The following is a 66548-nucleotide window of genomic DNA, read 5'->3' as shown; positions in this document are numbered from 1 at the left end:
GCTCTGCAAGGGTCCCCTGGCCTGGGGAAGTCCTGCTGCTGGCCGTGGCTGCTCCTCAGTAAGCTGCAAACCTCTCTTGCAGGGTCCCTGCTCAGAGATGTGCTCCAGACAGAGCTCCGGAGGCTGCCATGGGAGCTCCTCCCAGGCCAGTGGATGCCACAGCTGCTGCTGCTGCCATGGGGGCAGCTCCTCCAGCTACCAGGCCCAGGGCTCCTCCTGCTGTGGGGGCTCAGGGGGCTCCAGCTCAGGCAAGATCATCATCAGCTCGGGTGGAGGAGGAGGAGGAGGAGGAGGAGGCTCCTGCTGCGGTGGGAGCTCCTCTGGCTACGGCATGGGAGGAGGCTCCAGCGGTGGAGGATCAGCCCAGAAGATCATCATCAGCTCTGGGGGAGGAGGAGGAGGAGGAGGAGGAGGCTCCTCAGGCTGCTGTGGTGGAGGATCCAGTGGGGGATCTTCAGGAGGGAAGATCATCATCGGAGGTGGAGGAGGAGGAGGAGGAGGAGGCTCCTCTGGATGCTGCATGGGAGGAGGATCCAGTGGGGGATCCTCCAAGGGCATGATGGGAGGTGGATCCTCAGGCTATGGGATGGGAGGGGGATCCAGTGGGGGATCTTCAGGAACAAAGATCATCATTGGAGGTGGTGGTGGTGGAGGAGGCTATGGCATGGGAGGAGGATCCAGTGGGGGATCTTCAAAGAGCATGATGGGAGGGGGAGGTGGAGGAGGCTATGGCATGGGAGGAGGATCCAGTGGAGGCTCTTCAAAGAGCATGATGGGAGGGGGAGGTGGTGGTGGAGGAGGCTCCTCTGGATGCTGCATGGGAGGAGGATCAGGTGGTGGATCTTCAGGTACAAAGATCATCATTGGAGGTGGAGGTGGTGGTGGTGGAGGAGGCTATGGCATGGGAGGAGGATCCAGTGGAGGCTCTTCAAAGAGCATGATGGGAGGGGGAGGTGGTGGTGGAGGAGGCTCCTCTGGATGCTGCATGGGAGGGGGATCCAGTGGGGGATCTTCAGGAACAAAGATCATCATTGGAGGTGGAGGTGGTGGTGGAGGAGGAGGCTATGGCATGGGAGGAGGATCCAGTAGTGGATCTTCAAAGAGCATGATGGGAGGTGGAGGTGGTGGTGGAGGAGGTTCCTCTGGATGCTGCATGGGAGGGGGATCCAGTGGGGGATCTTCAGGTACAAAGATCATCATTGGAGGTGGAGGTGGAGGTGGAGGAGGCTATGGCATGGGAGGAGGATCAGGTGGTGGATCTTCAAAGAGCATGATGGGAGGGGGAGGTGGTGGTGGTGGAGGCTACTCTGGCTGCTGCAGTGGGGGCTCCTCAGGCTATGGGATGGGAGGAGGATATGGTGGTGGCAGTGGAGGGTCTGGCCAGAAGATCATCATCAGCTCTGGTGGTGGAGGAGGAGGAGGAGGAGGCTCCTCAGGCTGCTGCATGGGAGGAGGGTCTGGTGGGGGCTCCTCAGGAGGCAAGATCATCATGGGAGGTGGAGGTGGTGGTGGAGGCTCCTCTGGCTGCTGCAGTGGAGGATCCAGTGGTGGTTCCTCAGGCCACACCATCATCATCAGCTCTGGTGGGGGTGGGGGAGGCTCCATGCAGCAGAAGTGTCCCATTGTGGTTCCCAGCATGGGGTCCCACCAGAGCAAGCAGCCCTGCAGCTGGCCCTGCAGCCAGCAGAAGTAACTGCCCAGGGCAGCTCCAGCTCTCCCCAGCCTGCCTGCTCCATCCCAGCGTGGCCTCTGCCCTGCTCCTGCCTTGCTGCTGCCTCCCTGTGCTGAGATCCCCTGGATGGAAATAAAGAGTTGTGTGTGCAGAAAGAGTGAGGCTGAGAGTCTGCTTCTCTGGAACCCCAGGGTGGGGTGGGGTGGGGAAGCCCCCAGAGATCCTCCAGTCCAACCATTCCCTAACTCCACCAAGGCTGGGGCTCAGCCATGGCCCTCAGCACCACAGCTCTGTGGCTTTGAGACCCCTCCAGGGATGGGGACTCCACCACCTCCCTGGGCAGCCTGGGCCAGGCCTTGAGAACCTTTTCAGTGAAGAAATTTCTTCTCATGTCCAACCTAAACCTTCCCTGGGGCAACCTGAGGCCAATTCCTCTTGTCCTGTCCCTTGGTCCTTGGCAGGAGAGCCCAACCCCACCTGGCTCCAGCCTGCTCTCAGGGAGCTGGAGAGACCCAGAAGGTCTCCCCTCAGCCTCCTCTTCTCCAGGCTGAACACCCCCAGCTCCCCCAGCCCTGCTCTCCAGACCCTTCCCCAGCCCTGTTGCCTCTCTCTGGCCCTGCTCCAGCCCTCAATGTCCTCCTGGGAGCGAGGAGCCCAAACCCAATCCCTGTTTGCTATCCCAACGTGAATCACTCATCAAGAGCCTCCTGCTGCTCCTCAGCCATGGTGCTGGAGCTGCTGCTTGGGAGCAGAATTGGTGCTCAGCAGCTGCTCATTGTCCCTCTGGCAATCAATGTCCACCAGGGCTGGGCCAGAGCTCTCCTTGGTTTCCTCTTCCCAGGGGAAGTTTCCCTGCAGGGATCTGCAGTGTGGGCAGCAGCAGGAGGTCCTCACTGGTTCCTGTGCTGGACCCACGCAGGGAGGGATGCAGTGGGGCCATCAGGAGGCCAGATCCTCACTGGAGGAGCAGGGGGCAGAGGGGGAAAGGTCCTCTGAAGTGCAGCTGTGTCTCCATGGTCTCCATTTCCCTGTGGCTATCACAAGGAGGCCTTCAGCAGGAGCTGTGCTGGAAGCTCCTCTGGCTGCAGCAGGATCTGCAGCAGGTCCCACAGCAGCTCTCTGGGCTCAGGGGAAGCTGCTGAGCAAAAGGCTTGGCAGGACCTGGCCAAGGTTTCTCTCCCTCTCATAGCAATCCAAGGCCTCATCCTCTGAGGACTCTGCAGTGGTGGCACTGGAAGGGAAGGTCCCCTGCCAGGTCCTCCTGGGGGTGGCTGTGCTGCAGGCCAGCCAAGAGCCCACACAGAGCAGCAGGGAACAGGCAGCAGGGTCCAGGTCTGGGGCAGCCTCCACCACGAAGCCTTTTGCTTCCACTTTGCCTTAACCCAGCACAGGAACCAGAGCTGCTCTGTGCCTGGAGGAGAAGGTGGCAGTGCCAAGCCCCTGCTCCAGCCTGCTTCCAGGCACCAGCATCTTCCACGTGTGGCAGCTGCCACCCCCAGAGTCATGGAATTGTTTTGGTTGGAAGAGATCTCTAAGGTCATCCAGGCCAACCCCCAACCCAACCACCCAACCCCACCAGGGCCACCAACCCCTGGCCCCAGCTGCCATGGCCACAGGGTTCTGGAACCCCTCCAGGGCTGGGGACTCCACCACTTCCCTGGGCAGCCTGGGCCAGGCCCTGAGCACTCTTGCAGGGCAGAAATTGTTCCTCAAGGGCAACCTGAACCCCCCCTGGCACAAATCCAGGTCAACCCCACCAGGGCCACCAAACTCTGGCCCCAGCTGCCATGGCCACAGGGCTCTTGAACCCCTCCAGGGCTGGGGACTCCACCACCTCTCTGGGCAGCCTAGGCCAGCCCCTGACCACTCTTGCAGGGCAGAAATTGTTCCTCATGGGCAACCTGAACCCCCCTGGCACAAATCCAGGCCAAACCCAACCCAACCACCCAACCCCCCCTGGCCACCAAACCCTGGCCCCAGCTGCCATGGCCACAGGGCTCTTGAACCCCTCCAGGGCTGGGGACTCCACCACCTCCCTGGGCAGCCTGGGCCAGGCCCTAACCACTCTTGCAGGGCAGAAATTGTTCCTCATGGCCAACCTGAACCCCCCCTGGCACAAATCCAGGCCAAACCCAACCCAACCACCCAACCCCCCCTGGCCACCAAACCCTGGCCCCAGCTGCCATGGCCACAGGGTTCTGGAAGCCCTCCAGGGCTGGGGACTCCACCACCTCCCTGGGCAGCCTGAACCAGCCTCTGAGCACTCTTGCAGGGCAGAAATTGTTCCTCATGGCCAACCTGAACCCCCCTGGCACAAATCCAGGCCAACCCCACCCTGGCCCCCAAACCCTGGCCCCAGCTGCCATGGCCACAGGGCTCTTGAACCCCTCCAGGGCTGGGGACTCCACCACCTCCCTGAGCAGCCTGGGCCGGGTCCTGACCACTCTTGCAGGGCAGAAACTGTTCCTCAAGGGCAACCTGAACCCCCCCTGGCACAATTCCAAGCCATTTCCTCTCCTATCACCTGAGCCCGGGGAGCAGAGCCCAACCCCACCCAGCTCCAGTCTCCTCTCGGGGAGCTGGAGAGAGCATTGAGGTCTCCCTCAGCCTCCTCTTCTCAGATCTGTGAGCTGCAGGCTCAGCCCCTGCAGGGGCCCAGCCTCGAGGTCTCCCCCCCCCCCACAACAGATCTGCCAGGAGCAGCTCTGAGCACCCACAGCCTGCCCTGGCTGCTGGGGTGCTCCCAAAGGCCTCCTTGTGCAAGTGCCCAGGGGTGAGGTGCAGGAAGGGATTAAGATATTGCTGCGCTCAGCAGCACAACTCCCACACCGCAGGGGCGACAGCCAGCACCGCAGGGACACCTCAGCTGGCCCCTGGGAGCCGAAGCCGCCAGAGGCAGTGCAGGGCAAGCCGAGGGAAGCCCCCAGCCCAGGTCGGGGTCGGCGCCGGTGCCGTGGCGGCGGCGGCAGCGCTGCGTGCGTGCCCCGCACGGTGCTCCCCGGGACAGGGCTGGGCGGCTCGGCCCTGCTGCAGCCCAATTAAGTTGTCCTCTGCTCAGCCTCCACAGGGTGGATGCTGCTGTCAGCCTCCAAGCACGCGTGGCGTGACAGGATGCAGCTGCTGCAAAACAGCAGCCAGCGCTGCAGGGGACCCAGCTGCCGAAGGGTCACTGCAGCAGGGAACCTGCCCGGATGCCTCCTCAGCCTCGGGTGTGGGTGGCCAGGGAAGGAGAGCCCTCAGTCAGTGCCTGCTGCTGAGGCAGAGGAAGTGTCTCACACCCCACAGGTCAAGGGCAGGGTCCCCCAAGGCCTCCAGCTGCACTTCTGCAAGCAGAAAGGTTCCAGGGCTCTCCCCACTCCACCCTGGTGCTGGGGGCTTGGGCAAGCTGGAGCTGAGCACAGCCCTCCCTGCTCAGTCCAACAGCAGAGTCCTCCCCTGGGCTCCTCCAGGGCTGGGAGTGAAGAACCCCAGAGCTCTGCCGTCCTCCCAGGGCCATCTGCAGTGGGGCTGAGGAGCTCCAAAGCAGGGCACTGCCCCTGGCCTGTGGAGCTCATGGTTGCCTTTCCCAGGGGCTGGACGTGGTCCTGCTTCCCACCCAGCTCCTCATCTCAGCAGGCCTTGAGGAGAGCTCTTTGCCCAGAGCTGCTCAGTGCAGCAAGGATGCAGCCTGTGGGGCCACCTGCACCCAGCAGCCTCGATGGCTGCAGAGCACTTGGCAGCTGCCCCAGGGGTCTCAGGACACTGATTCTGGAGCTGTCTCCGTGGTGGGATCCAGGGCATGTGGGTGAAGATGTCCCTGCTGACTGCAGGGGAGTTGGAGTGGATGACCTTGGGAGGTCCCTTCCAACCCAATGCACTCTGTGATCCTGAATCCCTGGGGCTCCTCTCCAGCGCTGCCTTCACCCTCACCCTTCTCCAGCTCTCTCCATCCTCCACCCCTCCACTCTCTGAGCACCTGAGAAGCTTCAGCCTGGCAGCAGCCCACGGGGGACCCTTCCAGGCAGACCTCAGGAGGCCATCCCCAGGGCCAGGTGCCGGAAGCAGCTCATTAGCAGGGCAGGTGGGAGCAGAAGGTGATGGATCCGTCCCCTTCCGATCACCCATGGGCTGCAAGTGAGTCAAGGCAGGAGGCAGCTCCACAAATCCCTCTGTCAGCATTCCTCAGGGTGTCTCACTTCCCCCAGGAGCTCTATAAAGGCTGCTGCACCCCAAGGCTCCTCACTCACCGCCGCAGCCTCGCAAGCGCTCCCAGCCCGCCCAAGGTAAGCCCAGGGACAGCAAACTGCAGGAAGCCTTGGAGCCCCCAGAGGTGGTGGAGACTTCTTCTCTAGACACCTCCCAAGCCCTTCTGGGCCTGCTCTTGTGTGGCTTGTCCTGGGGGATGCAGCTTTGTGGGGGGGGTGTTGGATTGGGGGGGATCCCTTCCAAGCCCTGCCAGGCTGTGTGGAGAGGTGGCTCCAGCAGAAGGGCTTTGAGCAGGGCTCAGAGGAGGGAACCGCAGCAGCTCAGCATCAGGTGGGGGTCACCAAAGCCCAAGGTGGTGTGCAACAGAGCTGCTGGAGCTGCAGCAGGGACCTGGAGCTGATGGCCTAAGGGCACCCAAAGGTGGTCAAATGATCCACTGTGGGTGATGGAATCCTGGAGTGACTCAGCTTGGAAGGGACCTCAGAGGTCACCTCCCCCAAGCTCCCTCAGCACCTGCAGGTCCAGAGGGATCTACAGCTGCTGTGATCTTAGAGCTGGGCCATGGGGGGGGTGAGGGGAGGGAGGGCATTTCCTGGGTGCTCACACTCCAGTTCTGGGGTGCTGTGCAGGTTCAGCACCACCTCCAAAGGGCCTCTCCTGACAGAGCTGTTTCTTGCAGGGTCCCTGCTCAGAGATGTGCTCCAGACAGAGCTCCGGAGGCTGCCATGGGAGCTCCTCCCAGGCCAGTGGATGCCACAGCAGCAGCAGCTGCCATGGGGGCAGCTCCTCCAGCTACCAGGCCCAGGGCTCCTCCTGCTGTGGGGGCTCAGGGGGCTCCAGCTCAGGCAAGATCATCATCAGCTCGGGTGGAGGAGGAGGAGGAGGCTCCTGCTGCGGTGGGAGCTCCTCTGGCTACGGCATAGGAGGAGGCTACAGCGGTGGAGGATCAGCCCAGAAGATCATCATCAGCTCTGGGGGAGGAGGAGGAGGAGGCTCCTCAGGCTGCTGTGGTGGAGGATCCAGTGGGGGATCTTCAGGAGGGAAGATCATCATTGGAGGTGGAAGCAGTGGGGGATCCTCAGGCTGCTGCAGTGGAGGCTCCAGCTATGGCATAGGAGGGGGCTCCAGCTGTGGCATAGGAGGAGGATCCTTTGGTGGTTCCTCAGGATCAAAGAGCATCATTGGGGGTGGAAGCAGTGGGGGATCCTCTGGATGCTGCAGTGGAGGCTCCTCAAGCTATGGCATAGGAGGGGGATCCAGCTGTGGCATAGGAGGAGGATCCAGCGGTGGATCTTCAGGAGGGAAGATCATCATTGGAGGTGGAAGCAGTGGAGGATCCTCTGGCTGCTGCAGCAGTGGATCCTCAGGCTATGGCATAGGAGGGGGATCCTTTGGTGGTTCCTCAGGATCAAAGAGCATCATTGGAGGTGGCAGCAGTGGAGGTTCCTCAGGCTGCTGCAGTGGAGGCTCCTCAGGCTATGGCATAGGAGGAGGATCCAGCTGTGGCATTGGAGGAGGATCCAGTGGTGGTTCTTCAGGATCAAAGAGCATCATTGGGGGTGGAAGCAGTGGGGGATCCTCAAGCTGCTGTAGTGGAGGCTCTTCAAGCTATGGCATAGGAGGAGGATCCAGCTGTGGCATTGGAGGAGGATCCAGTGGTGGTTCTTCAGGAGGGAAGATCATCATTGGGGGTGGAAGCAGTGGAGGTTCCTCAGGCTATGGCATAGGAGGAGGATCCAGCTGTGGCATTGGAGGAGGATCCAGTGGTGGTTCTTCAGGATCAAAGAGCATCATTGGGGGTGGTAGCAGTGGGGGATCCTCTGGATGCTGCAGTGGAGGCTCCTCAAGCTATGGCATAGGAGGAGGATCCAGCTGTGGCATTGGAGGAGGATCCAGCAGTGGATCTTCAGGAGGGAAGATCATCATTGGAGGTGGAAGCAGCGGAGGATCCTCTGGCTGCTGCAGTGGAGGCTCCTCAGGCTATGGCATAGGAGGAGGATCCAGCTGTGGCATTGGAGGAGGATCCAGCTGTGGCATTGGAGGAGGATCCAGTGGTGGTTCTTCAGGATCAAAGAGCATCATTGTGGGTGGAGAGAGTGGAGGCTCCTCAGGCTGCTGCAGTGGAGGCTCCTCAGGCTATGGCATAGGAGGAGGATCCAGTGGGGGGTCTTCAGGATCAAAGAGCATCATTGTAGGTGGAAGCAGTGGGGGATCTTCTGGCTGCTGCAGTGGAGGCTCCTCAGGCTATGGCATGGGTGGGGGATGCAGTGGGGGCTCCTCAGGCTATGGCATGGGTGGGGGATGCAGTGGGGGCTCCTCAGGAGGCCAGATCATCATTGGAGGTGGGAGTGGTGGTGGAGGCTCCTCTGGCTGCTGCAGTGGAGGATCCAGTGGTGGTTCCTCAGGCCACACCATCATCATCAGCTCTGGTGGGGGTGGGGGAGGCTCCATGCAGCAGAAGTGTCCCATTGTGGTTCCCAGCATGGGGTCCCACCAGAGCAAGCAGCCCTGCAGCTGGCCCTGCAGCCAGCAGAAGTAACTGCCAGGGGCAGCTCCAGCTCTCAGCAGGACCAGCCCTGCCTCCCCCATGCCACCTTCTCCCTTCCAGCCCTGGCGCTGCCTGTTTCTTCCCAGCTGCTCCCTTGCTGCTGGATCCCTGAGCTGGGGGGCTCCAGGGTTGACCTCCCTGTGAGCTCCTGCTGGTGGTGGGACACTGTGAGAAGCTTCTGCTGCCCTTCCTGGCTAATAAAGCAAACAATTCAGCAAAGTTGCCTTTGGAGAGTTGCTGTTTCCTTGTGTTCTCCACCAGCATCCTGTGGTCCTCCCAGGAGTCTCCCTGGTGAGACATTTCCCTCCCATCCAGCTGGTGGCCAGGCACCAGTGGTGTGCCCCAGGGAGCAGTGCTGGGCCCTGTGCTCTTTAACATCTTTATTGATGAGCTGGATGAGGGCATTGAGTCCATCAGCAGTAAATTTGCTGATGACACCAAGCTGGGGGCAGGAGTTGAGCTGCTGGAGGGTAGAGAGGCTCTGCAGAGGGACCTGGCCAGGCTGGGCAGATGGGCAGAGTCCAAGGGCAGGAGATTGAACACATCCAAGTGCCAGGTGCTGCACATTGGCCACAACAACCCCAGGCAGTGCTACAGGCTGGGGTCAGAGTGGCTGAGAGCAGCCAGGCAGAGAGGGACCTGGGGGTGCTGGTCGATGGTAGGCTGAACATGAGCCTGCAGTGTGCCCAGGCAGCCAAGAGGGCCAATGGCATCCTGGCCTGCATCAGGAAGAGTGTGGCCAGCAGGAGCAGGGAGGTCATTCTGCCCCTGGACACTGCACTGGTTAGGCCACACCTCGAGTCCTGTGTCCAGTTCTGGGCCCCTCAGTTTAGGAAGGAGGTTGAGCTGCTGGAAGGTGTCCAGAGAAGGGCAACAAAGTTGGTGAGGGGTTTGGAACACAGCCCTGTGAGGAGAGGCTGAGGGAGCTGGGGCTGCTCAGCCTGGAGAAGAGGAGGGGAGACCTCATTGCTCTCTACAGCTCCCTGCAGGGAGGTTGTAGACAGGCAGAGGTTGGTCTCTTCTCCCAGGCACCCAGTACCAGAACAAGAGAACACAGTCTCAGGCTGTGCCAGGGGAGGTTCAGGTTGGATGTTAGGAAGAAGTTCTACACAGAGAGAGAGATTGCCCTTTGGGATGGGCTGCCTGGGGAGGTGGTGGAGTCCCCATCCCTAGAGGTGTTCAGGAGGAGACTTGCTGGGGTGCTTGGTGCCGTGGGTTAGCTGTTTGGGTGGGTTGGATTGGTTGATGGGTTGGACACGATGATCTTGAAGGTCTCTTCCAACCTGGTTTGGTTTATTCTATTCTAATAAAGATGAGAGGCTCAGTGGAGCCTTGCTGGGGAGGCAGCTCTAAAGCCACCCAGATTGTAACTGCAGGGAGTTTGCAGCTCCCTTTGTGGCACAGCAACAGCAGAGCCTAAAGCACCAAGCAGCCACAGCACCCAAACCCCTCTGGCACCTGTGCCAGGTGCAGCCCTCCCAGCTCATGGCTTCAGGTCCAGGATCTGATGACCTCCTTCTGTAACCCCCAGAACTTCATTTTCTGACCCCAAGGTGCCCCAGGGGAGGTTCAGGTTGGCCATGAGGAACAACTTCTGCCCTGCAAGAGTGGTCAGGGCCTGGCCCAGGTTGCCCAGGGAGGTGGTGGAGTCCCCAGCCCTGGAGGGCTTCCAGAACCCTGTGGCCATGGCACTCGGGGCCAGGGGTTGGTGGTGCTGGGTCTGTGCTGGGTCAGTGCTGGCCTGGGTGACCTCAGAGAGCTTCTCCAACCCAAACAGTTCTCTGATTCTGAGACTCTGAGCCTGGGGCAGGGGGAGGGAGGGTGGTGGTGACCAGGCCCTGCTGAGGGAAGGGGCAGGGAGGCTGTGGCTGGGGGATGTGGCAGCCCCTGTGGCACTGCTGGAGGTGTGAGTGTGAGCAGCAGGGACCCAGCAGAGGTGAGGGCAGCTGCTCAGGGAGCATCTGCTGGCCAGGCAGGGTGCTGAGCCCTTCAGCATCTCACTGGTGGCTCCAGATGTCTGGAGGCAGCTTTGCATGCAAAGCAGGGATCAATCTCAGGCTGGCCTGGATGGTTTGCAAGGCTGCTGGAGATGCTCTGAAGGCGCTGAGGGACCCTGAGGAGAGCTGTGGGGCTGTGAATGTCCTAACACTGGAAGCTCATCGTGGCTGGGCTGCTCCTCCAACCAGGGACTGTGCCTCCAGACCTCTTCCTTCTGCATTTCACATCTGGTGCTCCTCCTCTGGCTTGGGAAGAGCAGCAGAGACTGCAGAGAGGCTGATCCAGAGTCATGGAATCATTAAGGCTGGAAAAGCCCTTGGAGATCATGGACTCCAGCACCACCCTGGCCACCAAACCTTGAGTCCAGCACCACCCTGGCCACCAAACCTTGAGTCCAGCACCATCATGGTCACCAAACCTTGAGTCCAGCATCACCCTGGCCACCAAACCTTGAGTCCAGCACCACCCTGGCCACCAAACCTTGAGTCCAGCACCATCATGGCCACCAAACCATGAGTCCAGCACCACCCTGGCCACCAAACCTTGAGTCCAGCACCATCATGGCCACCAAACCTTGAGTCCAGCACCACCCTGGCCACCAAACCTTGAGTCCAGCACCACCCTGGCCACCAAACCTTGAGTCCAGCACCATCATGGCCACCAAACCTTCAGTCCAGCACCACCCTGGCCACCAAACCTTGAGTCCAGCACCACCCTGGCCACCAAACCATGAGTCCAGCACCACCCTGGCCACCAAACCTTGAGTCCAGCACCACCCTGGCCACCAAACCATGAGTCCAGCACCACCCTGGCCACCAAACCATGAGTCCAGCACCATCATGGTCACCAAACCATGAGTCCAGCACCACCCTGGCCACCAAACCATGAGTCCAGCACCACCCTGGCCACCAAACCTTCAGTCCAGCACCACCCTGGCCACCAAACCTTGAGTCCAGCACCACCAGGGCCACCATACCATGAGTCCAGCACCACCCTGGCCACCAAACCTTGAGTCCAGCACCATCATGGCCACCAAACCATGAGTCCAGCACCACCCTGGCCACCAAACCTTGAGTCCAGCACCACCAGGGCCACCATACCATGAGTCCAGCACCACCCTGGCCACCAAACCTTGAGTCCAGCATCATCATGGCCACCAAACCTTGAGTCCAGCACCACCCTGGCCACCAAACCTTGAGTCCAGCACCACCAGGGCCACCAAACCTTGAGTCCAGCACCACCCTGGCCACCAAACCATGAGTCCAGCACCACCCTGGCCACCAAACCTTGAGTCCAGCACCACCCTGGCCACCAAACCTTGAGTCCAGCACCATCATGGCCACCAAACCATGAGTCCAGCACAAACCTTGAGTCCAGCACCACCCTGGCCACCAAACCATGAGTCCAGCACCACCCTGGCCACCAAACCTTGAGTCCAGCACCACCCTGGCCACCAAACCTTCAGTCCAGCACCACCCTGGCCACCAAACCTTCAGTCCAGCACCACCCTGGCCACCAAACCATGAGTCCAGCACCACCCTGGCCACCAAACCTTGAGTCCAACACCACCCTGGCCACCAAACCATGAGTCCAGCACCACCCTGGCCACCAAGCCATGAGTCCAGCACCACCCTGGCCACCAAACCATGAGTCCAGCACCACCCTGGCCACCAAACCTTGAGTCCAGCACCATCATGGTCACCAAACCATGAGTCCAGCACCATCATGGCCACCAAACCTTGAGTCCAGCACCACCCTGGCCACCAAACCTTCAGTCCAGCACCACCCTGGCCACCAAACCTTGAGTCCAGCACCATCATGGTCACCAAACCATGAGTCCAGCACCATCATGGTCACCATACCTTGAGTCCAGCACCACCCTGGCCACCAAACCTTGAGTCCAGCACCACCCTGGCCACCAAACCATGAGTCCAGCACCATCATGGCCACCAAACCATGAGTCCAGCACCACTCTGGCCACCAAGCCATGGTGGTGCTGAACTCATGGTTTGGTGGCCATGGCAGTGCTGAACTCGCAGCTCTCCTCAGGGTCCCTCAGCATCTTCAGAGCATCTCCAGCAGCCTTGCAAACCATCCAGGCCAGCCTGGGATTGATCCCTGCTTTGCATGCAAAGCTGCCTCCAGACATCTGGAGCCACCAGTGAGATGCTGAAGGGCTCAGCACCCTGCCTGGCCACCAGATGCTCCCTGAGCAGCTGCCCTCACCTCTGCTGGGTCCCTGCTGCTCACACTCACACCTCCAGCAGTGCCACAGGGGCTGCCACATCCCCCAGCCACAGCCTCCCTGCCCCTTCCCTCAGCAGGGTCTGGTCACCACCACCCTCCCTCCAGCTGCCCCAGGCTCAGAGTCTCAGAATCAGAGAACTGTTTGGGCTGGAGAAGCTCTCTGAGGTCACCCAGGCCAGCACCGACCCAGCACCGACCCAGGAACACCAACCCCTGGCCCCAGCTGCCATGGCCACAGGGTTCTTGAACCCCTCCAGGGCTGGGGACTCCACCACCTCCCTGGGCAGCCTGGGCCAGGCCCTGACCACTCCTGCAGGGCAGAAATTGTTCCTCAAGGCCAACCTGAACCCCCCCTGGGGCACCTCGAGGCTGTTCCTTCGGGCACTGCAGCCTACGGCAGGGAGCTGCAGGGAGCGCTGAGGTCTCCCCTCAGCCTCCTCCTCCCCAGCTCCCTCCAGCCCTCCCACTGCCCATTCCCCCACGCCCACCCCACCTTCCCCCAGCCTCCCCCGCCCCTGTCACCACCTCGGGCTCCTCCGTAGCTGGGGGCAGGGCGCAGGAATGGGCTCATTAGCAAGAAGCGGCAATTAGTGCCCCGCGCCCGGCAGGAGCGCAGCGAGGGGCAGATATCGATCAGCGCCGTGACTCAAAGCCTGGGATCGGCGCTGGGGAAACATCTCTCTGCGGTTCCTTCCTGTGTCTCACCTCCCAGCCATGCTCAGGGCCCTATAAAGCTGTCCCTGGCCTCCCCAGCTCCTCATTCCCCTCCTTCCCTCTCCTAAATGTGCTTCCAATGGCTGAAGAAGGTAAGTCGGATCCTCTCTCAGGCTTTATCCTTTCATCTCCGCGGGTCACAGCCTCAGCTGAGCTGTGCCCACAGCTGCACCCACACTGCCTGAGCGCCCAGGGCCACCCAGGTCTCCACATCTGGAGCCACTGCTCCGGCAGCAGCTTAAAAGCAGGAGCAGGGAGAATCCCTCAGGAAGCTGAGTAGGAGATCCACGGCAGCCAGCAGGTGCTAAGAGGACCTGTGGCAGGTTTGCCTCCTCTGGAAGCTGCTGGAGAAGCTCTCCCAGGAAGGGTCAAACCCTCTCCTGCTTGGACCCCGGCCAGGCGGTACCCAGCTGGGCATTGCCCCAGCCCCTGGCAAAGTTCTTCTGCCCACACCACCTGGAAGCTCTCTCCTCCCCCTCTCCCCCCGGCCCTGCCACGGTGCGAGGAAACCGCCCCCGAGCTGCTCAGCTCTGCTGGGTTTGGATTCGGTTTTGCTCTCTTTCAGCTCTACCGCTGGCTCCGGGGGAGGTGCGCCCGGAGGGGCTACAGCAGCGAGATCTCGGTGCACCACCGCGGCTTCTGCTCCGGCAGGGGCGCCTTCTCGGGCCGCCGGGGGCACGGCGACCTCTTCTATGACGGGGAGAGCTCCATCACCTACAGCCGGAGGCCCTCCTGCCTCCAGCCCACGCCGGCATCCCCCAGCCGCAGCCTGCCGGGGGGGTACCCCTGCGGCAGCGATGGCTCCGTTGTGATCAGCGGCGGCGGCGACGCTGGGGGCACGTCGGGCTGGGGCATCACCGTGGGCACAATCCCCGTGTATGGCTCCGGCTGTGGCAGTGAGGACTCAGGGACAAACATCGTGGGCGGCTCGGGGGGGGCTGCAGGATCCGGCTGCTACGGTGGGAGCTCTGCCGCGGGGGGAGGCTACAGCTATAGCTATGGCTATGGCTATGAGGAGTCGCCAAGGGTCTCCGCGACGGGGGGTGGCAGTGGTGGCCTAGGCTACTACGGTGGAGGATCAGGATACGGCCTCGGGGCAGGCTCAGGCCCAGAGTTCAGCCCTGCAGGAGCTGAGTCCTGCCAGACCATGCAGCAGAAGTGTCCTGTGGTGGTTCCCAGCATCAAGTCCCAGCAGACCAAACAGAGCAGCCAGTGGCCTCCCAGCCAGAAGAAGTGACTGAGCCTCAGCTGCTCTGCTGCAGCAGGAGTGCCCTGGATGTGCTCCAGAGGGGCAGGTCCCCAGCCCTGACACACACACCCCCCGGGGCAGGGAGCTTCACATCCCTCAGCCTGAGCTGTGCTGGAGACAGAGCTGCAGGGCTGCTAGGGCAGGGGGTTGTGGTTGGTGGTGGGAGCAGGTTCCTCATCTCCTTCTGCTCATGGGCTGGAAGAATAAAACTTCCCAGGCTGTGGAAAAGTCCAGGATCTGAATGACTTCATTTCTGCCTCCTTGAGCTCAGACCCAAGGAGTTTGCTTCTGCTCTGCTCTGCTGAGACCTCCCCTGGAGCACTGTGCCCAGTCCTGGAGCCCTCAGAACATGGAGCTGTTGGAGCAGGGCCAGGAAGACCTTCTGGAGACCTTCCAGTGCTGAGCTGGGGACAGAGTTTGGAGCAGGGCCTGTGGAGGCAAGACAAGGGGGAGGGATGGTTTGGAAGTGCAAGAGGGAGATGGAGAGTGGAGAGGAGGAGCAATTGGTGCTGCTGAGGGTGGGCAGAGCCTGGCCCAGGCTGCCCAGAGGGGTGGGAGACGCCCCCAGGGCTGGCACCAGCCCAGCTCAAGTTGGTTGGGGCTCTGTCTGGGGCTGTCCCTGCTGCCTGCAGGGGTCGGATTAGATGAACTTCCAAGGTCCCTTCCAACCCAACCCACTCTGGGATTCCCAGGGATTCTGGGATTCCCACATTCTCCACACCCCTTTTGCAGCCCTGCCCACACCACAGAACCAAAACACAACACTCCAGCAGCTGGGGAAGGTTTTCATCCTGCCTCTTGGGCAGCCAGAGCTTCCCCCATTGCTGCTCCCATGCACCAAAGGCAAGCACCAAGCCCTGCCGAGCCCCCTGCACGGCCAGGCTGGGCTGGGCTGGGCTGGGCTGGGGGAAGCACAACATTCCCAGGTGATTTCCAGGGGGTTGTTTCCAGCCCGGCCCTGCCAGCCCAGGGCTGTTGATGTGCAAGCAAGGCCAGCAGGCTGCTGTCCCGGGACACTGCAGGGGGTGGGCATGCAAGCCCCGAGCCTGTGCCCAGGGTGGTGAGCCAGCTGGCACCAGCTGCTCAGCCTCTTCTCTGGAACTGGCACCTTGGCATTGCCGGCTGGCATCAGGCCCTGAAGGAGGCAGAGGGAGGAGCTGGCTGCCCTGGGGCAGCGTGGGGCAGGCAGGAACTCCCTGTGCTGGTCCTCACCCAACGGTTTGGGGCGAGGTTGGAAGGGACCCTCGGAGGTCCAAGCTGGCTGTTAACGGAGCCGGGTGAGTCCCGGGCGGAGCAGGAGGCTCTGGGGCTGCATCTCACCGTGCAGGGCTGCAGCTGCAGCCTGATGCCGGGGCAGGGGGAGGCTCTGGGTTGCGCAGCCGGGAGGGACGTGGGAAGGGCACACTCAGGGCCCCTCCCCAGCCGTGGTGCAAGAGGGGAGGAACTGAGTCACCCCTGGGCTGGGGAGCTCCGATAAGGCAGGCCCCAGGTCCAGCTGTGTGTTGGTGCTTGCAAAAGCTCTGTCCCTCAGCCCGGGCTGGCTGCAAACAGGGAGGCTGGTGGTAAACAGCAATCTGGCTCTCGGTGCCGGCCTTTAATTGGTGCCTCTGGAGAGGCGCTGGAATGGGGTCAGAGACAGCAAGTGAGAGCTCTTCCCCCCCTCCCCTCCCTCCCCCTTCCCTCTGCTTCAGACCTCTGGTCAGTGTCTGCCCAACCAAACCTTGTGGCTCCCATTTGGAGGTTCCCCTCCCGCCCTGGTGAGGCCACATCTGGAGTACTGTGTCCAGTTCTGGGCTCCCCAGTCCAAGAGAGACAGGGAACTGCTGGAGAGTGTCCAGGGCAGGCTATGAGGATGAGGAAGGGACTGGAACATGAGGAAAGGCTGAGAGCCCCGGGGCTGTGTAGCCTGGAGAAGGCTCAGGGGGTCTCAGTCAGGTGCACATGGAGCTGAAGGGTGGGGGGCAGGCTCTGTTCCATGGTGTCCTGTGATAGGACCAGGGGCAAGGGGCACAAACTGAACCCCAGGAGGAGAAACTTCCTTAGTGTGAGGCTGCTGGAGGGCCCAGGGAGGTTGTGGAGTCTGCTTCTCTGGAGACTTTCAAAACCCAGCCAGACACCATCCTGCTCAACCTGCCCGTGGTGCCCCTGGGCTGGGTGATGTCCGGGGATCCCTTCTGACCTCCTCCATTCTGATGGTTTGATGGTTTGGAGAGAGGGTTAACGGCTGAGAAGCACAGGGAGAGCTGAAAGGAGACCCTCGAGGTGCCTATGGCAGGGGAAAGGAGAAGCTGAGGCTGCTGCAAGGCTGTGGTTGCAGAGCTGATTGAAGCACTGCCAGGTGGGTGCAAGCCAAAGGGGCTCGGAGGGTGGTGGATAATGAGAGGTGTGGCTGCTGGGTCCATTACTGCAGTTGTTTTGATCATGGGGTTTTGAATTCTCAGGAAGAGTGTTAGGAGCCCTATAAAAGTTGCCAGGTGAGAGGGGAGAGAACCTCAGCTCAGCTCCACTCCTCCAGAGCCTTCACAGCCAAGGTAAGAGGCTCCTGCACCATTACCTACCCTGGAGCCAACATCTCACCAGGCTGGGGCTGAGCTGGGCTCGCCTGGGGCTGTCTGCAGCTGTCTGCAGCTCCTGGGGTCACCGGGGGCCAGGTTCTCAGGGAAACAGAGAACCATTAAGGCTGCACAAGACCTCATCAAGGCCAAGCACAGCAGTCCTGGGGCGGTTTGGTGCCAGCCAAGGGACCTCAGGGCAACCGGAGAGCAGAGGACGCAAGGAGGGAGGATTGGACCAGGCTGCCCCGGGGGGTGGGGTGGTGGAGTTCCCGTCCCTGGGGGTGTTTGAAAAAGGTGCAGACCTGGCACCTGGGCACAGGGTTTGGTGGCCATGGTGGGGCTGGGTTGATGGTTGGGGTGGATGATCTCACAGGGGGCTTACTCCAGCTTTAACGATTCCCTGGTTCTGAGCTGACCACCACAGGGAACTCTGAAGCCCAAGCAGGGTGGGCAGTGCAGGCTGCTCTGCGTGCCCCTAACTGCCAAGCTCTCTGCTCCCCAGGGACCACCAACCCCAAAATGTTCTCTGGATGTGGAGGCAGGTACAGCTCCGGGAGCTTCTCCCAGCGGGGCAAGAAGCCTGGCAAGGAGGAGAAGCCTGGCAAGGAGCAGCAGCCTGGCAAGGAGGAGAAGCCTGGCAAGGAGCAGCAGCCTGGCAAGGAGCCTGGAGGGGGCGATAAGTGTGGAGGGAGCAATGTGACTGTCTCAGGGCCACTGGAAAACACAAACTACATCTTCAAGGTGGAAGGCGACGGCGTGGGGAACATCAGCATCTCCGGCCGGCCCAAGCAGCAGGACAAGGGTCAGTGCTCCAGGGAGAACTGAAGGGACCAGGCACTGACCAGCCAAGGGTCTGCAGGGCAACAGGAGAGCGGAGGACACAAGGAGGGAGGAAGGCTCAGAGCTTTCATTTTGAGCCCCTGGCTTTGAAAGAGCATTTTACTGAGGTTCCAATGCCACCAGCCCTGGATATCAGTCCTCTGGCTGTGGCAGAGCCCCTCCAGGCTCTGAGCTTTCCCCCCGCCTTGGCAGGAGGAATCTTCTTGCTCCGTCAGGAGCCGGCAGCCCACAGCCCCTCTGCTCCTGCCTTGCACAGCCCTGAGGTCAGCCCAGGGCTGCCACAAGGGCTCAGAGATGCAACAAAGGAAGGGGAAAGCTCCTGGGGGCCAGCAGAAATGGAGCTGGGGGCTGCTGGGGGGCTCGGGAGGAGGTCTGGATGCTGGGGGCTGGTCCAGCGCTGGGGAAATGCAGCCCCCAGCAGGGGGAACAGGTTGGGCACAAAGCAAATGCTGCTGAGTCCCAAGTGGCTCCTAAAAGGCAATGGCCTCAAGTTGTGCCATGGGAGGTTCAGGTTGGTCATGAGGAACAATTTCTGCCCTGCAGGAGTGGTTGGGGGTTGGACCAGGCTGCCCAGGGGGGTGGTGGAGTCCCCATGACTGGAGGTAGTAAAGAAACCTGTGGGCATGGTGGGGTTGGGGTGGATGGTTGGGGTCGCTGGTTGGGCTGGATGATCTCAGAGGGCTTCTCCAACCCTAATGATCCTCTGGTTCTGAGCTGACCACCACAGGGAACTCTGAAGCCCAAGCAGGGTGGGCAGTGCAGGCTGCTCTGCATGCCCCAAGCTGCCAAACCCTCTGCTCCCCAGGGACCACCAACCCCAAAGTGTCCTCCCCTGCAGGTGAAGGCAGCCACAGCTCCGGGAGCTCCTCCCAGCATGACAAGCAGCCTGGCAAGGAGTCTGAAGGGTGCAACGTGGACGTCAGACAGCAGGTGTCAAACAAAAACCGGATGGGTGCAGTGAGGGGCAATAACGTGGGGAACATCAGCATCTCTGGATAGCCCCAGACAAGGGTCAGCACCCCAAGGAGAACTGAAGCAGCCAGGACAAGCTGATGGTCAGTGCTGAAGCTGCTGCTCCCTCCTCTCCTCTGCAAGATGCAGCCCCGAGCTCGGGCATGTCCTGCCCCATCCTTCCAGCCTCTGGCACCTGTGCCCTCACCCTGGCATGGCAGAGCCCTGATTTGCCCTGGCATGCAAGAACCCAAATCAAATCATCCCCTGCTGCTGTCTGCACAGTAAAGCCTGAAGCAAGTACAACCTGCTGGTGTCCTCTTGTTCTTCCATCGTCTTCCTCCTCTGTACCTTCAGCACCATTCCCAAGCCCACCCCTGCCAAGCTCTTTGCAGCCTTCCCCACTTCCCCCTGGGGCCCAGCTGGGGAGCGCTGGGGCTCAGCTCAGCTCTCCAATCCCCACCCCTCCTGCAGCCACCACACCAGTCCAGCTGCTGGGCCTGGAAAAGCTCTCTCAGGCTGAAGGTCTTCACCACGAGGGTGCTGGAACACTGCTCCAGGTTTCCTTGATGAAACATTGCCTGGTGCAAGAGAAAAGTGGGCTGGGGCTCAGGCTTTGCACTGCAGCAGAGCCTCCGCTGGGCTCCAGCCTGGTGAACACCACACAGGGCTGGGAAAGAGCAAAGAGCTCTCAGTGCTCCCACCAAGGGCTCAGCCAAGGCTGCACTTTGGCCACAGCCACCCCAAGCAACTCTGCAGGCTTGGGGCAGAGTGCTTGGGAAGCAGCCTGGTGGAAAAGGCTCCGGGGGTGCTGGTGGACAGCAGCTGCTCTAAGGTTTCCCTGGAGCCTTCTCTTCTTCAGGCTGAGCAGCCCCAGCTCCCTCAGCCTGGCCCCACAGAGGAGGTTCTCCAGCCCTCTGATCACCGTATGAATGCCAGGGCTGCTTAGCACATCCCTCTCCTGCAGCCTCAGTGCCAGCAGCAGGCTGGCACCGGCAGCAGGCTGGCACTGCCAGCTCCTGACGCTGCTGACTGCTCTGCTCAGCTCCTGCTCGGATCCCATGGGATGAATTGTGTCCCTGCTCAGCACCACGGCCAAGGAGGCCACCAGCAGCCTGGCCTGGATCAAGAGCAGGGCCCAGCAGGAGCAGGGCAGTGCTGCTGCCTCTCTACTCAGCCCTGGTGAGGTCACAGCCTGAGTGCTGGATGCACCACAGGATGGGAAAGACATTGAGGGGCTGGAAGGTGTCCAGAGAAGAGCAGTGAGGCTGCGAGGGGTTTGGAGGCTGAGGGAGTTTGGGGTTGTGCAGCCTGGAGAGGAGAAGGCTGAGGGCAAACCTCACTGTTCCCTACAGCTCCCTGCAAGCAGGCTGCACTGGGGCTGCTCTTGGTCTCTTCTCCCAGGTAACCAGCAACAGGATGAGAGGAAATGAGGTTGGGTTGTGCCAGGGGAGGTTCAGGTTGGCCATAAGGAACAATCTGTGTCCTGCAAGGAGGGGTCAGGCACAGGCTGCTCAGGGAGGTGGTGGAGTCCCCAGCTCTGGAAGCGTTTGAGGAGCTGCAGGACATCGTTTGGTGGTGATTGGGTTAGGGTTGGGCTGGGTGATCCTAAAGGTCTTTCCCAGCCTTAATGGTTCCATGACTCTATAACCTTTCCCAGCAGAAACCATGGAAGTCCTGGGCTGGGGCAGGTAGTGGCTCTTGGAGCCTGCCACAGAGGCCACAGCCTCTCTGTCCTGGTTTGAGTACTTTGGGAAACGAGAGGGAGAGGGCAGATGGAGAGGGGACCCTCAGCTGCCACACTTCTGCCACCTGCAGATCTCCTAGAGGGTGAAGACAGCTTTAGAGATGCTTTCAGGGGTGCTGAGGCCTTACAAGCTGTGCTGGGGGAGGTTCAGGCTGGATGCCTGGAAATATTTCTTCACTGGAAGGGTTCTCAAGCACTGGAACAGGCTCCAGGGCAGCGCTGGAGCCACCAGCCCTGGAGGGCTGTGTGGGGCTGGTGCTTGGGGATGTGATTAAGTGTTGAGCAGTGCTGGGTCCAGGTTTGGGCTGGAGGATCTCTGAGGCCTCTTCCAAAGAGATCTAGTCTGTGATTCTTTGATTTTGTGATTCTGTGCTGCTGTGGTGCTCTGATTGTGATGCTCTGGTTCTCTGATCCTGTGATCTCTGATCCTGAGATCTCTGATCCTCTGATTCTCTGTTTTTGTGATTCTCTGTTTCTGTGATTCTCTGGTCCTGAGATCTCTGATCCTCTGATCCTGTGATCTCTGATCCTCTGATTCTCTGATCCTGAGATCTCTGATCCTCTGATCTCTGACACTCTGTTTTTGTGATTCTCTGATCCTGTGATCCTCTGAGTTTCTGATCCTCTGATTCTGTTTCTGTGAGTCTCTGTTTCTGTGATCCTCTGATCCTGTGATCCTGTGATCTCTGATCTTCTGATTCTGAGATCTCTGATCCTCTGTTTTTGTGATTCTCTGTTTCTGTGATTCTCTGATCCTGTGATCCTGTGGTTCTGTGATCTCTGGTCCTCTGGTCCTCTAATTCTCTGTTTCTGTGATTCTCTGATCCTGTCATCCTCTGATTCTCTGTTTCTGTGGGTCTCTGTTTCTGTGATCCTCTGACTCTCTGATCCTCTGAGTCTGTTTCTATGATTCTCTGATCCTGTGATCCACTGATCCTCTGATTCTCTGATCCTGTGATCTCTGATCCTCTGATTCTGAGATCTCTGATCCTCTGATTCTCTGTTTTTGTGATTCTCTGATCCTGTGATCCTCTGATCCTGTGATTCTGTGATCTCTGGTCCTCTGATTCTGAGATCTCTGATCCTCTGATTCTCTGTTTCTGTGATTCTCTGATCCTGTTGTCCTCTGATCCTGTGATCTCTGATCCTCTGATTCTGAGATCTCTGATCCTCTGATCCTGTGATCCTCTGATTCTCTGATCCTGAGATCTCTGATTCTCTGTTTCTGTGATCCTCTGATCCTGTGATTCTGTGATCTCTGGTCCTCTGATCCTCTAATTCTCTGATCCTCTGGTTTTGTGATTCTCTGTTTCTGTGATTCTCTGATCCTCTGACTCTGATCCTCTGACCCTCTGAGTCTGTTTCTGTGCTTCTCTGGTCCTCTGATCCTCTGATTCTGTCCTCTCTGATCCTCTGATTCTCTGTTTCTGTGATCCTCTGCTCCTGGCTTTCTACAAGCTGGCCACTTGTCATGGCAGGAGCCTGAAGTCCTTGCCCCCTTACCCCGGGGGCAGCCTGAGGCGAGCAGGATCACGACCTCTGCCCTGCCTCCCAAGCAGACTTTGGGTGAGAGGTCTCAGGAGGACAGAAACCCCGAGAGGCAGCACCTTTGCCACCCATTTTGCAAGAGAGCACTCAGCCCTGGCACGCTGGTGAGACACTGCAGCCGCCCACGGGCACCGCCGGGGCACTGCCGGCTGCGGGGCAGGGCTCAATTAGAGCTGTGCAAGGAGGAAACCGGGCAGGGGATGACAACTCAATCACAGCTCCCAGGCTGAGGGAGCCTTTGAAGGTGGTGGGTAATGAGGGGTGTGGCTGTTGGGTAAATACCTTCGGTCATCTCCCCCCGGGGCTTTATTGCACTTTCAGGAAGAGCTAGGAGCCCTATAAAAGCTCTCCGGTGGGAGAGGAGCTCAGCACTCAGCTCCACTCCTGCTGCAGAGCCTCCACAAGCCAGGTAAGAGTCTCCCCTCTGCTAACTTCTGACCTTAGAGCTCACAGCCCACCAGGCTGGGCTCGGCTGGGGCTGTCTGCAGCTGCTGGGATCGCTGGGAGCCAGGTCCTCAGGGAACCACAGAACCATTAGGGCTGCACAAGACCTCTAAGGTCATCAAGGCAACCACAGCAGTCCTGGGGCGGTTTGGTGTCACCAGCATTGGGCTCCAGGCACCCATTTCACTGCAGAGAGGTTTGGAGGTTTGAAGCTCAGGGTTCTGAGCTTCCAAAGGACAAAGCTGGGGATGGAATGGGCAGGAATGGGATTTAGGGGTGGCTGGCAGGCAGCAGGAGGATCTCTCCCCAGAAACCTTGGGAGTGCTGATCGAGCTTCTGAGCCTCAGTCCTTGGCCAAGCTCCTTTGGAGGATGTCAGTCTTCAGCAGCTGAGAGGATTAGGCTGCCCTGGAAGAAATTTAGGAGAGAGATCTGGGAAGGCAAATTTCAGCTGCAGGAGGGAGGAGCAGCAAGAAGAAGCCTTCAGCTGCCACAGCCCAGATGTCCTCTGCCTCCTGCCAACCTCTGCTCTCCTCAGAAGGAGCTTTGGGAGTGCACAGAGGATTTTCTTCAGAAGGTTGGGTACTGACCAGCCAAGGGTCTGCAAGGCAGCAGGAGAGCAGAGGACACAAGGAGGGAGGAAGGCTCAGAGCTTTCATTTTGAGCCCCTGGCTTTGAAAGAGCATTTTGCTGAGTTTCCAATGCCACCAGCCCTGGATATCAGTCCTGTGGCTGTGGCAGAGCCCCTCCAGGCTCTGAGCTTTCCCCCCACCTTGGCAGGAGGAATCTTCTTGCTCCATCAGGAGCTGGCAGCCCACAGCTCCTCTGCTCCTGCCTTGCATAGCCCTGAGGTCAGCCCAGGGCTGCCACAAGGGCTCAGAGATGCAGCAAAGGAAGGGGAAAGCTCCTGGAGGCCAGCAGAAATGGAGCTGGGGGCTGCTGGGGGGCTCGGGAGAGGGTCTGGGGAGAGCCTGCTGGGGGAATGCAGCCCCCAGCAAGGCTCCTCCAACCTTAACGATTCCCTGGTCCTGAGCTAAACACCACAGGGAACTCTGAAGCCCAAGCAGGGTGGGGAACAGATTCTGCCCTTCCTGCCCCTGACTGCCAAGCTCTCTGCTCCCCAGACTTCACCAACCCCAGACATGTGCTCCCGCGGGGACCGAGGCTGCCACAGCTCCGAGAGCTCCTCCTGCCACAGCGGCAGCTCCTCCTGCCACGACAGCGACCGGTCCTGCCACGGCTCCGAGGGGCTCGTCTGCCACGAAGTCAGCGCCGTGCAGGATGTGACCCCCGTGGTTGTCCTCCAGCCGCAGGGCCCCGTGGTCACCGGGCAGGCGCCGGTGGTGGCTCCGTGCCAGCAGCAGCAGATCAAGCAGGCGGTGCAGTGGCCGCCGCAGCAGAACCAGAAGTGACCAGGACCCTGCGGTGCTCAGCGCTGGGGCTGCTGCTCTCCCCTCCCCCCGCTCCGTCCCCCAGCCTCTCCTCTGCAAGATGCAGCCCCGAGCTCGGGCAGGTCCTGCCCCATCCATCCCTCCAGCCCCTGGCACCTCTGCCCGTCCTGAGCCCTCACCCTGGCGTGGCAGAGCCTGAATCCGGGGACCCGCTGCTGCTGTCTGCACAGCAGAGCTGTGACATTAAAGCTTAAAGCTCACACAACCTGCTGGTGTCCTCTTGTTCTTCCATCATCTTCCTCCTCTGTACCTTCAGCACCGTTCCCAAGCTCTTTGCAGCCTTCCCCACTTCCCCCTGGGGCCCAGCTGGGGAGCGCTGGGGCTCAGCTCAGCTCTCCAATCCCCACCCCTCCTGCAGCCACCACACCAGTCCAGCTGCTGGGCCTGCAAAAGCTCTCTCAGGCTGAAGGTCTTCACCACGAGGGTGCTGGAACACTGCTCCAGGTTTCCTTGATGAAACATTGCCTGGTGCAAGAGAAAAGTGGGCTGGGGGTCAGGCTTTGCACTGCAGCAGAGCCTCCGCTGGGCTCCAGCCTGGTGAACACCACACAGGGCTGGGAAAGAGCAAAGAGCTCTCAGTGCTCCCACCAAGGGCTCAGCCAAGGCTGCACTTTGGCCACAGCCACCCCAAGCAACTCTGCAGGCTTGGGGCAGAGTGGTTGGGAAGCAGCCTGGTGGAAAAGGCTCTGGGGGTGCTGGCGGACAGCAGCTGCTCTAAGGTCTCCCTGGAGCCTTCTCTTCTCCAGGCTGAGCAGCCCCAGCTCCCTCAGCCTGGCCCCACAGAGAAGGTGCTCCCACCAAGGGCTCAGCCAAGGCTGCACTTTGGTTGCCCAGGGACGTGGTGGAGGTTCCATCCCTGGAGATACTGAAGCCCAGAGGCTTGATGAAGCTCTGAGCCGACCTGATCCAGTTGGGGATGTCCCTGCTCAGAGCAGGACAGGAGCAGATGAGCTTTGAAGGTCCCTTCCACCCCCAACCCTTCCATGCTCAACATCTTTTGCTAATCCCAGTCCCTGGCTCTGTAACCTCTGGGCCTGCCCCTCAGATCCTCACATTTTGGAGGAGCTTTGGCTTTGTAGCAATGCTGCTGGGGGCAAGAGCTGAGTCCACCCAGGAGGTCTGCTCACCAGGGATGAGAGGGCACAGGCAGAAGGACTAAAGCTACTTCACCTTCCTCCCTCCAGCTGTGCTGCTCCAGGATGTGCTGTGGCAGTGGCCCTGGTAGAGGTAGAGCCTGGCTGGCCCTGGTGATGTCAAAGCTCTTCTCCAGCCACAGTGGTTCTGACTGCTCCTGACTGAGGAGTTGTTAGTCAGACACTTGGAGCAGGGCAGCTCTGCCTGCTTGGGAAGCTCCAGCAGAGTCCACCTGGCCCTGGTGAAACATTGCCTGGGCTGGGCTCAGGCTTTGCCTGGGCTGGGCTCAGCCTTTGCCCAGCAGCAGAGCCTCCTAGGCTGGGAAACACCACACAGGGCTGGGAAGCAGCAATGAAGAGCTCCAAGGGCTGAGGGCACTCCTCTCAGCAGAGGCCAGAGAAGTCCTGGGCTCCCTTTGCAGATGCAAGGGGGGGAAAGGGAATATCAGGAGGGGGACAAGCATGAAGCCCAGCAGCTGCCTCCCATCACTCTGAGCTCCTTTCCCAGTGCCCCTCCAGCAGATCCTGGCAGCAATCCACAGCTCTGGGGGAGCAGAGCAGGGCCCTGTGTAATGAGGCAGATATTTAATTAGGGAAGGCTTCACACTTGGGTCTCTGACAGCAGCAAGAAGCTGATTATTAGCACTTGTGTCATTCTGAGAGTTAATTAAAACACCGAGGAGCATCGTTCCCATGTGCCAGGTCCATGACTGCAGGTGCAAGGAATGAGCAGGCAGGTCAGGAAGGTGCAGCTCTGAGCCTGCATGGAGCCCCTGTGGAGCCAGAGGAGCTGCTGTGGAGCCAGAGGCACCAGGACCCTTCTGCCAGTGCCAAACAGGAAGCTGGAACCAAGCCAGGCTGGAGGCTGAGTGTGAGTCTGACTGAAATCATTTGAAGGAAGAGGAGATAAAAATCTCTTATCTAACTCTTTCTAAGCAGTCCAGGCTCTCACCCACGCCCTTGGCCGAGCTGGAGCACTGCAGGTTGTGAGCAGAGGCTTAGGAAGAGCCTGAGGAGCAAGAGGCAGCAAAAGTCTCCTGGGCTGGGGTTGTGTTGCCTCAGCACAGGGCTGGGATGTGCTGCAGATTGCATAAAGCCAGCAGGAAACCGGCCAGGAGGGCTTCGAGTGCCTCCAGAAACAGAGGCTCCACCACCTCCCAGGGCAGCCTGCTCCAGGGCTCCACCACCCTCATGGTGAAGAAGTTCCTCCCCGTGCTCCAGGCTGTGCCAGTCACCTCTTGTCCTCTCCCTGGGCAGCACTGGAAGCAGCCTGGCCCCATCCTCCTGACCCCCTCCCCTCCAAGTATTGATCAGCACTGAGAAGATCTCCCCTCAGCCTTCTCTTCTCCAGGCTAAAAGGCCCCAAGACCCTCAGCCTTTCTTCAGGAGAGATGTCCCAGGCCCCCTCATGGTCTTCAGTGCCCTTTGCTCTCAAGCAGTTCCCTCTCTGCTCGACCTGAGGAGCCCAGAAGTGGCCCCCAGGACCCCAGCTGAGGCCTCAGCACGGCAGAGCAGAGGCTGCAGGAGAACCTCCCTCAGCTCAGAGCTGCAGCCTCCAAATGCAGCTCTATAAAGGTCCTAGATCACACCCAAGCCACCTACCTCAGCCACAGGAGACTCAAACTGAGGGCAATGGCCTGAAAAGAGTCAGCTTTATAGAGCTGGAGGCTTCAGCAGTGAGGCAGCTCCTGGAGAATGGAGACTCTGCTGGCCCCTGACCACAGCTGGCTTGGCTTCCTGCTCTTGGCTCCCAACACTCAACACCTGACACACCTGGAGCTTCCCTCTGCCCCCTCCCCTGGGTTCTAGGGCACCAGGGACCCTCCCCCAGGCACCACCAAAGCTTTCTGAAGCAGCTGCTTGACTGCAGCCTGCCCCCAAGCCTTGCAGCAAAGAGTTTCTGCCTCCCCCCATTCCCACTTTGACTTTTCCACTCTGTGATGCCGAAGCCCAGAGCTGGAGGGAGCTGTCTGAGGGCTCCCAGTGAGTCAGCAGAGCACCACCCCACAGTCCCTTGTGCCTGAGCCACGATGCCAACCAGGTGTTGGCACATTCCTGCCTTTTATAGGACCAGAAATAAAAGGTAATTGCTGGGCAAGAGCTGTGCAGAGGGCTGGAAAGCTGATGAAAGTTCAGCCTTGAGTCACGGGAAGATGCAGGCTCAGAAGCATCAGCCCCTGCCTCATGACTCTGCTGCCTTTGTGCTGCTCCTGAGCTGCAGCCACGGCCAGGATGTGCTGGCAGGAGAGCTGCTGGCTGGGTGCTGAGAGCAGGACATCAGTGCTGCTGCTGGCCCCCAGCTCAGAGTCCAAAACCCCCCCTCAGCATGGTGGTGGAATCCAGGATCTTAACCCTCACTCTGGAGGCAGGGCCAGGACCCAGCAGCTCACAGCAGCAAAGCAAACCCTCCCAACACCCAACCCAAGCCTGCCCTGCTGCAGCTGCAGGCCACTTCCTCCTGTCCTGCAGGCAGCTCAAAGCTCTGAGGTTGCCTCTTTGCATCACAGAATGGTGAGGGGCTGGAAGGGAGCTCTGAAGGTCCTCCAGTCCATGCTCCCTCCCTGGAGTTGCTCCAGGCCAGGCTGGATGAGGCTCTGAGCAGCCTGGGCCGGTGGGAGGGGTCCCTGCCCCTGGCAGGGGCTTGGAGCTGGCTGAGCTCTAAGGTCCCTTCCAACCCAACCCATTCCAGGTCTCTGTGAACCTCAGCTGACAAAAATGGTCCTCGACCTTATCTCCACCCCTGAGCCTTTGCCAGCTGAGGGCTTCCTCAGAGCAGCTTCCCTGAGCCCCCAGCTCAGCCCAGGACCGAAAGCAGCCCTTGATGGGACGACAGGGCTGGAATCTGGGGGGAGGGAGGGGAGGGACACCCTTGGGTAGGGCCAAATCCCTCATTACAATATCCTGCCCCCCTGGGCCACTCAGCTGCACTGTTCCTGCCCTGACCATAACCCCCAGGAGCTGTGGCAGCTCACAGGGAAGCTGTGCTCACCTTTGGCTCATGCTCCACCAGGCAGCTTCACCACTGCTGCTGCATGACCAATGCCCCTGCCCAGATCCCTGAGCTCCTTGGGTGTCACTTGGTGTGAAACAGCTTCCCACCCCCTTCAGAAGGAGGTGGAGGCATTAGCAGTGCTATTAGTAACCCCTGGACAATTGGTTTGTGGAGAGGCATCAAAGGGAGAAGGTCAGAGGCTGAACAAAGGGGCAGCAGAGGGCTGGGATCTGTAATTGGGTTACAGGAGATGCCTCATGGCCCAGATCAGCCTCTCAAAGGTATAAAAGCTCCCTCTGCCCAGGCTCCTTCAGCTGCTCCTCTGTTCCTCTTGCTGCTCCCTTCCTGCTGCTCCAGGGTAAGGCAAATTTTTCTGTTTCTCTTGGGTTGCTTCATGGAGCCCTGGAATGGGTTGGGTTGGGTTGGGTGAGACCTGGAAGATCATCCCAGCTCCAACCCCCTGCCATGGACAGGGACACCTCCCACCAGCCCAGGCTGCTCAAGGCCTCATCCAGCCTGGCCTGGAACAGCTCCAGGGAGGGGGCAGCCACAGCCTCCCCTGGGCAACCTGTGCCAGGCTCTTCCCAGGAAGCTTTGGTAGACTTGGAGGATGCTGCTCCTCAGCTCCAGGCTTTGGCCAGGACAGAGATCAAGTCCTTGGTGCCCACAGCAGCTGTTTGATGAAGGGCAGGAGGGAAACCAGCTTGGCAGAGGCTGAGGCAGAGCCAAAGCAGGGAGAGTGGAGGATGAGGATTGAGGACAGTCAGAGGACTCCATGGGGAAGAGACCTCAAAGCTGTTGAGTGGAAGGCTTGGGAGGGTCTGGGGCTGCACATGGTCAGAGGGAGGCTTTGAAAGGGCAAACTGTGGCCAGAAAATGCTTTGAGTGGGGGATGGGAACTCATCTCCCAGCACCTAACCAGGGATGGGAACTCATCTCCCAGCACCTAACCAGAGATGGGAACTCATCTCCCAGCACCTAACCAGGGATGGGAACTCATCTCCCAGCACCTAACCAGGGATGGGAACTCATCTCCCAGCACCTAACCAGGGATGGGATCTCATCTCCCAGCATCTAACCAGGGATGGGAACTCATCTCCCAGCACCTAACCAGGGATGGGATCTCATCTCCCAGCACCTAACCAGAGATGGGAACTCATCTCCCAGCACCTAACCAGGGATGGGAGCTCATCTCCCAGCACCTAACCAGGGATGGGAACTCATCTCCCAGCACCTAACCAGGGATGGGAACTCATCTCCCAGCACCTAACCAGAGATGGGATCTCATCTCCCAGCACCTAACCAGGGATGGGAGCTCATCTCCCAGCACCTAATAAGGGATGGGAACTCATCTCCCAGCACCTAACCAGGGATGGGAACTCATCTCCCAGCACCTAACCAGGGATGGGAGCTCATCTCCCAGCACCTAACCAGGGATGGGAACTCATCTCCCAGCACCTAACCAGGGATGGGAGCTCATCTCCCAGCACCTAACCAGGGATGGGAACTCATCTCCCAGCACCTAACCAGGGATGGGAACTCATCTCCCAGCACCTAACCAGGGATGGGAGCTCATCTCCCAGCACCTAACCAGGGATGGGAGCTCATCTCCCAGCACCTAACCAGAGATGGGAACTCATCTCCCAGCACCTAACCAGGGATGGGAACTCATCTCCCAGCACCTAACCAGGGATGGGAGCTCATCTCCCAGCACCTAACCAGAGATGGGAGCTCATCTCCCAGCACCTAACCAGGGATGGGAACTCATCTCCTAGCACCTAACCAGGGATGGGAGCTCATCTCCCAGCATCTAACCAGGGATGGGACCTCAACCATCTCCCAGCACCTAACCAGGGATGGGAGCTCATCTCCCAGCACCTAACCAGAGATGGGAACTCATCTCCCAGCACCTAACCAGAGATGGGAACTCATCTCCCAGCACCTAACCAAGGATGGGAACTCATCTCCCAGCACCTAACCATCACTGAAGCTACTTTCTTACCCCTGAGGAGCTGGGGATGGGGAAGAGCAGAGGGAACCCAGAGCAGATCCCAGGGCAGGGTTGCTCAGGTACCAGCCTCAAGGTCTCTCTCTCTTCCCCACAGCTCTGCCACCACCCCACAAGATGTGCTCCCGGGGGTCCTGCCACGAATATGAGTCCACCTGCAACGACTCAGGACCTTCCTGCCACGACTCAGGACCTTCCTGCCACGACTCAGGACCCTCCTGCCACGACTCAGGACCCTCCTGCCACGACTCAGGACCTTCCTGCCACGACTCAGGACCCTCCTTCCGCTACAGCTCCCAGAGGCAGCCTGTGCAGAAGTACAGCTACATGAGCCCCTACTGCTCCCCTCTGCAGCGCTACTGCCCCCCTGTGCAGCCCTGCTACACCCCCAAGCAGTCCTACTTCTCCCCCATGCAGTCCTACTGCTCCCCCACGCAGTCCTACTGCTCCCCCACGCAGTCCTACTTCTCCCCCAAGCAGTCCTACTTCTCCCCCGTGGAGCCCTGCTCCCCCGTGCAACCCAGCCCCCCCGTGCAGCCCTGCTCCCCCGTGCAGCCCTACTGCCCCCCCGTGCAGCCCTACTGCTCCCCCCTGCAGCCCTGCTCCCCCCTGCAGCCCTACTGCTCCCCCCTGCAGCCCTGCTACCCCCCCAAGCAGCGTCTCTGCCCCCCCGTGCAGCGCCTCAGCCCCCAGTGCGCCCCAAAGCTGCCCACAACCTGCCCCAAGTACTAGGAGCAGGATTGGGACCTCCCCCCCGCGCCCCCAGCTCGTCCCTCCCCTCGGCTGCTCTCTCCCTGCCTAAAGCTTCTCCTCCCCTGGTGCTGGTCTGCCTGAAGCCTTCTGAGTCGCTGCCCTGTGGGATGAGCTTCCCTCCAAACCCCAGCCTGACCTGGTTTGGTGACTGCAGCCAGCAGGACCCAGCCCCTGCTCGCCTCCAAAGGGCTGGGAGAGGTTTGTGCTGGGCTGTGGCTTCCCTGCCATGTGTCACCACCCCACCCCCACCCCCCCGCAGCACGCCGAGGAGACAATAAAACCTCACTCCCCAAAGGAGAAGTCGTTGCTGCTCTGTTTATTGTTCAGCCTCTCTGCTCGGGAGCTGTCTGTGCCTGGGGCCTCGCAGCCCCCTGGGATGCTGCAAGGCTTGGGCAGCAGCAGCTCTGAGCTGGGTGAGGAACTGGCTGGAGGCTGAGCCCAGAGAGTGGTGGTGAATGGTGCCACAGCCAGCTGGCAGTCAGGCACCAGTGGTGTGCCCCAGGGAGCAGAGCTGGGCCCCAGCCTCTCTAACATCTCCATTGATGATCTGGAGGAGGGGATGGAGGCAGCCAGCAGCAAATGTGCAGCTGACACCAAGCTGGGAGCAGAGGTTGGTCAGGCAGAGGGCAGAAGGGCTCTGCAGAGGGCCCTGGCCAGGCTGGGCAGAGGGGCAGAGCCCAACAGGATGGCATTCAACAAGTCCAAGTGCCAGGGGCTGCACTTTGGCCACAGCAACCCCAGGCAGTGCCACAGGCTGGGGGCAGAGTGGCTGAGAGCAGCCAAACAGAGAGGGACCTGGGGGTGCTGATTGACAGCTGCCTGAACAGGAGCCAGCAGTGTGCCCAGGTGGCCAAGAAGGCCAAGGGCAGCCTGGCCTGCAGCAGGCAGAGTGTGGCCAGCAGGAGGAGGGAAGTTATTGTGCCCCTGGACTCTGCACTGGTTAGGCCACACCTTGAGTCCTGTGTCCAGTTCTGGGCTCCTCAGTTCAAGAAGGACATTGAGAGAGTTGAAGGTGTCCAGAGAAGGGCAAGAAAGCTGGGGAGGGGTCTGGAGCACAGCCCTGTGAGGAGAGGCTGAGGGAGCTGGGGTTGCTTAGCCTGGAGAAGAGGAGGCTCAGGGGAGACCTCATTGCCCTCCACAACTCCCTGCAGGGAGGTTGTAGACAGGCAGATGTTGGTCTCTTCTCCCAGGCACCCAGCCCCAGAACAAGAGGCCACAGCCTCAAGCTGTGCCAGGGAAGGTTTAGGCTGGAGGTGAGGAGAAAGTTCTTCCCTGAGAGAGTTGTTAGCCTTTGGGATGTGCTGCCCAGGGAGGTGGTGGAGTCCCCATCCCTGGAGGGGTTCAAGAGGGGACTGGATGTGGCACTTGGTGCCATGGTTTAGTCATGAGGTCTGTGGTGACAGCTTGGACTCTGTGATCCTCGAGGTCTCTTCCAACCTTAGCAGTACTGTGAGACTGTGAGGCTGTGACAGGACTCAGTCCAAGCCCTGCAGCCAGCAGGGAGGTCCCCAACCGGAGCCCAAACAACCTGCCCTGGGATGTGGTCAGGGATGGAGCCCTCCCTGGGCAGCCTGCTGCAGTGGTCCCCAGCCAAGAGCTGCTTCCTCGTGGCCAGAGCAGTGCTCCTCACTCTGTTCCTCTCCAGCACCTCCAGATGCACCCATCCTGAAGTTCCAGCAGCAGCTCCAACCCAATCCAGGCCCCCCAGAGGCATTCCTGTGGCTGATAAATGAATCCAGGGGCTAAACCCAGGGAGCTCCTCTGCACCCTCCTTGGGCTGAGACTCTCTTCCTCAGTCCCCAGCCCAGCAGCAGCTCACTTTTCACTCCTCACCCTGCCTCAGAATTCCCAGACTTTTTGGAGGTGTCTCCCAAATGCAAATTGGTGCCTGGAAGGTCTCCCCTAAGCCTCTTCCTTTCACTGAGCTTCAAATCACAGCATGGCTCAGGTTGGAAGGGACCTCAGAGATCATCTCCCCCAACCCTGCCGTGCCCAGGGACACCTCTCAGCTGCATTCAGCTGCTCAAGGCCCTGAACACCCCCAGGGAGGAGGCAGCCACAGCCTCCCTGGGCAGCCTGTGCCAGAGTCTCCCCTCCCTGGTACTGAAGAACTTCTTCCTCAGCTCCACTCTAACCCTGCTCCCCCTCAGCTCCAAACCACTCCCCCTCAGGCCCCCTCATGCAAAGTCCCTCTGCAGCCTTCCTGCAGGATCCCTTCAGCTCCTGGCAGGCAGCTCTGAGGTCCCCCTGGAGCCTTCTCCTCTCCAGGCTGCCCACCCCCAGCTCCCTCAGCCTTTCCCATCCCCCCTCCCCCCATCAGCTCCTGTTTGCAGAGACTGAAAAGCAGCAGCTGAGCCTCTCTCCACTTTTTCCACAGCCCAGGTCTCTCCTTTTCTCCCCACTCAGCACCCACCCAGCTGAGGCTCCAGTTCCAGAACAGGATTGCTCAGCTCCCGGCGGCGCTTCGCGGCGTCGGCATCACCCAGGGCTCCTCAGCTGGCTCCAGCTTCGGTCCTTATCTCAGGGGATCTCCTGAAGGATGAGAGGAGCACACCCTGCACGGCAGAGGCTTGACACAGGAGCCTCTCCCAACCTTATCAGCCCAGAAGGACCATTTGGGCATCACTGAGAATGAGGATCACTAAGCTGGAGAAGCTCTCTGAGCTCACCCAGTCCAACCTCCAGCCCAACACCACCATGGGCACCAAACCCTGGCCCCAAGTGCCACATCTACACAAGCTCTGGAACACCCTCCAGGGCTGGGGACTCCACCACCTCCCTGGGCAGCCTGGGCCAGCCCCTGACCAATCTTGCAGGGCAGAAATTGTTCCTCATGGCCAACCTGAACCTCCCCTGGCACAATTTGAGACCACTTCCTCTCATCCTCTCTCTTGGGTGAAGAGGCCAACACTGAGCTCATTCCAACTTCCTTTCAGGGAGCTGTAGAGACCCAGAAGGTCTCCCCTCAGCTTCCTCTTCTCCAGCCTCACCTCCCACAGCTGCTCCTCCCCAGCCCTCTTCTCCAGACCCTTCCCCAGCTTCGTTGCCCTTTTCTGGTCACCTGTAGGCTCCAGCACTTTGGTGTCCTTGGAGTGAGGGACCCAACCTTGAGTCTGAACAGGGAGTTGATGGAGTCCCCATCCCTGGAGGTGCTCAGAGAAAACTCTTGGCCATGGCACTCTGGGGCCATGGTTTGGTGGCCGTGGCGGTGCTGGGCTGCTGCTTGGACCGGGTGATCTCAGAGAGATTCCCCAACCAAGATGACTCTGTGAGTAAAAATGACAGAGGGGAGGCTGAAGCAAGTGGGGAGGTGCCAAAGGTGACTCCTTCCCAGCACAAACCCTCCCTGCTCAGGATCCCAAATCCCCTGCTTCCGGGAGGGGCACAAACAGGATCAGTTGGTGACGTAAGGCAGGAGCTCAGCTGATGGCTCCTGGATTCCCACCTGGAATGGACCCAGCTGGGACCAGGGACATCCTCTCAGCGTCATCTCCGGTGTCAAGGCCTTGGCTGCCTCTGAGTGGAGTCCCTGTGAGTGGTGGCTGCTAATTACAGCTCAGCAGGAGCCAAAGCATCTCGAGGGCCAACGTGAGGCTGCCGTGCGAGGGGCAGCAGAGTCAGCTTGGATTGCAGCTTGATGCAATCCTTGGTTGCCCAACAGCAAATCACTTCCTAACTCCAGGGCTAGGTTCATTTTTCGCCTGTGAATGTCTTGGGCGCCTGCAGAATGCCCTTAGAAAGCAGATTGGGAAGTGGAGGAACAGCAAAGCCTCCCCCACTGCTCCTCCTGTCCTGCCTTGGGCTGGCACAGCCTCGGCAGCCTGCCCAGAGCTCAGCAGCAGGAGCTTTGCTCTGCCCTCGAGCGCTGGGCAAGCTCTGAGAGCATCACAGAGCTGTTGGGGTTGGAGAAGGTCTCCAGGATCACCCAGTCCAACATCAGCCCAACCCCACCATGCCCCCAGGTGCCACAGCCACAGGTTTCTTGAACACCTCCAGGGAGGGAACATCCACAGCCCCCTCCCCGGGCAGCCTGTGCCAGGGCCTCACCATCCTCACTCTAAAGAATTTCTCCCTCACCTCTGGTCCCAACCTCTCCTCTTGCGGCTCACATCCATTGCCCCTCATCCCCAGCCTAAAACGACCACAGTGCCCCTACCAGGGGACCAAAGACCGTGGCAGACACTGAGCCGTGCCCAGGAGTTGCCCCAGAGGATCCCAATTTCCTCTTGGCACTCGCCAAAGCCCTGAGCTGTCACCCGCAGAGGGTGGAAGGTCTGTCCCAGGAGTCAGCAGCTTCTGAGCCATCAGGGCCCTGCTGCCGCTGATGCAACCCCGGGTGCCCATCGGCAGCTAATTAGGAGCAGGGAGATTAGTGTCAGACCGCAGGAAATGGGCAAGAAACACCTCCCCAAATCCCTGGGAATTAGCTGGGATGGAACTCGGCGTGGCACAGAGGAAGCCGGCAGGGAACAAACAGCTGGGGAGGGACAGTGGAAATGATGAGGTTGGCGTCGCAGGGAGGTGCCTGACAGCCCAGAGCCCTCCTGCAGCCCTTATAAAAGGTCACCGAGCCCAGGGCTCCTCAGTTGCTCTCCTTCACCTCCAGACCTGCTGCCTGCAGCTCCAGAGGGTAAGACAACACTTTGCTGTTCCTGTTGATGCTGAGGGAGGAGAAGCAGCATCCACGAGAGGTTTGTGTGGACCTGCTGGGAGCTGAGAGGTAGCTCAGAGCCTTGGCTCTGCTCTGCTGAGACCCCCCACCTGGAGCACTGCCCTCCAGCTCTGGTGGCCCCAGCAGGAGGAGGAGGAGGAGGACACAGAGCTGCTGGAGAGAGGCCAGAGGAGGCCACAAGGACGAGCCAAGGGCTGGAGCAGCTCTGCTGAGGACAGGCTGAGGGAGCTGGGGGTGGGAAGCCTGGAGAGGAGAAGGCTCCAGGGGGACCTCAGAGCTGCCCCCAGTGCCTGAAGGGATCCTGCAGGAAGGCTGCAGAGGGACTCTGCATGAGGGGGTCTGAGGGGGAGTGGTTTGGAGCTGAGGGAGAGCAGGGTCAGATTGGAGCTGAGGAAGAAGTTCTTCAGCACCAGGGAGAGGAGATTCCAGGACAGGCTGCCCAGGGAGGCTGTGGCTGCCTCCTCCCTGGGGGTGTTCAGGGCCTTGAGCAGCTGGATGAGGCCTTGGGCAGCAGGTCTGGTAGGTGGAGGGTTGAGGATCAGTGGGGAAGGTACAGCGAAGGCAGAGGCAGGGGTCCTCAGGTGACAGCAGCTCCAAGTTGTTGGCCAAGGAGGAAGGTTTGGGGAGTGACTCATGGGGCTCCTGCTGCCACCTTGCAGCTCCACACCACAGCTGGCACAGCAAACCCTGCAGACGAGGCAGGTCCAGGGCTGAGCTCGGTCTGGGCTGGGCAGGAAGGGAAGGAGAAGCAGCTGCCTGGGGGATCCCCCAGGGGAAGGGGGTCTGAGAGGTGGGTCTGGGGCTGCTCTCACCAGCTGCTCTCACTCTTACCCCTGGCAGCTTTGCCACCACTCCAGCAAGATGTGCTCCCGGGGGTCCTGCCACGACTATGAGTCCTCCTGCCATGGATCTCGCTCCTCCTGCCACGAGTCCTACTCCTCCTGCCACAACTCAGGCCCCTCCTGCCACTACAGCATCCAGAGGCAGCCTGTGCAGAAGTACAGCTACGTGACCCCCTGCTACCCCCCCGTGCAGGCCTACTGCCCCCCCGTGCAGCGCTACTGCCCCCCCCTGCAGCCCTGCTGCCCCCCCGCTGCAGCGCTACTGCCCCCCGGCCCCCTACTGCCCCCAGTACACCAAGAACATCTGCAAGCTGCCCCCCAAGTGCCCCAAGTACTAGGAGCAGCATCCAGCCCCACAGCTGGGCCCAGCACCTCGCTCCTCACCCACAGTCCTGAGCTCCTCTCCCTCCCTGCCAGCTGTGCTGCTTCCATCCTCCACCCCCCAGGTGGCCAGAGGGCATCTGGGCCTGAGGACGAAGCCTGAGCTGGGTCAGCTGTGAGCTGGTTGTCTTCTCTCTGCCAGCACCAAGCCTGCTGCCTGCTGGGGACAGTCTCTTGCTTGCTTTGCTCCTTCCTTCTCCAGCAAGACAATAAAATCCTCCTTCACCTGCGGCTCTGGATGGTTTCTGGTCTCCAGCACAGCTCCCTGCCTGGGGGCCTCTCTTGGCTCCCAGGGCTTCAGAGCCTTGCTTCAATCGCTGCTGAAAGCAGCAGGAGTAGGAGGGACAGCAAGGTGGAAACCAAGGGAGATGCCCACGGCACCCAGCAGTGGTGCCAGGGGCTCTGCAGTGCAGGCAGAGGGCAGGAGGAGCACTTTGGAAGGCTTCCTGCTGCAACCCAACCCCTGCAGCCAGCTCAGCAGCTGCAGAGAGAGGCTCAGGGCCACCCCCCGGGGCTCTGACCTCTGTTTTACCGCAGCTGAGATCCTCAAAAGCTGCTGCTGCGGGGAAACAAAACGGAGTCACAGTCCTGGAGCCTGCCCTGGGACACCCTCAGGGAAGTCTCTTCCAGCAGTGTGGAAGCAGAGAAGCTTTCCCCTGCTGATTCAGCCCTGCCAGGGCTGGGAAATGGGTGAGAAAGGGGCTGGGTGAGCTGGGCACTGCGGGTGCCTGGGGAATGAGCTGCTGGGCAGAGGGCTCTGGAATTAGTGAGCTGTGGGTCACGGGGAAAGTGTCACCCTGCAGGAACTCGCTGCTGCAAGGGAAAGCTGCAGGCAGGCTGCAGAGAGCAATTAATGACTCACTCAGCCGTGCTCAGCCTGCTGCCAGTCCTGGGAGCCGCCTCATGCCCAGCAGACCCTTGGCAGCCACTTTCCAAAGCCTTTCCCTCCCGAGTTCTTCACCTCCCTGCAGCTGGGCACTGAGCCACTCAGGTTTTTTGGCACAGGAGCGGGTTTGCCTTCAAGCTCTCTCTCTCCCTGCTGCCCCAGGCCTCCAACTCTTTATTCTGTGACTAACCACAGACATTTCCTTCCCTTTTTCCCAGCCCCACAAAAGGCACAAAGCCTCTGGGCTGGTCACACTCTTGGCTGCAGGGTCCCAGCAGGATGAGGAAGAGAAATGGCAGCAGTGAAGGGAGAACAAGAACAAAGCTTCTCTGCTTTCCTTTCCATCTCATCCCAGTTTATTCCCTTCCTAGGTTGGTTTGAGTTGGGAGCATCCATGACCTCCCAGGGCAACCTGTTGCAGGGGCTCAGCACCCTCACTGTAAAGGCTTCCTGTGGCTTTAGGCATCCCTCCTGGATCAGCTTGCACAGGAACACATCCAGCTGGGTTTTGAAAGCCACCACAAGCTCCCTGGGCAGCAAAGCACCAAACCTGCACAAGCCACAGAGAAACCTGTCCCATTCTGACCCTTTTCTACCTTAACTCACTGCTCAGGATGCCCTCCAGGGCTTTTTCCCCTCTCTCAGTCTCCTGTCGTTTCTCTGCAGGCTCAGAGATCTCCTCCGAGGTAGCCCTGAGCCTCCTTTATCGGCTGAGGCTCTGCACACCTCTGTCACTAATTAAGTGGCAAGGACTGGCCTCACCTGGCCATTAATTAGCAGGAAGATTAGCAGGTCGTTCATCAGCAGGGGGTGCAGCACAGGTGACAGTGGACAGGGACTGACCTTGGCTGCCGAAGTGCTGAGCCCACGGTGCTGGAACCGCTGCGGGCCAAACCTGGCAGCTTCCTAAACGCTGGAGGGGGGCAGACAAAGCCAGCAGCTCCCCGATCAAAACGGAGTGGAGAGAGGGAGAGGAGAACTCAAGAGAGCCTTGGAGCTGCTGGAGGGAGCCCCACTGTGACCCTTTTCTACCTTAACTCACTGCTCAGGATGCCCTCCAGGGCTTTTTCCCCTCTCTCAGTCTCCTGTCGTTTCTTTGCAGGCTCAGAGATCCCCTCCGAGGTAGCCCTGAGCCTCCTTTATCAACTCAGCCTCTACAGACCTCTGTCTCTAATTAGGTGGCAAGGACTGGCAGTGGCCTGGCCATTAATTAGCAGGAAGATTAGCAGGTCGTTCATCAGCAGGGGGTGCAGCACAGGTGACAGTGGACAGGGACTGACCTTGGCTGCCGAGGTGCTGAGCCCACGGTGCTGGAACCGCTGCGGGCCAGACCTAGCAGCTTCCTAAACGCTGGAGAGGGGCAGACAAAGCCAGCAGCTCCCCGACAGAAACAGTGGAGAGAGGGAGAGGAGAACTCAACAGAGCCTTGGAGCTGCTGGAGGGAGCCCCATTGTGACCCTTTTCTACCTTAACTCACTGCTCAGGATGCCCTCCAGGGCTTTCCCCTCTCTCAGTCTCCTGTCGTTTCTCTGCAGGCTCAGAGATCCCCTCCGAGGTAGCCCTGAGCCTCCTTTATCAGCTCAGCCTCTACAGACCTCTGTCTCTAATTAGGTGGCAAGGACTGGCAGTGGCCTGGCCATTAATTAGCAGGAAGATTAGCAGGTCGTTCATCAGTAGGCTTTGCCTGCCCCACTCCAGCGTTTAGGAAGCTGCCAGGTCTGGCCCGCAGCGGTTCCAGCACCGTGGGCTCAGCACTTCGGCAGCCAAGGTCAGTCCCTGTCCACTGTCACCTGTGCAAAGCCAGCAGCTCCCCGACAAACACGGAGTGGAGAGAGGGAGAGGAGAGCTCAAGAGAGCCTTGGAGCTGCTGGAGGGAGTCCAGGGCAGGCTGGGAAGCTGCTGGGGGGGGGGCTGGTGCGGCTCCGTGAGGAGCAAAGGCTGCGAGCCTGCAGTGAGCACCAACAGCCTGAACCTTCTTGTGCTGCCCCTCGGCAGGATCCAGCGCACCTCCTGTGCAGCTGGAGGGGGTGGTCAGGGGGTCCACAGCGCTCTGCTCCCCCAGCTGCCCAGCCCTGCAGCAGCCTTCCTGGGCTGATCTCAAGGGGGAAGCATCGAGAGCCCCCGGGGGCTGGGTCTCATGAGCTGCCCCGGGGCAGGATTCATTCCTCTTTTTTTTTTATCCAAGGACGTCCTTCAGTCTGAAAAGATGCTGAGGACACCACGTGAGGGCCTCCAGGCCTCCCCATCAAGCAAATATCAACATCATTAATGAATAATTGCAACAGGACCCATTAGCAGCAGCGCTAATGACTGCCGAGGGCTGACTGCAGCCTGCGCGTGGAAGCTCTTCCAGGAACAACATCCGTAGGAGGCTCTGCCGTTGCTGGAGGGCACCTCTGGGATGGGAAGGCATCAAAAGCATGGGGCAGGAATTCTGCAGATCAAATTACACCAGGCAGGGGAGGGGGGAGGCGAGGAGGGGGGAAATTCCAGAAGGGTTTTTGTGTTCCAAAAGCAACTGGAAAAAACTTGGGCTCGGGTGTGACCCAAAGCCGGTCCCAAACTTCCATCGTGGATCTGCAAAGGGCTTGGTGCCTAAAATTCCTTCCTGGGCACTGCTCAGATCTCCTCTGGGGCTGCTCTTCTCCATCCTCTCAGCCCCAGGGCTCTCAGCCTTTGCTCCAGGCCCCTCAGCAGCTTCCCAGCCCTCTGCCCCCTTCACAGCATCTTCAGCAGGAGCCTGGGGTGGGGGGCTCAGCTAAAACCTTCTTGCTCTTTGCAAGCTCTAGAAGCTGAAGCAGGCAGAAAGGATGAAGCTGGGCAGCTGCCTGCTGCTCTTTGCAGTCTCTAGAACCTGAAGCAGGCAGAAAGGATGAAGCTGGACAGCTGCCTGCTGCTCTTTGCAGTCTCTAGAACCTGAAGCAGGCAGAAAGGATGAAGCTGGACAGCTGCCTGCTGCTCTTTGCAGTCTCTAGAACCTGAAGCAGGCAGAAAGGCTGAAGCCGGGCAGCTGCCTGCTGAAGGCAGGAGACAGCTTGAAAGTGAGAGAAAAGAGACACAGGATGGAAAGAGCTCTTTGAAAGCAGGAGTTCTGCTCTGCTTCCACCAAACCTGCCTGAAACTGGCCAGGAAGGCAAAGTGCTGCTCAAAAGAATCAAGAGCAGAGAACACACAGCGAGGGGGAATGCAGCACAGGGTGGTGAGGGGGACACAGAGAGCAGGGACCACAGCAGTGGAGCTGAACCATCTCCAGAGCTCTTCATTGCTGGAGGTAACCAATCCCAGAGAGAACTCTGAGTACAGGGGCAGGAGGCAACTTAAATCACAGCAGTCCTTAAGGGATGTGATGAGGCAGCAGGGATGGGGCCTCAGGAGTTTTCTGTGCTGTATTTGCCCACCTGGTGACCAGAGGCCCCCCCCAAAGAAAGACCTCAGGTTTCATTTCTGCATCCAAAAGCAAAACTCTGGAACAAGAGCCCTGGGAGCAAGCCCAGAGAGGTGGTGGAATCTCCACCTCTGGAGACTTTCACACACACACACACACACCCCCAAGACTCCATCCTTTGCCACCTGCTTCAGGTGAATCTGCTCTGGCAGTGGGGGTTGGATGAGAGGCTCTCCACAGGTCCCTCCCAGCCCCTGCCCCTCTGTGATTCCATGGATTCCTATTCCAAAAACCCCCACTGAGGAGCAGCTGACAGCCAGAAGGCCTCTGGAATCTCCTGCTCCTCAGCCCTCCCCCACCATGGCCACGTTGGTGAAGCTCTCTGAAGCAGCCACCCAACCTCTCCACCTGCCTGCCTGCCCCGAGGCCAAGCTGGGCAGAGAGGTGGCCGAGGCGGCCGAGGGGCAGCAGGCAGCTGGCAGCAAGAATTAAGTTGACATTAAAAAATTGTCAAAAATCTGGCAAGCAAATTGATGAAAGCCACAAAATTGAGGCCTTGGTCAGCTGCAGTGAGGCAGAGGCCAGGCAGATTCAGCAGATAAGTATAGGCTTAGTGCAGGAGCAGGAATGGCTCTGGGGTACCTCACTTCCGGCAGCACAGCTCGGGGGGACATAAAAAGCTGCCCCTGACCCTCTGCTCCTCACTCAGCTGCACTGCTCAGCCAGCAAGGTGAGTGGGAGCTGCCTGCAAGGCTGCTCCATGGGGCTTGGCCAAGCACTGAGTGGGGACCTGGCTTGGGGGTCCGACCTTTGCAGGGGGTTGGACCCGAAGGTCCCAGCCCAAAGGCTTCCCTGGTTGTGTGATTCTTGGGTTCTGTGCTGCTGCAGCTCTCTGCTTCTCTTTCCATCATTCTCTCTTCCATGGCTCTGTGATTCCAGCATTCTCTGACTCTATGATTCCATGGTTCTGTGACTCTCTTCTTCTCTTTCCATCATTCTCTGATTCTGCCTTCCAGAGCTCTGTGCCTCCATGGTTCTGGGATCCTCTGCTTCTCTTTCCATCATTCTCTGACTCTATGATTCCATGGTTCTGGGATCCTCTGCTTCTCTTTCCATCATTCTCTGACTCTACAGTTCCAGGATTCTGCTTCTACCTCTCCATGGTTCTCTGATTCTCTCTTCCATGGTTCTGTAGCTCCATGGCTCCCTGACTCTCTGCTCCCATGGCTCCCTGACTCTCTGCTCCTCTGGCTCCCTGACTCTCTGCTCCCATGGCTCCCTGACTCTCTGCTTCCCTGACTCTCTGCTCCTATGGCTCTCTGACTCTCTGCTCCCCTGGTTCCCTGACTCTCTGCTCCCATGGCTCTCTGACTCTCTGCTCCCATGGCTCCCTGACTCTCTGCTCCCATGGCTCCCTGACTCTCTGCTCCCATGGCTCTCTGACTCTGGTACCCTGACTCTCTGCTCCCCTGGTTCCATGATCTACAGCTCTGAAATTGAAATGTTCCTGGCCTGGTGGTCTACTTCTTGGTGCAAAAGGGTTCTCAGCAACCACTGGCCCAGGCTGCCCAGGGAGGTGGCTGAATCCCCATCCCTGGAAGACTCAGAGATGTGGTGCTGAGGGCCATGGTTTGGCAGGAACCAGAGCTGGGCAGTGGTTGGACTTGATGCTCTCAAAGGTCTTCTCCAACCAGAACAGTTCCATGGTTTGTGTTCCAAGCCAAAACATCTCTGCATGCTTGGACCAGCAGGCAGTGTCTGAGCTTCTCTGTGTCCCGGGTCAGGCTGTATGTGAGTTGCCTTCTGTTCCAGGTCCTCTCTCTGTCCCACCTCAACCTCCCCACACACACACCATGTGCTCTGCTGCCTGCTGCTCCACAGGATGCTGCTCCGTGGTGAAGACCAAGACTGTGTGCTGCAGCCCCTGCCAGAAGACCGTCTGCTGCACCCCCTGCCAGCAGTCCTGCTGCTGCGACCCATGCCAGACCTGCTGTGACCCGTGCCAGAAGCCCTGCTGTGACCCTTGCCAGGTCTGCTGTGACCCATGCCAGAAGCCCTGCTGTGACCCTTGCCAGAAGCCTTGCTGTGACCCTTGCCAGGTCTGCTGTGACCCTTGCCAGAAGCCCTGCTGTGACCCATGCCAGGTCTGCTGTGACCCGTGCCAGAAGCCCTGCTGTGACCCATGCCAGAAGCCCTGCTGTGACCCTTGCCAGGTCTGCTGTGACCCGTGCCAGAAGCCCTGCTGTGACCCATGCCAGAAGCCTTGCTGTGACCCTTGCCAGGTCTGCTGTGACCCATGCCAGAAGCCCTGCTGTGACCCGTGCCAGAAGCCCTGCTGTGACCCATGCCAGAAGCCTTGCTGTGACCCTTGCCAGGTCTGCTGTGACCCGTGCCAGAAGCCTTGCTGTGACCCATGCCAGGTCTGCTGTGACCCATGCCAGAAGCCCTGCTGTGATCCATGCCAGAAGCCTTGCTGTGATCCATGCCAGGTCTGCTGTGACCCATGCCAGAAGCCCTGCTGTGATCCATGCCAGAAGCCTTGCTGTGATCCATGCCAGGTCTGCTGTGACCCGTGCCAGAAGCCTTGCTGTGACCCATGCCAGACCTGCTGTGACCCGTGCCAGAAGCCTTGCTGTGACCCATGCCAGACCTGCTGTGACCCGTGCCAGAAGCCTTGCTGTGACCCATGCCAGACCTGCTGTGACCCATGCCAGAAGCCTTGCTGTGACCCGTGCCAGGTCTGCTGTGACCCGTGCCAGAAGCCTTGCTGTGACCCGTGCCAGGTCTGCTGTGACCCGTGCCAGAAGACGTGCTGCGACCCGTGCCAGCAGCGCTGTGTGCCGTGCCCGCCGCCCGTCTGCTGCACCAAGGTGTGCCAGAAGTCCGTCTGCTGCGGCAGCTGCCGGCCCTGCTGCGGCGGCAGCGGCTGTCTGTCCTGCTGCTCCTACGTGGTGAAGAAGCCTGTGCTGGTGTGCTGCAGCCCCGCGCCCTGCTGCTCTCCCGCCACCAAGTGCTGCATCCCCATCCAGCAGTGCTGCATCAAGAAGCGCTGCTGAGCCGCCCCGGCGCCGCTGCTCCGCCCCTGCGGCTCCCGCCGGGGAGGGGAGCCAGCTCCGATCGCCTCTGCGCTGATGGAGTGAACTCCTCGAGAGCTTCTTCTAGTTTTCAGCTCTTCTCTCCTTTCTGTCCTTCAGCTGTTAGACCTCTCTAGCACCCCTGGACCTTCCCTTTCCTGTGTAGAAGGCTCTTAGTGAGGCTCTTGGTGAGGCTCTTGGTGCTCCTCGGGGGGTGTGGGACTTTGCCTTTAGTGTCACCATTCTGTGTTTCCTCTCTTGCCTCGTAGACAATAAAACAGCATCCAGCAAAACCCAAGTCTTTGTCTGTTGGTTGTTCTTACACCACTCTGGAGCCAGAGTCCTGCTGGCCTTGGGCAGGCTCCCATTGCACAGCAGAGAACCACAGAACACAGAAGGGACCTCCAGAGATCGCTCAGTTCAACCCCCTGCCAGGGCAGGGCACACAGGAACACATCCAGGGGGAACTGGAATGTCCCCAAGAGGAGGCTCCACAGCCTCATAGATTTGTGGAGTGGGTTGGCTTGGAAGGAACCCTCAAGACCACCCGGTTCCAACCCCCTACCAGGGCAGGGCACACAGGAACACATCCAGGGGGAACTGGAATGTCCCCAGAGGAGGCTCCACAGCCTCATAGATTCATGGAGTGGGTTGGCTTGGAAGGAACCCTCAAGACCACCCAGTTCCAACCCCCTGCCGTGGGCAGGGACACCTCCCACCAGCCCAGGTGGCTCAAAGCCTCTTCCAACCTGGCCTTGAACACTGCCAGGGATGAGGCATCCACAACTTCTCTGACCTGTTCCAGTGCCTCCCCAGCTTCACTGGGAAGCAGCAGAGAGCTGCCCACGCTTCCCATGGCTATAGAGAGAGGAGCAGAGCACAGAGATCCCTTCCTGCAGCTGGTGATCTCCTGCCTCAGCTCAGCTTTTGCCACGAAACTTTAGGTGCTTTAGGTAAATAAGACTCAAAGGACACAGAGTGAAAGAGGGAAGCAGAATTCCACCCTCCACAACCACAGCACTGCAGGAGGGGCATAGAGACTCATCCCTCAGCCTGGGCTGGGTGATGCAGGAGGGACCAGGGGGAGGCTCTACTCACTCAGCCAGCAGGCAGCTCCTTCTTCCTTTCCATCTCCAAACCTGAGATCCAGGGAACACCACAAACCCCAAGCAGAGGGTTCCATGCCCCAAGTTCCTGGGTTGCAAGCGGTGGAATGAGACCCAAGCGACACCAGACAGCTCAAAAGCTTCATGCCTGGAATAGCAGACACCTGAGTCACCAGAGCCCTCTCCTGCCCAGCTGGGACTTCCTTGGCTATTAAAATTCATCAGGACTCAGCTGGGAATTGCAGGTCTCAGGAAAATGCCTTGAGCACTCTCCTTGATTGCTGCCCTCAGCCAGGCCTGCAGAGCCCAGGCAAAGTCTGCAGTGGAATGACCTTCCCCCATCAGGTGAGACTTCTGCAGGCAGCACCCAGGTCCTCAGGAGGTTTCTACCAACAGGAAAATCAGGTGGAGTGTCCTGGCAGGAGGCTGTCCTGCACCCTGTGATAGAGTCAGGGAATCATTAAGGCTGGCAAAAGCTCTCTAAGAGCATCAGGACCAGATGTCAACCCAACCTCACCATGGCCACCAAGCCATGCCCTGAAGTGTCTTGAACCCCTCCAGGGATGGGGACTCAAGCACCTCCCTGGGCAGCCTGGTCCAGGGAATCCTTCCAGTGAAGAAGAATTCCCAACCTAAACCTTCGGTGGTGCAACTCAAGGCCATTTCCCTCTCATCCTATCCCTTGTTACTAGGGGGAAGAGCCCAACCCCACCTGCCTCCAGCCTCCTTTCAGGGTGTTGTAGAGGGCCAGAAGGTCTCCTCTCAGCCTCCCCTTCTCCAGACTAAGCAATCCCAGTTCCCTCAGCTGCTCCTCATAACTCTGTGCTCCAGACCTCACAGCTGGCACCATGTAACAGCTGGCACCATGTAACAGCTCACACAGCAATGCTGCCATGAGGCCAGGCTGGGAGAGTTCAGCCTAGAGAGGAGAAGGCTCCAGGGAGACCTTCTGGAGACCTCCCAGTGCTGAGCAAAAAGCTGGAGACAGAGTTTGGAGCAGGGCCTGTGGAGGCAGGACAAGGGGAGGGATGGTTAGGAAGTGCAAGAGGGAGATGGAGAGCCAAGAGAAGGAGCAATTGGTGCTGCTGAGGGTGGGCAGAGCCTGGCTCAGGCTGCCCAGAGGGGTGGGAGATGGTCCCTGGCTGGCACCAGCCCAGCTCAGCTTGGTTGGGGCTGTGAGCAGCCTGCTCTGGCTGGGGGTGACCCTGCTGGCTGCAAGGCTTGGGCTGGGTGAGCTCTGAAGGCCTCCTCCAATCCAGCCTGGGACTCTCTGATCACTTTGGCCAATCTGGTGACTAGAAAGCCTGGTGGAGAGGTGCTGAGTAGAGAGGTGCTGAGTGGAGAGGTGCTGAGTGGAGCATTCAGGGGCCACATGTCTGAGGGTTTACACCAAGGGAAGATCACTTCCTGCAGGCAGGGATCTGGCTATTACCAGAGCCCAGGACAATGCTCCCCTCGGGACAATTCCAGGACACTCAATGTCACAGGAGGTTCTGTTTCCATCATGGGAAGGAATTCGGTGTCCCAGCCCTCAGGGGTCACCTGCCACCCCTCCAGCCTCATGGTCAGAGTCTGCTGAGGGTGATGGCAGCCTCTCTGCCATGCCTAGAGGCTGCCTCAGCACCTTGGGACTCACAGATTTGTGTCCCCTCTCATCAGACCAAAGCTCTATCGACACAACTTTGCTCTTCTCAAGTGGAGCTCTCCTGGCTCTGCAGCACATGGCCACAGTTCCTCCCCCACCCCCAAGCCTGCCTCCTGCCTTGACCCTAAGCATCTTGAATCACAGAATGGTTTGGCTTGGAAGGGACCTCCAAAGGTCATCCAGCCCAACCCCCCCCTGCAGTCAGCAGGGACATCCTCCACGAGGTCAGGCTGCTCAGAGCCTTGTTGAGAAGCTCAGAGCCTGGGCCTGCTGGGAGGTGTCCCTGCCCATGGCAAGGGGGTTGGAACTGAGTGGTCTTGAAGGTCCCTTCCAACCCAACCCATTCTATGAACCCATGGAGCAAGCACCCAGAGGAAGAGCCAAGAACAAGGCTGGGGAAGGAGAAACCCTTCAGTCTTTGCTCTGAGCACACAACCACCTCTTAGGGGCAGGAAGGGAAGCTCACCCTGACCCACCCCTTCCATTGGTGCCCCCAGATCCCAGCTAAGCATGGGGTGGGGGGAGGGGGGCACAGGGGGATGACATCTCCAAGTTCCAGGCATGGTTCTCCCACCGCTTCAGCACCCACCTTGCCCCGGGCACATTGCTGAGTGTCTCCAGGTCATCCCTTGGGAAGCAGATGGGAACAGCTGGGAGCTCCCTCTGCTCCTCATTAAGGCAAATTCATTAAGGAATTTGCATCTCTTGTTCGTGTGCAGGCCCAATTAGGGCAGAATTGAGGCAGTGAGCAAGCAGAGAGAGGTGGAGATGGGATGCCAGGAGGCATGTGAGGGGCAGGCAGGGCTGATGCAGCACCAGGGCAGAATTGCCAGAGGATGCCTCATTTCCAGGGGGGTGGCTCTGGAGCATATAAAAAGGTCCCCAGCAGAGTGGTCTCCATTCACTCCCCTCAGCTGCTCCTCTCTCGTGCTCACTGCTCCTCAGGGTAAGTCAGAGCTTTGCCTGCTTCATTCTCCTTGCTCTCTCCCAGATGCTTTGCAGGAAGCCACCCAGGAATCCTTCTGCTGTCTGCTCTGGGATCAGTTTTGAGAGGCTGGGTTTGGGATATCCAGCTGGGTAACTTCTTTCTGATGGAAGCAGTGTTGGACACTGCACCAGAGGTGTCCAGAGAGCAGCTGTGGAGGGCTCTGGGAGAGGCTTTGCTGTGGGCTGCTGGGGAGCAGGGACTGCCCCAGCCGGTCTGGGATGGACTTTGGGATCAGCCTTGCTGTGGGCTCTGCCCTAGCTGGAGGTGTCCCTGCTGGCTGCAGGGGGGTTGGACAAGATGACCTTGGAAGGTCCCTTCCAAGCCAATGCAATCTGTGAAGCTGTGACTTTGGGATGGACTTTAGGGGTGGATTGAGGGAGGGACTTGGGGATGGATTGAGGGGTGGACTTTGAGATGGATTGAGGGGTGGACTTTGGGGTGGATTGAGGGATGGACTTTGGGATGGATTGAGGGATGGACTTTGGGGTGGATTGAGGGATGGACTTTGGGATGGATTGAGGGGTGGACTTTGGGGTTGATTGAGGGGTGGACTTTGGGGTGGATTGAGGGGTGGACTTTGGGGTGGATTGAGGGGTAGACTTTGGGGTGGATTGAGGGGTGGACTTTGGGGTGGATTGAGGAAGGGACTTTGGGATGGATTGAGGGGTGGACTTTGGGGTGGATTGAGGGAGGGACTTTGGGGTGGATTGAAGGGTGGACTTTGGGGTGGATTGAGGGGCAAGCATGCTTTAAGTTGCCTCAACTGGGAGATTCAGGCAGAGAAAAAGAGCCTCCCTGTGTCCCTTGCAGCTTTGCCCCCAGCACTCCCTCACCATGCCCGGCGGCTGCTGCTACGGCTCCAAGAAGTCCTGCTGCAAGCAGGCTGTGTGCTGCGCACCCGCCCAGTGCTGCTGCCCCACCACCTGCTGCATGCCTTCCCAGTGCTGCATGCCCTCCCAGTGCTGCTGCCCCACCACCTGCTGCATGCCCCAGACCTGCTGCATGCCCCCGACCTGCTGCTATGTCATGAGCAGCAACAACAACAGCGGCTGCTGCGGGGGCAGCGGCGGAGGCTGCTGCGGCGGCAACTGAACCCACGGCGGCTGAGGGCAGGCAGCTGCCTGCTGCTTCCCTCCTGCCCTGTTTGCTGCTGGATCTCACCCTGCATGCTCCCCACCCCCTTGCTTAGAGGCTGTAGATCTTCTCTTCTGTGCCTGCCTTTAATCACCGAGCGCTTGAGAGGTGCTTTGAAGCCACTCCCCAGCGCCGGCTGCGGTGTTCCCTCCTAGGCAGCCTCCTGCTGTTGGCTCTCCTGCGGTGTGTGGGATGCTGGATTCTTTCTCTCACTGTTTTCGTTTCAATGCAATAAAACCTGTAGTCGATGACCCTGCAAAGCTCCTGGTGGTTGTTCTCTTTGCTGGCTGGCGAATCCCACGGACGAGTGCCTCAAGTCGTCAAACACTGATGAATAGAGCAGAGCAGAGCAGAGCAGAGCAGAGCAGAGCAGAGCAGAGCAGAGCAGAATAGAATAGAATAGAATAGAATAGAATAGAATAGAATAGAATAGAATAGAATAGAATAGAATAGAATAGAATAGAATAGAATAGAATAGAATAGAATTAACCAGGTTGGAAAAGACCTCAGAGATCACCAAGTCCAACCTCTCACCCAACACCATCTGATCAACCCAACCATGGCACCAAGGGCCTCATCCAGGCTCTTCCTAAACAGTGATGGGGACTCCACCACCTCCCTGGGCAGCACATCCCAAGGGCCAATCTCTCTCTCAATGAAGAACTTCTTCCTAACATCCAGCCTAAACCTCCTCTGGCACAGCTTGAGACTGTGTCCTCTTGTTCTGGTGCTGGGTGCCTGGGAGAAGAGACCAACCCCCACCTGGCTGCAACCTCTCTTCAGGTAGTTGTAGAGAGCAATGAGGTCTCCCCTGAGCCTCCTCTTCTCCAGGCTAAGCAACCCCAGCTCCCTCAGCCTCTCCTCACAGGGCTGTGCCCCAGACCCCTCCCCAGCTTTGTTGCCCTTCTCTGGACACCTTCCAGCATGAGGTGGAGGCTTTGCCTCTGCTGCTGAGGTGTTAGAAAGAAAGGGAAGAATCCTCCCCCCACTGAGGAGGGGCTGTGGGAGATGCACCAGAGCACAGCATAGAGGGTCTGCACCTCAGGCCTCTGCCTGTGCCCTCCCCTGCCTCTGCTCCCACACCACAGCAGTCCCTCCCTTGCAGAGAGCCACAATCCACTCACCAGAGACCATTTCCAGAGGCTTGGAATGGGTTGGGTTGGAAGAGACCTTCAGGATCACCCAGTCCCAACCCTCCTCTCCATGGGCAGGGACACTTCCCAGCAGCCCAGGCTGCTCCAGACCTCACCCAGGCTGGCACAGGGCAGCCTGTGCCAGGCTCTCACCACAAGCACTTCAAGAATTTCCTCCTCACCTCCAGCCCCAACCTCCCCTCCTCAAGCTTCAATCCACTGCCCCTGGGTCTGCCACCACCAGCCCTTGGCAAAAGTCCCTCCCCAGCTTTCCTGCAGCCCCCCTTCAGGGGCTGGCAGCTGGGTTGCACAAGTGCCAGGGGTGGGAGATGCCCACCCAGGAGACCTGCAGGGGCTGCCAGGGAGAACTTTCCCTCTGGAGGCAGGAGTGAGTTGAGCCTCTCTGCCTCTGCCCCAATTAATTCCTCATTAATTGATCCCTTCCCATGGGCAGCTCTCATGAGGCTCCTCAGAGGGGATCTGCTTGCCAGGAAATGCCATGGGAATGCCATGGGAATGCCATGGTAACTCTGTGGGAATGCCATGGGAATGTCATGGGAATGCCATGGGAATGCCATGGGAATGCCATGGGAACTCAGGGGGAATGCCATGGGAATGTCATGGGAATGCCATGGAAATATCATGGTAACTCTGTGGGAATGCAATGGGAATGTCATGGGAATGCCATGGGAACTCAGGGGGAATGCCATGGGAATACCATGGGAATGCCATGGGAATGCCATGGGAATGCCATGGAAATATCATGGTAACTCTGTGGGAATGCCATGGGAATGTCATGGGAATGCCATGGGAACTCAGGGGGAATGTCATGGGAATGCCATGGGAATGCCATGGAAATATCATGGTAACTCTGTGGGAATGCCATGGGAATGTCATGGGAATGCCATGGGAACTCAGGGGGAATGTCATGGGAATGCCATGGGAATGCCATGGAAATATCATGGTAACTCTGTGGGAATGCCATGGGAATGTCATGGGAATGCCATGGGAACTCAGGGGGAATGCCATGGGAATGTCATGGGAACTCCATGGGAATGCTGTGGGAATTCCATGGGAATGCCATGGGAATTCCATGGGAATTCCATTGGAATATCATGGGAACACCATGGAAATGCCATTGGAATATAATGGGAACACCATGGGAATGCCATGGGAATGCCATGGGAACACCATGGGAACTCCATAGGAACGCCATGGGAATGCCATGGGAATGCCATGGGAATGTCATGGGAAATCCATGGAAATGCCATTGGAATGTCATGGGAATGCCATGGGAATGCCGTGCCTGCTCTGGCACCCTGTCTGCAGAAGCTGCAGCTCCAGAGGTTCCTGCTCAAGGAGTTCCTCTCCTCGCAGCACAGCCTGGGGAGGGTCTGGCTGCGCTCACAGCAGGGACAAAGGGACACTGATGTCACAACCTGCTCCCCCTTGGCCCCTGCAGAAGGCAAACCAAGGCCCCCACCAGCACCCTTGGGTGCCCTTCTCAGAGCACTCCCTGGGATGCCAGAGGAAGGCAGGCAGCAGGCAGGGAACTGGCCAGGCAGGCTCCAGCATCCTCTCATTAGGCAGCTCTCAGGATAATGTGGTGAGGGCCTCAGAGCAGAGCTGCAATTTGATGCCTCTCAAGCCCTGGGGTCCTGCCAGCCCTCAGCAAGGCGCCTGGCAGGCAGCACCTGGCACTCAGCAAGCATTCACCCACCCTGCCCAAGGCTCTGCTTTGCCTTGGCCTTCTTCCCCTCCTCTCCCTCCCAGAAAATGCTTCCCACCTCCACAAAGTCTCTTCCTGCTTTACTCCAGTCCCTGCCTTCCCACTTCCCTCCATGCCCCCAGTCAGGATCAGTTTTCTGCACTGGTCACACCTCCTCCACCTTCATCTTCCTCTCACCCTCTTGGTTCACCCTGGGCTCATTCATTTTCCACTTCCAGCACCCACAAAGTGTCCTGCAGCCCCTCCAGTGCTAAGCCCAACCGAGGCACTGGCCAGGGATGGTCCTGCTTGGTGCCAGGGATGGTCCTGCTTGGTGCCAGGGATGGTCCTGCTTGGTGCCAGGGTTCCACAGCACACAAGGGGGGCTCAGATGGATGCAAGGGGAGGTTGCAAGAGGGACTTTTCACCTTGCCCAGTCCCAGAGCCATGGCTCCCTGCAGTGCCCCTTGCAATGCAGCACAGGCAGTGCTGCCTCTTAACTTTTAGTTAAAGTACAAAAGAATCAGCTCAGAGTTTTTGAAAGCATTCCTAGGTGGCTCCCAGCAAAGCAGACGAGGAGCTGAGGCTCCTTTGTCCCAGCAACACCCAGATGCAAGCCTGGACCCTCCAGGTTGGAGGATTCACAAAGGCTTAGGCAGCCCAAGGGCACAGCTTGGCCTTGGCACCACAGAGAAGCTCTCAGCGTGCAGGAGGCTGAGGTGGCCTTGCAGAGAGTCCCCTGCAGTGACCCTGCAGCCAGGCTGGCTGCCAGCACAGCCCCAGCATGAGGCCTTTCCCCACCCCCCTCCTGTGCTGGGAACATCCTGTTTGCATGGAAGGAGTTCCCTTTTCATGGACTGAGTCCCATTTCCATTGGAATGATTCCCCTTGTCATGCAATGATTCCCATCTCCATGCAATGATTCCTATCTCCATGAAAGGAGTCCCCTTTGCATGGAATGATTCCCATCTCCATGCAATGAGTCCCATTTCCATGGAATGATTCCCATCTCCATGCAATGATTCCCCTTTTCATGGAGTGATTCCTATTTCCATGCAATGATTCCCATTTCCATGGAAAGAATCCCATTTCCATGGAATGATTCCTATATCCATGGAAAGAATCCCATTTCCATGGAATGATTCCTATTTCCATGGAATAAGTCCCTTTTCTTGGAATGATTGTTATTTCCATGGAATAAGTCCCTTTATCATGGAGTGATTCCCATTTCCATGCAATGAATCCCCTTTGCATGGAATGATTCCCATTTCCATGCAATGATTCCCATTTCCATGGAAAGAATCCCATTTCCATGGAATAATTCCTATTTCCATGGAATAAGTCCCTTTTCCATGGAACAAGTCCCTTTTTCATGGAGTGATTCCCATCTCCATGCAATGATTCCCCTTTTCATGGAATGATTCCTATTTCCATGCAATGATTCCCATTTCCATGGAAAGAATCCCATTTCCATGGAATAATTCCTATTTCCATGGAATAAGTCCCTTTTCCATGGAACAAGTCCCTTTTTCATGGAGTGATTCCCATTTCCATGCAATGATTCCCATCTCCATGGAAAGAATCCCATTTCCATTGAATGATTCCTATTTCCATGGAATAAGTCCCTTTTCCATGGAATAAGTCCCCTTTTCATGGAATGATTCCTATTTCCATGCAATGATTCCCATCTCCATGGAAAGAATCCCATTTTCATGGAATGATTCCCATCTCCATGCAATGATTCCTATTTCCATGCAATGATTCCCATCTCCATGGAAAGAATCCCATTTCCATGCAATGATTCCCATCTCCATGCAATGAGTCCCCTTTTTCATGGAATGATTCCCCCTTTTCATGGAATGATTCCCATTTCCATGCAATGATTCCCATCTCCATGCAAAGAATCCCATTTCCATGGAATGATTCCTATTTCCATGGAATAAGTCCCTTTTCCATGGAATGATTCTTATTTCCATGGAATAAGTCCCTTTTTCATGGAGTGATTCCCATTTCCATGCAATGATTCCCATCTCCATGGAAAGAATCCCCTTTGCATGGAATGATTCCCATTTCCATGCAATGATTCCCATCTCCATGGAAAGAATCCCCTTTTTATGCAATGATTCCCATCTCCATGGAAAGAATCCCCTCTTCCTGGGACTGCCCACACCTTTGCCTGCACCCCAGCTGCAGCCTCAGCCCATCCCGTGCCCGAGAGCCCCACGGGGACGCTTTCGGCTCCTGCCCGGTTTCAGTTGATTCAGTCCCAGCTGCTGCTGAGTAAGGCCCTGAGCATGCCTGGCCATCGCTGCCTGCCTTTGCCCAGCACACACAGGGAGGCATTTTTTGGCTCCTTGGCCAGGTCCAGAGAGGACAAATCCATCAGCATTCGCTGGAGCCCTCTGATTATCTGCAGGCTACACAATTAGGAGGCAGAGCCAAGGTGGTGATCACAAATAATAAGGGCAAGGAGCAAAGAGCAGGAGCCACGTACGGCCAAGAAGTATGGGTCTGGGTTAGTCAGCAGGGCCCTGGGATGGTCAGAGGCTGTCTCACTTCCAGCAGGAAGGTGCCCAGGACTATAAAAGGTCTCCTGGCCCAGCTCACTTCATTCGCTCTTCTCCTCCCTCCAGCGCTCCTCAAGTCTCCGGCAGGGTAAGTGAGAACCTCTCCATCCTCCTCCCTCCTCAAGGAGAAGAATGCTCTGGGGCTCTTCCAACAGCGCCCAGGTGGAGCTGGGAATCTGGACTGGAAGTGGCTGAAACTGGGCAGCACCAGCCAGGAGCAACAGGGAGGAGGCACAAGTGCAAAAGGATGAGGAGGCTGCAGGAGTACCAAGAGGGTTGTGCAGAGCAGAGGGAGCCAGAAGGTCCCAGGCTCTGTGCACTGCTCTGGGGGATTCCTGCTGAGCCATTGCCAGAAAGAGAAGAGGAGGCTGAGGGGAGACCTCCTGGCTCTCTGCAGCTCCCTGAGAGGAGGCAGGAGCCAGCTGGGGGTTGGGCTTTTCTCCCAAGGGACAAGGACAGGAGAGGAGGAAATGGCCTCAAGTTGTCCCAGGGAAGTTTAGGTTGGACAGCAGAAGAAACTTCTTGACTGAAAGGCTCCTGCAAGCCTGGCCCAGGCTGCTCAGGGAGGTGGTGGAGTCCTCATCCCTGGAGGGGTTTCAGAGCTGCAGAGCTGTGCTGCTGAGGGCCATGGTTCAGCATCAGCTTAGGTGGAGTTAAAGAAGGAAGAGTTGGACTGGATGAGCTCAAAGGGCTTCTCCAAGCCAAGTGGGTATCTGGCTCTCTGATTCTAAGGCCAGGGAGCCCTGGGACCAGGAGGGAGCCCTGGGACCAGAAGGGAGCCCTGGGACCAGAAGGGAGCCCTGGGACCAGAAGGGAGCCCTGGGACCAGTAGCTGATGCAGGAAAAAGAGCGAAGAGCTGAGAGCAAAGTTTGCTACAGACAAATGTGGTTTGGTTTGCTGCCACCTTGGTCTCAGCTCCTTAAATCCCCAGGCTGAACACAAGCAGGGGGTTGGATTCCTTCTGCACTTCCCAACCTGCTGCTCCCAGTCACAGCCAAACTCTCTCTGTCCCCTTCCAGCCTTGCCTACACCAAGACCCTCACCATGCCCAACGGCTGCTGCGGTGGTTCCAGCAACTACTCCATCTGCTGCTACAGCACCCCCAAGTGCTGCAAGACCCCCATGTGCTGCACCCCCATGCAGTGCTGCTGCCCCACCACCTGCTGCATGCCCATGCCGAGCTGCTGCTACATCATGAGCAACAACAGCGGAGGCTGCTGCGGCGGCAGCAGCGGAGGTTGCTGCGGCAACTGAACCCTCCTGGCTCGCTTGGCGTCGGACATGGATACAGCCCTGGATAATCTCCTTCCTCCTCAGAGCCTGTAGATCTTCTCTTCTTCACCTGCCCTTAATCTCCAAGTGCTTGGAAGGTGCTTTGAAACTGCTCCCCACCGGTGGGGGGTCCCTCCATGAGCGCCTGGTCCTGCTGCCAGTTTTCCCCTTGGTGTGTGGGACGCTTCCTGCTGTCGGTGCCACTCTCCCTTCTCTTGCCTCCCTCCCCAGTTAGTCACCACAGACAATAAAGTTGATGAGCTAGAGCCCTGCACAGCCTGCTTGGTGTTCATTCATTTCTCTTTCCCTTCAGTTACAGCTCAAATTTGGTGACTTTGGCTTCGGTTCTGAACAGATCAAATTGTTCAGCTCTTGGTCGTGCTGCTGCTGGCATCACCCCATGGACACGAGGCCAGCTTCCTGGGACAGCCTCTCAGCCAGGGCAAAAGCAGAGTTTGGTAGCAGCAGTTCTCCAAGCTGATGGAGCAGCTTCCTGGCCACACAGCCTCCTGATGTCTTAGGAGGCTGAAGATATGGTTGGGCTTGGTGACCTTAAAGGCCTCTTCCAACCAGCCCCACTCTGATTCTGTCATTCTCCACACCCAGCCTGTGAGTGAAGCTGCTGCATGGTCCTAAAGCCAGAGCTGAAGGACTTTTGGGCAATGGGAAGCTTTCCAGAGAGTTTGTGGAGCTTTGAAGCAGGCAGCTTCAAAAGGTTTGCTACCTTCTTACTAGGGTTAAAGAGCTCAGCAAGCAGGGTCTGCACAGAGGAGAGGCACTGACAGGTGGGGAGTTGCTCAAATGGTCACAGAAGTGCTTGAAGGGGGCTCCAGGAGAGCTGGAGAGGGACTTTGGGCAAAGGTCTGGAGGGACAGCACAAGAGGTGATGGCCTCAAAGTGGGAGAAGCTGGATTGAGATGAGACATGAGGAAGAAATCCTTCCCCATGGGGGTGGTGAGGCACTGGAACAGGCTGCCCAGAGAAGCTGTGGAGGCTCCAAGCCTGGAAGTGTTCAAAGCCAGGATGTGAGATGGGACCTTGGCCAAGCTGGGCTGGTGGGAGGTGTCCCTGGCAATGACAGGAGGTTGGAACTAGATGGTCTTGAAGCTCCTTTCCAACCCAAACCATTCTATGACTCTCTGATACAAGCCCAGCCTGAGGGATTCGCCTAATTCCATCTGGAATCCTATCAAAGAGATGAGGCTCAGGAAGGAAATATTTGCACTTGGTGGCTCACAAAACTCTCAGGAAAGGAAATGTCTCCAAAAGAGCTTTTCTAACATGAAAAAAATCCCCAAAGACCTTAACTCCAGCTCAGAACTCCTCAGAACTCCAGCTGAGCTCCAGCTCAGAACTCCTCGCTGGCAGATGCTGAGGTCTCTCCCATCCTGGGTTCCTGCAGGGTCATTGCATTTCTCCTCTAGCTAGAGAAGAAATTACCCTGGTGGCAGCCAAGCTGTCAGGCCCCAGAGTCACACCCCTGGAATTCTGCAGATGCTTTTCCCAGTGATTCAAACCCAGCCACCCGTGGACAGCCCACTGAGCATCTCCTCCAGAGGCTCTGCTGTGGAAATGCCTTTAGCAGCTCAGCCCCAGGGCTGCCCTGAGAGATGCTTTGGTCAACAACGACTTCTCCATTCACAGAAGTTCCAAGGGGAGCAGCTGCATGGAAAATGAGTCAAAGCAGAGGTGCTGGCAAGGTGGAGATGCTGCCTGAGAGAGCCTGGAGTGGTTCCCTCATGAGGTCAGGGCTGCTCCATAGTGTCCTGGCTCCAGATTTCCAGTGTATGTAAAGGCTCTCAGTGTGGCAACCTCTCACTGGCCCCAGCTGCTCCCCACTTGGACCTGAAGGAATTCATTTCAGAAGGGGAACATCCACCCCACCCACAGCCCAGCACGGTCCAGCCCTGTGTCCTGGCCTGCTGGTGCCCACTGGGGTCCTGCATTCAGAGCTCAGCACTTCCAGAACCACACAGAGGGCAACCAGGACAGGGGAGGGGGAACCTACTGGGAAGCAGCTCCACGGAGAAGGACCTGGGAGTGCTGGGGGCCAAGTCAGCAAGGTGCCTTCATGGCCAGCAAGGCCCCAGTGGTCTCCTCGGGGGGCATTCAGAAGAGCAAGGCTGCAGAAGACCTTCGAGAGCTTTTTAAGGACCTTGTTTCAAGGCAGCAGCCCCAGACACGGAACCGGCCGCCAGGGCTCCTGAGCCTCCTTTGCGGTTTTCCCACTGCCACACACCAGCCTCCTCTCGGGCACATCACTCAGCATCCCGGCATTCCAGGTATCCTTATCCCAGGATCCCATCTGACTAACATTAGGTAACAGCGCACTCGAACATGACCAATGGGAGAACTAATTAGCTAATGGCCCCTGCCTGTGCGGAGGGCTGAGCTGACATCAAGGGCGATGCTAATTGCAGCTGATGACTCCAGCAGCGAGCGCCGGGGACACAAAGCTGCGTGCAGCAGAGGCACTCAGAGCTCAGCTATTCATTCCCTGGCTGTGCCTCACCTCCAGGAGAGCTCAGCCACATATAAAAGCTTTCAGCCCTGCCACTGCCCTCAAAACTCAGGCTCCCTGCCCGGCCCGGCCAGCAGCAGCCACAGGGTGAGTTGGATCCTCTCAGCTCTCTCCGATTTTTCCTTGGTTTTGGTAGAAACAGCTGAAGAAAAACCCAACCCCAAACCAAAACAACTCAGCCAGAAGCTGCTGTGGTTTCCTTCTTCCTCCCAGACTGTTTATCCCTGAGGGCTTGGCCACTTCTGGCTGAGGGAATTGGAGTTGTTTAGTCTGGAGAAAAGAGGCTCAGAGGAGATCTTCTGGATCTCTCCGGCACCCTAGAAGGAGGCTGGAGCCAGGTGGGGGTTGGGCTCCTCTCACAAGGAGCAAGTGCTAGGGTAAGAGGAAATGGCCCCAGGCTGGACCAGGGCAGGTTTGGGTTGGACATGAGAAGAAACTTCTTCCTTGCAAGGGTTTTCCAAGCCTGGCTCAGGCTGCTCGAGGAGGTGGCTGAGTGCCCATCCCTGGAGGGGGTTCGAAAGCCTCAGAGATGTGGAGCTGAGGACCGTGGTTTAGCAGCAGGGTTGGCAGAGTCAGAAGGGTTGGACTGGAGGAGCTCAAAGATCTTTTCCAACCCAAACGGTTCCATGGTTCTCTGCTCTCTGCCACAGGACTCGGTGCCACGCAGGCGGCAGTGCCCAGGACATGGTGTGTGGTGAGCAGGGCTGGGTGCAGCCCGCTTCCAAGGGGTGCTGCTACCAAAGCCCCGCGGATCTCCTTCCGTGCCACGACCACGGCAGCCTCAGCCACGACCTGGAGGGGTCCTGCCAGAGCGAGCCGCAAGCTTGCCAGCCCCTGGAGCCGTGCCCAGCCCGGAGCTGCTGCTCCCCGCAGCAGAGCTGCAGCGCTGGCAAGCCCCGGCGGCGGGTGGAGGTGAGCCACGTTCAGCCTGCCTGCCCCCCACCCGCGAAGATCCACCGGCGGCCCCTGCAGCAGTACCGGCCATCGGCGACCTGCCCGGAGCCCTGCAGCGCCCAGCCGCGGCGGCGAGTGGAGCAGTGCCCGCTGGAAGATGCCAGTCCCTGCCCGCTCCCGGCGCCGCGCCCCCGGCCGCTGCAGCACCGCTGCCCCTGCAGCCCCTGCTGCCGGCCGCCTGCCCAGCGCTGCGGCCCCTGCGCCCTGCCCCTGCAGCACCAGCTGAAGCAGGTCACTCTTGTGCCCCCCTGCCTGCAGAGGAAATGAGGCTGGGGGCAGCTCACGTCCTGCTTGCTGCTTGCACTTGAGGAGAAGCTTCTGTGGTGTGAGGCTGCCAGAGTGGTTGTGGACTCTCCTTCTCTCTGGGGACTTTGAAATCCCCTCCTGGACACTGTGATGTTGTGCAGCCTGATCTAGGCACAGCTGCATCGCTGAAGGGGTTGGAGCAGATGATCTTCAGAGGTCCTTTCCAGCCCCCACCTTGCTGGGATTCTGTGGGGGATGCTTCACTCCTCAGCCACACCACCAACGTCCCCCCCCCTCCACCCTCTGCACGATGCCACATGGCTGTGGCTGCTCTTTGCACACTGGACTCTGGGTCTGCAGTCCCCTGCTTGACCCTGGCCAGCACTGACACTTTAGGTCCCCATGGCCCTCCCCTGCCAGGGAACAGGCTCAGGATCACAACCACTGACGAGGCTCCATGCCTGGAAGTGTGCCAAGCCAGGCTGGATGGTGCCCTGAGCAGCCTGGGGTCCTGCCCATGGCAGGGGGAGGGGGTTGGAATTGGTGATCTTCGTGGTCCCTTCCAAGCCCAAAACCATTCCATGATTCTGTGCACCCCACTCTGCTCTTCCTTGGGGTAGATCAGCCCTTTCTCCCCACTCCTGAGAAGCCTCAGGATGGAGAAAGCAAAGAGAAGGAACCTGAGTGAGGATGGACAGGCAGACAGCCTGCCCTGGGTCCACCTTCTCCCATGGCTTCAGCCACTTGGGGGCTGCTGGGAACAGAGACAGGACTGTACTGGGAGGGGGTAAAAAAGTACCTGCAGGGTCTGCAGGAGCAGCAAGGCCTCCTGCACTTCCTTTTCTCTCTGTGTACTCAAGAATAAAGTTGTACAAACTCAGTGACACTTCTTGGCTGCTTTTTATTCCACTTCCCCTTCCCCCTACCCCCCCAAGTACCAGCAGCATCACCATGAGCTGCTCAAAGCCTCTGAAATCCTCACAAGGGAGCCTGGAAATCTCCAGCTGGGATTAGAGCTCAGGTTTCAGCTCTGCCTGCAGCGGTTTCACCATCTGGGCTTTGGGGTTTTCCCCTCTCTGTGTGCTCTCACAACCTCTCCCCTGTGGCTGCCCAGGGCAGGAGCAGCGCAGGGGCCTCCCTGTGGGCCACCAGCAGGGGATCTAAGCACAGTTTGCCCCCCACCCAGTGCGTGCCACCCCCTTCATCAGCCGGGTAGCAACGCAGCAGCACGAGGCCATCCCTCATCTAGATGTTCATCCTGATAATTAAAGCGTGTCCCAGCACAAGGCGTGGCCGTGCATGCCAGGAATGCCTTTTCCTTCCCTGCAGGAGGCCAGGACCTTCCCTTGCAGCCCCTGGCCGCCCACCTCCTGCAGGCCCTCAAGGAACCCTCCTGGGTTTCTCTTGTTTTGCCAGAAAAAAAACCCCAAACAACTCCCCCTGGGAAGGTTCAAATATTTATGGTTGCTGCTTTGTGTTGTCTAAACCTCACTCCAGGAGTCCTCACCCCCACCGCTGACCCCCAAGGGAGCCCGGAGAGGAAATGAATTCTGCTTTTCCTCGAGCAGAAGCTGCAGGGATTTGTGTTAACCAAGCAAAACCAAACCAACCCCACAGCCCTGGGAACTTCGGCTCCAGAGATCCCCTCCCAGCCTCTTCTCACTGAAGCCAGTTCCAGGGCACCCTCCTGGCGCGGTGCCCAAGTGGTGACTCAGAGCCCACAGACCAGAGGTCGGCTTAGAGCCCGCAGCAGCACTGCCAGGTCAGCTTTGGTCCAGCTGTCCCAGCCCACACGTCCTGGTTAGTCCATCCCAGCCACAGGACCACTCTTCCAGCAGGTCCACGTCCCAGTTTCCACCAGGATCACTTCTCCAGCAGGTCCATGTCCCAGTTTCCAGCAGGACCATTGCTCCAGCAGGTCCATGTCTCCTTTTCCACCAGGACCACTCCTTCAGCAGGTCTATGCCTCGTTTTCCAGCAGGATCACTTCTCCAACAGGTCCATGTCTCATTTTCCACCAGGACCACTTCTCCAGCAGGTCCATGTCCCGTTTTCCTGCAGGACCATTGCTCCAGCAGGACCATCTCCCAGTTTCCAGCAGGACCATTCCTCCAGCAGGTCCATGTCTCATTTTCCACCAGGACCACTTCTCCAGCAGGTCCATGTCCCATTTTCCAGCAGGACCACTTCTCCAGCAGGTCCATGTCTCATTTTCCACCAGGACCACTCCTCCAGCAGGTCCATCTCCCAGTTTCCAGCAGAACCATTCCTCCAGCAGGTCCATGTCTTATTTTCCAGCAGGATCACTTCTCCAGCAGGTCCATGTCTCATTTTCCAGCAGGACCACTTCTCCAGCAGGTCCATCTCCCAGTTTCCACCAGGATCACTTCTCCAGCAGGACCATGTCCCAGTTTCCAGCAGGACCATTCCTCCAGCAGGTCCATGTCTCATTTTCCACCAGGACCACTTCTCCAGCAGGACCATGTCCCATTTTCCAGCAGGATCACTTCTCCAGCAGGTCCTTCTCCCAGTTTCCAGCAGGACCATTGTTCCAGCAGGTCCATGTCCCAGTTTCCAGCAGAATCACTTCTCCAGCAGGTCCATGTCTCAGTTTCCAGCAGAATCACTTGTCCAGCAGGTCCATGTCCCAGTTTCCAGCAGGACCATTGCTCCAGCAGGACCATGTCCCAGTTTCCAGCAGGACCACTTCTCCAGCAAGTCCATGTCTCATTTTCCACCAGGATCACTTCTCCAGCAGGTCCATGTCTCATTTTCCAGCAGGACCATTCCTCCAGCAGGTCCATCTCCCAGTTTCCACCAGGTTCACTTCTCCAGCAGGACCATGTCCCAGTTTCCATCAGGACCATTCCTCCAGCAGGTCCATGTCTCAGTTTCCAGCAGAATCACTTCTCCAGCAGGTCCATGTCTCGTTTTCCACCAGGATCACTTCTCCAGCAGGTCCATGCCTCATTTTCCTGCAGGACCATTGCTCCAGCAGGACCATCTCCCAGTTTCCAGCAGAACCATTCCTCCAGCAGGTCCATGCCTCAGTTTCCAGCAGGATCACTTCTCCAACAGGTCCATGTCTCATTTTCCACCAGGACCACTTCTCCAGAAGGACCATGTCCCATTTTCCAGCAGGATCACTTCTCCAGCAGGTCCTTCTCCCAGTTTCCAGCAGGACCATTGTTCCAGCAGGTCCATGTCCCGGTTTCCAGCAGGACCATTGCTCCAGCAGGACCATGTCTCAGTTTCCAGCAGGACCACTTCTCCAGCAAGTCCATGTCTCATTTTCCAGCAGGATCATTTCTCCAGCAGGTCCATGCCTCATTTTCCAGCAGGATCACTTCTCCAACAGGTCCATGTCTCATTTTCCACCAGGATCACTTCTCCAGCAGGTCCATCTCCCACTCCCCATGACTCAAGCCCCTCAGCCCAGCTTGGTGCCAGCTGAAGATTTGCCAAGTCCATCCCATCATGCAGGGCACTCATCAGGCTGGCAGCCAACACCAGCAGCCAGTTTCTCTCCCACCATGCAGTCACCCACCCAGGCCACACCTTGACCAGCTGTGACTGTTTGAGGCTGTGTTCTCTCTCAAACCCACCACACCAGGTCAGCTGCCAGGCTGCCACGGGACCCTGTGCCAACAGCTTTGCCAAAGTCGAGGGAGCAGCATCCACCCCACTCAAGCCACCGTCCCCCCCACCCCCCACTCCACCATCCACAGAGCCAACCTCTTCTTCACCAACCCCCACCAGAGTGATTTGCCTTTGGTGACTCTGAGCTGGCACTTCCCAGTCACCTGCCTGTGCTGCAGGCACCTGGAAATGCTCCTGACAGGGGAGCAGGAGGGACATGAGCTTGGTGCACATCACTGCCCCTGACTCACAGGTCACCTGCCAGGCTGCCAGGGCCCTCTGGAGCTGGTGAATAAGGAGGTTATTACCTGCCTCATATTCCCCATGTGTGCAGGTCCCTTATGGGCACCACTCAGCACTGCATCATAATTAGAGGAGCTGCTTATCAGGAGCAGTGAGTCAGGCAGAAGATGCCAGGTGCTGGGAACAGAGAGGAGGAGATGCTTTGCCAATAAATAATTTAATCCTCGTTCCTCCAGAGTGTTTCATGGGCAAGGGGAAGGTTTGGAGCCATATAAAAGGTCTCCATCCCACTGCCTCTCACAATCTGCTGCCCTGGTCAGCGGCTGCCTGCCCTGGTGAACTGGGTAAGACTCATCCCAGAGCAGCTGGGTTCACTTCTGGGTGGGTGTCTGGATTCAGGAGGTCTCAGGCCTGGCACCTTGAGCCCGTGGCCCACCCTGAGGGCTGGAGGGTGGTAGGCTAAACCTGGAGGGAGGTAGGCTAAGCCTGGGGGATGATAGGCTAAACCTGGATGGCGATAGGCTAAGCCTGAAGGACAATAGGCTAAGCCTGAAGGGTGATAGGCTAAGCCTGGAGGGTGGTAGGCTAAACCTGGAGGGTGGTAGGCTAAGCCTGGGGGATGATAGGCTAAACCTGGAGGGTGATAGGCTAAGCCTGGAGGGTGATAGGCTAAACCTGGAGGGCAACAGGCTAAGCCTGGAGGGTGGTAGGCTAAGCCTGGGGGATGATAGGCTAAACCTGGAGTGCGATAGGCTAAGCCTGGAGGGTGATAGGTTAAACCTGGAGGGTGGTAGGCCAAGCCTGGAGGGTGGTAGGCTAAACCTGGGGGATGATAGGCTAAGCCTGGAGGGCGATAGGCTAAGCCTGGAGGGTGATAGGTTAAACCTGGAGGGTGGTAGGCCAAGCCTGGAGGGTGGTAGGCTAAACCTGGGGGATGATAGACTAAGTCTGGAGGGTGATAGACTAAGCCTGGAGGGTGATAGGTTAAACCTGGAGGGTGGTAGGCTAAGCCTGGAGGGTGATAGGCTAAGCCTGGAGGGCAACAGGCTAAGCCTGAAGGGTGGTAGGCTAAGCCTGGAGGGCAACAGGCTAAGCCTGGAGGGTGATAGGCTAAGCCTGGAGGGTGATAGGCTAAGCCTGGAGGGTGGTAGGCTAAACCTGGAGGGTGGTAGGCTAAACCTGGAGGGTGATAGGCTAAGCCTGGAGGGCAACAGGCTAAACCTGGAGGGTGATAGGCTAAGCCTGGAGGGTGATAGGCTAAGCCTGGAGGGCAACAGGCTAAGCCTGGAGGGTGGTAGGCTAAGCCTGGAGGGTGATAGGCTAAGCCTGGAGGGTGGTAGGTTAAACCTGGAGGGTGATAGGTTAAACCTGGAGGGTGACAGGCTAAGCCTGGAGGGTGGTAGGCTAAGCCTGGAGGGTGATAGGCTAAGCCTGGAGGGTGACAGGCTAAGCCTGGAGGGTGATAGGTTAAACCTGGAGGGTGATAGGTTAAACCTGGAGGGTGACAGGCTAAGCCTGGAGGGTGGTAGGCTAAGCCTGGAGGGCGATAGGCTAAGCCTGGAGGGTGATAGGTTAAACCTGGAGGGCAACAGGCTAAGCCTGGAGGGTGATAGGCTAAGCCAGGAAGCTCTTGAGGGAGCTGGGTATGGATTTACAGCAGTGTAGAGCAGAACATAGAGTCCTGAAGGTTGGGAATGCTCTCTAAGGCCATCGTGGCTGCATCAACCCAACTCTACCACAACCACTAAAGCATGTCCCAACGTGACAGTGCCAGTCCCCATCCCTGGAGGTGTTCCAAAAGGCTACAGACATGGCACCTGGGGACATGGTTCAGTGGCTGTGGTGGTGCTGGGTTGGTGGTTGGGCTGAATGACCTTGGAGGCCTTTCCTAACCTTGGTGACTCCATGCCACAGAGCCTTGTGGTTGTCTCTGGTCTTGGAGGGAAAAGATCTCAGGAGCAAGGTCAGGAAGAAGGTTTGGACATCATCTGAGCAGGGTTGGACACCTGCAGGAGTGGCCTCCAGCTGCAGGCTGCCAGGGTGAGCGAGGTGCCAGGGGCTCAGGGGAAATGAATGAGATGGAAACTCAGGGCCCCTGGCTGTCTGCTTCCCAGGTCCTCCCTCCAGCTTCAGCTCCAGCTCCAGCTCCACCATGATCTACTCCTCCGGAAGAGAATCCTTCTTCAACCTGAACTCGACCTGGTACGACCCCTCGGGGTCCTGGCTGGACACCCGGCGGACCCCCTTCCGCTACGGCTACGGCAGCTGCTCCTCGGGGTGCTGCGAGCGGGGCGCGGAGGGGATGCGGGGCCACGACTATCGCTGCTACGGCTACCGGCAGCCGCGCTGCGCCGAGCGCTGCCAGGGCTCCGCCGCCTCCTGCCACGCAGCAGGGGGCTCCAGCTGCGTCCGGAGACCCTCCTACAGCTACGGCACCTCGGGGGGGTGCCAAGGCTACGGCAGGTCGGTCTGCTCCGAACGATGCCAAGGGTCCTCAGGGTGCCACGGAGGCGGTTCGAGCTGCGTCAGGAGGCCCACGTACAGCTGCGGGTCGTCAGGAGGATGCCAGGGCTACGGGGGGGGAGTCTGCTCCGAGCCCTGCCACGGAGCAGCGTACCAGGGGGGGCAGCCCTCCTGTGGCAAGCCAGGACAGAGCAGCTCCCAGTGCTGCCCAGTGCAGACCTCAGGAGGATGCCAGGGCTACGGGGGGGGGCGTCTGCTCCGAGCCCTGCAGCGGAGCAGGGTATCAAGGTGGGAAGCCCTCCTACGGCAAGCCAAGACAGAGCATCTCACAGTGCTGCCCGGTGCAGACCTGTGCCCCTCCGCAGCAGGTCTGTGCCACTCCGCAGCAGGTCTGTGCCACTCCACAGCAGATCTGTGCCCCTCCAGTGAAGGTCTGCGCCCCTCCACAGCAGATCTGCGTCCCTCCACAGCAGATCTGTGCCCCTCCAGTGAAGGTCTGTGCCCCTCCACAGCAGATCTGTGCCCCTCCAGTGAAGGTCTGTGCCACTCCGAAGCAGATCTGTGCCCCTCCACAGCAGATCCGTGCCACTCCGAAGCAGATCTGTGCCCCTCCAGTGCAGGTCTGTGCCCCTCCACAGCAGATCTGTGCCCCTC

The 66548-nt window shown here is 58.8% G+C and overlaps 7 protein-coding genes across 7 annotated transcripts in view; all 7 read left to right on the top strand.

Annotated features, from left to right (window-relative positions):
• The window catches only part of LOC137457197 (uncharacterized), a 2175-nt gene extending 364 nt beyond the window's left edge, over window positions 1-1811 (top strand). Inside the window, 4 exon segments of the mRNA XM_068169021.1 lie at window positions 83-221; window positions 279-308; window positions 339-983; window positions 1044-1811. Coding sequence (XP_068025122.1) covers window positions 98-221; window positions 279-308; window positions 339-983; window positions 1044-1693 — 1449 coding nt within the window. The 5' untranslated portion in view covers window positions 83-97 and the 3' untranslated portion in view covers window positions 1694-1811.
• Window positions 1812-5905: 4094 nt separating this feature from the next.
• LOC137457196 (loricrin-like) lies at window positions 5906-8614 on the top strand. Its single transcript, XM_068169020.1, has 2 exons — window positions 5906-5934; window positions 6537-8614. The coding sequence occupies exon 2, from the start codon at window positions 6552-6554 to the stop codon at window positions 8394-8396; it is 1845 nt and encodes a 614-aa protein (XP_068025121.1). The 5' UTR covers window positions 5906-5934; window positions 6537-6551; the 3' UTR covers window positions 8397-8614.
• A 4735-nt stretch (window positions 8615-13349) lies between these two features.
• Window positions 13350-14830, top strand: LOC137457254 (uncharacterized). Its single transcript, XM_068169088.1, has 2 exons — window positions 13350-13456; window positions 13930-14830. The coding sequence occupies exons 1-2, from the start codon at window positions 13433-13435 to the stop codon at window positions 14599-14601; spliced, it is 696 nt and encodes a 231-aa protein (XP_068025189.1). The 5' UTR covers window positions 13350-13432; the 3' UTR covers window positions 14602-14830.
• Window positions 14831-17037: 2207 nt separating this feature from the next.
• On the top strand, window positions 17038-19265 carry LOC137457215 (immunoglobulin G-binding protein A-like). The gene is made up of 3 exons (XM_068169044.1): window positions 17038-17144; window positions 17671-17970; window positions 18847-19265. The coding sequence occupies exons 2-3, from the start codon at window positions 17688-17690 to the stop codon at window positions 19005-19007; spliced, it is 444 nt and encodes a 147-aa protein (XP_068025145.1). The 5' UTR covers window positions 17038-17144; window positions 17671-17687; the 3' UTR covers window positions 19008-19265.
• A 9299-nt stretch (window positions 19266-28564) lies between these two features.
• On the top strand, window positions 28565-31326 carry LOC137457228 (uncharacterized). The gene is made up of 2 exons (XM_068169057.1): window positions 28565-28631; window positions 30379-31326. Exon 2 carries the CDS (start codon window positions 30399-30401, stop codon window positions 31011-31013), a length of 615 nt encoding a protein of 204 aa, XP_068025158.1. The 5' UTR covers window positions 28565-28631; window positions 30379-30398; the 3' UTR covers window positions 31014-31326.
• Window positions 31327-41918: 10592 nt separating this feature from the next.
• On the top strand, window positions 41919-44572 carry LOC137457216 (keratin-associated protein 9-1-like). Its single transcript, XM_068169045.1, has 2 exons — window positions 41919-41930; window positions 43013-44572. Exon 2 carries the CDS (start codon window positions 43054-43056, stop codon window positions 44254-44256), a length of 1203 nt encoding a protein of 400 aa, XP_068025146.1. The 5' UTR covers window positions 41919-41930; window positions 43013-43053; the 3' UTR covers window positions 44257-44572.
• A 19176-nt stretch (window positions 44573-63748) lies between these two features.
• Window positions 63749-66548, top strand: part of LOC137457224 (uncharacterized) — a 3176-nt gene continuing 376 nt past the window's right edge. Inside the window, 3 exon segments of the mRNA XM_068169054.1 lie at window positions 63749-63775; window positions 65546-66135; window positions 66137-66548. The exon segment at window positions 66137-66548 is cut by the window's right edge and continues 376 nt beyond it. Coding sequence (XP_068025155.1) covers window positions 65584-66135; window positions 66137-66548 — 964 coding nt within the window. The 5' untranslated portion in view covers window positions 63749-63775; window positions 65546-65583.

The sequence above is a fragment of the Melanerpes formicivorus genome, unplaced genomic scaffold, assembly GCF_026170545.1.
Source record: "Melanerpes formicivorus ecotype bairdi unplaced genomic scaffold, bMelFor1.0.p_v2 SCAF_164, whole genome shotgun sequence".
Classification (NCBI taxonomy): Eukaryota; Metazoa; Chordata; class Aves; order Piciformes; family Picidae; genus Melanerpes; species Melanerpes formicivorus.
This window is presented reverse-complemented; position numbering and strand designations above follow the sequence as displayed.

Excerpts from the sequence above, each read along its gene's own strand:
- LOC137457196 (XM_068169020.1), top strand. The coding sequence starts at position 6,552 with ATGTGCTCCAGACAGAGCTCCGGAGGCTGCCATGGGAGCTCCTCCCAG.
- LOC137457254 (XM_068169088.1), top strand. The coding sequence starts at position 13,433 with ATGTGCTTCCAATGGCTGAAGAAG. Across the intron at positions 13,457-13,929 it reads GCTTCCAATGGCTGAAGAAG|CTCTACCGCTGGCTCCGGGG; the intron begins GTAAGTCGGATC and ends GCTCTCTTTCAG.
- LOC137457215 (XM_068169044.1), top strand. The coding sequence starts at position 17,688 with ATGTTCTCTGGATGTGGAGGCAGGTACAGCTCCGGGAGCTTCTCCCAG. Across the intron at positions 17,971-18,846 it reads GCCCAAGCAGCAGGACAAGG|GTGAAGGCAGCCACAGCTCC; the intron begins GTCAGTGCTCCA and ends CCTCCCCTGCAG.
- LOC137457228 (XM_068169057.1), top strand. The coding sequence starts at position 30,399 with ATGTGCTCCCGGGGGTCCTGCCACGAATATGAGTCCACCTGCAACGAC.
- LOC137457216 (XM_068169045.1), top strand. The coding sequence starts at position 43,054 with ATGTGCTCTGCTGCCTGCTGCTCCACAGGATGCTGCTCCGTGGTGAAG.